The following is a 72,089-nucleotide window of genomic DNA, read 5'->3' on the forward strand; positions in this document are numbered from 1 at the left end:
TCTCCATATATTGAACCTTTTTCCAAAGATATGACAATTTCTTTGTCTTCTTATGAATATGCCCGTTACTCGTGATCAAACCATTTGAAATTCAGTGCCACTACCTCTTTATGAGATCTAAAACTACCCAAAAGCACGAAAAAGCTTCATAAGACCAAGCCAACCGCAGCCAGTAACAAATCGTCAAAAGAGAAGCGAGTACTAAATCCAATCAAACATAATTATGGATACACTTCTGTAGAGAAACATCAGTAAGTGATACTATTAAGCACAGACTAAGACTTGTCTTTATTACATTACCATGTTACAAAGCGAGCACAACAGTCCATATGCCACTATGAAGTAGCAACCACATTGCAGGAGTATACTCATTCCATTAGAGGTGATAAATGACAGGATTCTTGTGCATTGATTCTCAGCTCATATCACAAATTTCTAACTATAATTGCCAAAGAAATGGTGCAGGTTCTGTCCTCCATTCACATGGCATATACTATCTCTCCACTACTATCCATGTCAAGCTCAGGATCAGTCTCTAGATCCTCGTCCATCTCATCATCAATGTCCAGGCTTCCAGTCAGATATTGATTGAGACTACGGGCACCGGCTGCTGGGATGGTGGCTTCAGATATTATCTGCATGATTTCATCGATGCTCTGCATGGGCTGATCAGGCTCTTCAAACTGGTTGTTCATTGCATTTTCATCCATGAGATCTGCTGGAAGATTCTTCAGAAACCACTCGTGATTCCTAATCTCAGGAATGCTTATCCTCTGTTTGAAAAAAGGTATTTAAATGAGAACAAATATAAGCCTATTTTGTTAAAATTCAAATGTTTAATTAAACAGAACCATTAAGAGAGGGTTGATGAAGCAAAATAATGATAATGAAGAGGGTAGGGATAAATATCATGAGAAGGAAGAAAATACAATATTAATCATGTAAAATAAATTGATAACAATGAGCCTCCCCTTGCTCAATTTTCAAATTTCTATTCAAGTTTCTCCATGTTTTCTTATAGTGTTTTCTTCCCCTTATAGTTTCTTAGCTTGATACAATTGTCCAAATCCAACATGAGATTCATGATTTCTCTTCACCATTCATTGGTCGGTCAAATCTTCATGGGAAGTGGAAATAGAAGCATCAATTTCAAACAAATGGATATTTTGAGATACAACTCAACTCAACTCAACTAAGCCTTTATCCCAAAAATTTGGGGTCGGCTATATGGATTCGCTTTTTCCACTTTGAACGATTTTGATTAATCCAACTGATAAGATTTTGGAAGAATTAGAATATCACAAAAATGAAACCATTCATTTTGGTTCTTAAGAGGGTTCAAGACACTCTGCGAGCAGATATGGTAGTTCCTGATCAGTCTGAATGGTACTTGAAGATTTGGAATTTCAAAGGAAAACTAATAAATAGACCCATTGTCAGTGGGAACTCAAAAGGAACGGTGCAATGGCCCACAAAGAGATCTGTTGTGGAAGACTTCAGCTTGAAGGAGCTGGATTTACAGGTGTATGGGTCTGCTAGAAGTTCAGGTTTGTGCTCATCTAGTAGCTTGGTCATCAACCCACAAAATGAGGAGGTTCTATGTTTTACGGATTGTGCATCAGATCTCAATCCCCCTGGTAGATGGAGGAGTTCCTATTGCTCTGATTCGTTCAGATGGATTGCCAACATTGCTATAAATACCCAAGGATTTTAACATTCATGTATCTAATCATGTTCTCAGGAAAACAGAAGAGCATACTGACCTTTGCAGGGTCAGCCACAAATATTCTTGAAATCAGATACTGGCACTCAGGAGATATATGAACATAGTCAGGAATTGAGTACTGGACTTTCAAAATTCGCTGCAAGAAGAAACATAATATATCAGTCTAGTATCTCGGAATAGTTGTCACATTAATCTCTAACAACAGAAAATATATTACAAGTATTGTCTTGTGAAAATTCTTAGGCTCGTCCGGGTCCTCAAAAGGATATGCTCCCACCAACATTACATACAAAGTTACCCCACAAGACCATACATCTGCAATCTGAATAATAATAAAATAAACAGCAAGACATTAGTATAGATATCAACAAACATTGTTGATATGCATGTTTTAGGATGAAAACAATATCCTTGCTCCAGTGATACTAAAATAAATAGATAATATTATCGAAGTATAGTATTTTTGTTTAGGAAGCCAACTACTGCATCCTTTACAGTTAAAATAACCAATGCATTCAAAAAATCATATTTTAGAAACAATGTCATCAGAGATTTGATATCTGCGGCTGAAGTTTCTGCATAAATGATCATCGATATGAGCTCCACCCCACATCCCCACCCGGCAAAAAAAAAAAAAAAAAATATTATTATGGCAAATTCTTCTCTGAAAACAGTAGGTTTTTTCCCTCTATATAATGTCCTGCTATGTGGTACTGAATGAAGGTAAATCACCATTGGCAATGCCAATTACCTGCTGCTCTGTGCTTTACCTTCAAGTGCAGAACAAAAGAGCGAAGTAATTTTGGAAATAAACTAAGACTGCCTCTGTCAGGAAAAGATTTTCCTCCCCCTTTTTCCCCCAATAATAATTAACGATGTATGTGGCTTCCGGTTAACTATACCCAAAACATGTAAATCAACATGTTTTCCTCAACTTTTAGCCCAATGCCATATCAGTTTCTCAAAGCTGCAGTTCCGTTAATGCTAATGAGTGTCATATTGCAACTGGGACAAGTTAATGCAGTTGATGTTGAGGAAAAGACATTTAGGAGAAATTTTCATTTAATTCTTGATTGGTAATTTGGGGCTCTATTTAGGAGTTTCTATTAGCTCTCTCCACGAAGTTAAAGTTTTACTCCAATTTTGAAGTTGAAGATGTTCAAAATTCAGTAGGAAAACATGGAATGTATTTACTTTTCCTGTGTGGTATTTATAAGGAACTTTCTAGCCTAGGACATGCCTCATGAATGCAATCCTTCTCTCTTTCTTCTAATTTAATGCAACCTTACTCTTCTTAACCCGCCTTTACATTTTCCTCTTGCTTATATTTATCAATCTTCAAACCATTACTAATAACAGTATGCATGGGTAGATCAGTCAAATATATCCTGCATGAGTTTTGGCAATTTCTAATAAAGCATTATGATAGAGAGTACTTCTATACAGTTTAGTTAATCATATCACTGGCCTTGTGAATCATAAATTAATTTCCAAACAAGCACCAAGCTCTATATAAGGGATGCAACCAACAAAGAAGTTTACACAATGCTGATAGATGATTCCAAAAATCAACATGATTCTTGAAGAACAAGACCCCAAACTCAAGAGCATACACATTAATTTGACAGAATTTCGAACCTATAAGTTCATATAGATTGAAACAAGGTTTTAATCAGAGAAAGGGAGGGAAAGAGTGTGAGAAAAAGAGAGAAAGCAAAAATATTACCTTGCCATCATATTCCTTCTTAAGTAACACTTCAGGTGCAATATATGCAGGAGTTCCAACAGCAGATTTTGGTTGTGAATGGAGAACCGATGACTGTTAAAAGCAGATAATATAAAAGAACATGAACAATCAATGACAGCACACGGCAAAAAGAAAGCAATGTTGAATATTAGATGAACAGTAAACTATAGTACATTAAACTAGTGAGCATATATAAAGAGCAGAAATTTTCAACAAAATGCATTTTTTATTCAACAGGAAAAAAATCTCACAATTTCCACAATCATATAGGTATTCGAGAAATCAAATTATGGTTTTTGTCTTAACAATTAAAGCAAAACCAAGAAAGAATTCTTTTACCTTAGAGTAACCAAAGTCACAAATCTTCAGACGAGGTGCTGGGCTTCCATCCAACAATGTATTCTCCAATTTTAAGTCACGGTGGCATACTTGCTTCACAAAGGAATAAGTCAACAGGGGATCAAACCCAGTCAGTAAGTTAAATCTTTTAGGTGAGGTAACAATAGCAATCAAAGGCAGAAACCTTGACTTACTAACCATTGCATGACAGTAGCTAACTCCTGATATAAGTTGTTGGAAGAAAAATCGAGCCTGCATTGTGACCCAAAGCAGATTAAGAAAAAATTGATGACCCTAATACGAAATCAATTTGTTGAGTAGGAACCTCATCCTCACTGAAGCGGCCTGCATTGCAAATCCGCTCAAAAAGTTCTCCACCAGATGCATACTCCATCACAATAGCAAGGTGTGTTGGTGTTAATATGACCTATAGTTGCTATATAAATTATTGATAACCCCTTCGGGAAGAAGAAAATACAAACTATGCAAATTCACAGACCTCTTTGAATCTGACAATGTTAGGATGCCTCAATGACCTGTGGTTAATAATTTCCCTTTGTACATTTTCATCTATCTGTTAAACAAAAAATAAAAGCAAGGTAAATCCCAATATCAAAAGTAAAGACTTCTACAAAAGCTAGGAAGGGGACCAAATTACATAGAATCCAGCCAGCTAAATAACCCATAACCTAAATGATGCTATCCACATATTTCTCAGAATGAAAACTCAAAATGAATGGTATGAATTGAAGATTCTTGGTCCTCATCCTTCTAACTTTTCAAGCTCCTTTTTGAGAAAAGCGACCACTCTTTTCCCCCCTTAGTGTTCTGTTCTGTAGCAAATGAATGTTGTTGACGTTCATATATAGGAAACAAATAATAATTTCTAGATTCCATGGGCATCCACGTATTCTCACTTCATCCACCAGTACCTAGCTGTAGAATCCTCCATTTCCAGAGATAAATCTTAATACAATTGCAGCTTAATAAAACCTATCAAAATAATGCTTGATATAACGTTGGAAAATAAAAAAATTAATGAAGTAGCTGCTAGCCGGTTTGGTTCGACACTGAAGCAAACACCTACTAGCCCTTGAACAAGAGTAACCCAAGCAAATCGCTTCAATGATATATGAAATGAATTCAAACTGAGAGCATAGATAACTCATGCAATTAATCTTGTCCTAAATTAGGAATCACCAATCTTGAAAGTTGAAACATAAATGTACTCAAAATCTAGCCTAACATAAATGCTTATGAAGCTGATAAGCCACTAAATTCGAGCTCAAACGCCTATCTATACAAGAAACTTAAAACTTAACCACTAACTATAAATGAAAAAAATGCTCAAACCTATCTAATGAATAGTAATCACATAAATAAAAAAGGCAAATTAGACCACACTAACCTTCTCACCTCTCTCGATATACTTGACGGCAACAAGCTCGTTGGTCTGCTTATCTCTCATCAACCTCGCCACCCCAAAATTCCCAGACCCAATATCTCGCACCAGTTCGTAACGATCACTATCGTGCATAATCGGCATATCCATACTTGGACCTACGGTGACTGCAGATCGATCCATTCTCTATATTCTCAACCTCTACTAAAAAGAAAAGGCAAAACCCACCAAAATAAAAAGCTCAAGACAATCGCTCACATTATCGTCGTCATCATCAGAGGAAGTCCAGATAGAGAGAGATCGAAGGGAGAGTAGGTTGATGAATAAGGGGCACGTGTACCACAGGATTAATTGGATGGCGAAGAAAGAGACTAAAGATGGGTCTAAGCTTGCGAAAACCTCACCCACCCACCCACCAACACAAATGGGTTCTGTAAGAGTTGCAGAAAAACAGCTCGTGAACTTGCTCTATCTTTACACTGCATACCTAGCTCACACTCTTCCACCTTCTAAGACTTCAAAAGACTCAAGCTTTCTCTAATATAAAAAACCAAAGCCAGCCCTTTACATGCTTTCCCTCTCTACAAGGAAACAGAGAGACTTCATTTCCTTCAACCCCTCTCTCTCTCTCTCTCTCTCTCTCTCTCTCTCTCTCTACACGTCTCTGCTCTGCTTTTGCGTTGTCTGCGTGTGTTTTATCAGAGAGAGAGAGAGAAGAGAGAGAGAGAGAGAGAGAGTGGAGATATTTTCTTACCTTTTTCTTTTTCTTTTTCTCTATTTTGGACAGTGGTCTATTATTTGTCTGAAAGTCAGTTAAACGACAATGAAATGACAGAAATGCCCTTGCCCTTTCGATGAACCTCAGGTGTTCTCTGAACCTTAAGCTAACTGAAATTACTGTTTTAGGCTTTATGCTTGGATAAGGTTTCACAGTTCACGAGGGAAGTAAAAGCCTTTCTGTTCCTGTTTCATTGGTTGAGTGGTAAGCGGTGTGATTTGCTGTGCAGTGGAATACGAATTACAGTATGTTTCGCGTTGAGTTTCAAACTGTTTTTATAATAAAAATATTATTTTAAATATTATTAAAAAAACAATTTAAAAAAATTATTTTATTATTTTATTATTTTTATAATTAAAATTAATTAAATTTAATTTTTTAATTATTATATTTAAAAGAATAATTTTTTAATAATAATTTTAATAATAATATCAAATAAATCCTCAGAGTCACGGACATCAAAATTTATATCTGTTAAGGATTAATGATCAATTAATCACTAATTATGCATTTGGATTGCGAAAATTACCGCCTAATCCATTTTCCATTGTGAACCTTTCAAGAAAATCCATTTATTAATACATTAATCGAATTGGTTGAGCTCATAAATTACAGATTAATTTTAAATTTAGGACTTATTTAAAATTATTATCGAAACTGTTATTGAAAAAAATTATTTTTTTAAATATATTAATTAATGATATTAAAAAATAATTTAAAATTAAATTTAATAAGTTTTTGATATAATAATTGTAAAATAAAAAAATAATTTTTTTTAAATTAATTTTTTAAAAACATTTAAGATAATATTTTAAATTAAAAAACAGTTTTATCCCTCTAAACGTAATATCAAATAAACACTTAATCTATTATGACGAATTAATCATTATAATTAATTGAATTTTAAAATAAAGAAATAATTTGTGTATCAAAAATTTAAACCTAATTGGAAATTGTTTTATATTTCATTTTATGTTTTTATTTCGGATTTGCTTAATTAAAAATTAATTAATTATTATTTTACATAAAAAAAATATATAAAGAATGTTTATTCGATTTATGGTGATGCACACAAATTAAAATTATAAATTTAGATAAAAAAAATAATTTTAAAATTATCATTATTTTTGTTATTTGATAAAAAATAAAATCATAATGAGATTTTTAAAGTAATATGTTTTTGCCAAATTTATTTTTTAATTTAATTTAATTTTATATTAAAACCTTCCATCGATTGAAAGGGTAAGGCAAAAGAATACAAATCTATAAGGTATTTAAGCTCTTTCGACATTCGTAAACAGCGACTGAGTCTTTTCTTTTTCATGCTGCGTTAATTTATATTATGTTCTAAAAAAACAAAAATCTATAATTCGTGACAAAAAAAAAAAAGATAAATCTAATCATTACTTTTTAAGAAAACATATGTTATTAAGTTTCTTAATTAATTATGTCTGTTTAGCGTTAAAATTAAAGGATTGTAATTTTTTTTGAAAAAAAAAAATAATTTTAAATAATGTTAAAATTAACTTAGAAGAAAATAATATAATATGACTTAAAAGTATTATACGTTCCCATGATTTAATTCAAAATCACTTAGAGTAAAGAAAAAAAATCTTTATAGTCCACCCTAAATTTTTTGATCTATATAATCAATCTCAAATTTTTTGAGATAAAGGTTTGGTTGAGTTAAGTTAAGTTTATAGTAAAATTATTAATTTTAATTTTAAATTATTTTTAATAGTTTTTAATAAATATATCTATTAAAAATATATTTTTTTAATAATAATTCAATTAATAATAGTTCAAACAATAATGTAAACACGTTTCTTTTTTATTTTAGTCTTTCTTTTTTTTTTTTACTAATAATTAATAAAAATTTCATAATAAAAAATATGACAGTGTAATAAAAATATTGATTAATGATATAAAATAATTTGAGATTGATTAAATTTTATAATCATTTTCATCACTTTAAAATATCAAAATATTTTTATATTCTCTTAATATATTAAAAATATAATATATTCAAATATTTTGTTAATAATATTAACATTATTTTAAAAAATAATATTAATAATTTTTAAAATATAAAAATAAAAAATTATATGTATATACAATATAAAAATTATAAGTACATAGAATATATATATATATAAAATGATAACATACAACCAACTTTTCAAATTTAATGATATGATTGGATTATTAAAGTCATAATTTATTAAATGTAAATATAATAGATTTCTTTTAAATTAAAGATTACCTGATTTGGTCAAATCATAATATAAACAAAATAAGGAAAAAAATTAAAAATCAGATAAAAAGGAAAAATAGAATATTAATTTTGGTTGAATTTTTTAAGTCATAATCAATTATATAATTTTCAAAATTAAAAAATTTATTTAACTTGACTCAACCATTATATAAAAAAAATCCTAAAAAATTAAAAAAAAAATTATATATATATATATAGGTATCATAGCCTAATGGATTAGAACTAATCCTATTTGTGTTAGGTCAACATATTAAGGGTAAAACGCTCTCAATGGGTATTTTCTTCATGCATAAGAACCGAACACTTATTCTCGCTTAATAAATAAGGGTGCCGAACTACTCATACCAAATACCGGTTAATAATATTTACTTTTTTTTTTCTTACTAAAAAAAATTTTTATGTAACTCTATCTCATTCGGTTAATTATGTAAAAGCCTATTAGTCTACAAATACTATCATTTTTGGCCTATTAGTTTGTGTAATATCATTTTTAAAATAATAACTAAAGTCGTAGCTAATAGGCTTAAGTCTCTCTATTCTCGTTTGATCTATTGATTTCAACCAGCCTTTGTTTTAGATAGATTGATTACTTAAAATACCTTAATTGTATTTGAGATTTTTCATTTGTTGAAAAATAAGAAATTGGGCAAAAGGGGTTACTTTGCTCTCAAATTAGATATGAGCAAAGCCTACGATAGCGTGAGTGAACTCTTTTCAAGAGAGTTATGCTTAAAATGAGCTTGAATGAGATTAAATAAATTTGATTATTAGATGTGTTGCACTGCTAATTAATGAAGAACCAAGGGATGTCTTTCATCCTCAAATAGGACTTCGCCATGGGATCTATTAAGCCCATATCTCTTTTTGTCTTGTGTTGAAAAATTTTCAGGTCTTATTCAGAAAGCTGAAGTGGACAATTTGCTTCATAATGTTAAAATCTGCAGAGGGGCTCCTTTTATTTCTCATATTTTATTTGCAAATGACAACATTATTTTTTGCAGGACATCTCCATCTAAAGTCGTTACCTTGCTTCATATTCTTCAAGAGTAAGAGTTAGCTTTAAGATAGAAAATTAATCTTGACTAATCTGAGATAAGTTTCAGCAGCAATGTTAGGGCAGAGTTAATAAGATACGTTAAGGGCATCCTTAGGGTGAAAAGGGTTGACCATCCAACAAGAAATTGGAATTGAAAATCTTATCTTATTGAATGAAAGGGCTGAGTTTTTTATACAAAGTGGAACAAAAGAAAAACACGTGAGAAGAAAACAAACTAACAACCTCACGTGAGAGAAACAAAAAAAAAATAGCTAACTAACACAAGCCCTATATTAAGCTTCAGAGAGAAAGCATGAAATAGTGGATTACTTTTTAGATTTCCAAGATACCAAAGAATTCCCTAGAAAATACAAAATCCATCTTCAAGTATTAAGACAACCAGCCCAGTTAGAGTCACAAAAACTTTTAAGCTAAAGATCAGAACTTGCAGGGAAAAATAAACCTTTACCTGGAGAAGCTTTAATGTATTTTAAAACTTGATTGGCTAATTGAAGATGAATATTAGTTGGACAAGCCAAGAACTGACTTACGTGATGTGTTGTAAAGGCCAAGTCGAGTCTAGTAGTAGTAAAATACAACAGCCTTCTTGTAACACCCCTCACCCGACTACAGTGTAGCCGACCAAAGTGCGCTACATTTGGTATCGGAGTACCCTATCTTATCTTACTTTATTCATTTAATAATTTGATCTTGTTATATTTTAATATCAATTATTTTTAAACGGAGAAACCAGCAGAGTTTCCCCTATTTTATTATCAGTTGGCGTACTTCACTATTCACCTGCTTGAAATTTTCAATAATATTTTATAATAAAAATCTCATCAATTATTCTCATAATCATCTCATATGTCAAATCTCATCCATCTATCTCAATTTCATATTCATTTTCATGCATTTCCATTCATGCACCATTTATGTATAGAAATTCTCAAGTTTCATTAATTTACATGATATACAATTTAATTACAGTTCCATAATCTTTATTTCAACATACAATTCATAGTTTACATTACAAATAATAACTAATTATAATGTACAAAATACATAATATTATCTATAAGAGCCCTATCTACATGCATTGCTGAGGAGGTGACAGCCTTGAACACTCTGTAGATCAGAACTCCAAAATCTCTGTTTGGTATTCGCTGGGCTTTAACTTCAGTACTTGCGCGAGGAAACAAATCTATCGCGCCATGCATTACTGCTTAGTGGTGCAATAATATGACAAGAAATAATATAACAAGTAAAAATAATTGGAACATTTTTTCTATACTCAAGAATTTTACTGGGTTCATATGAAATTTTTCATACAATATATCTTTCGTCATTTATGTTGCTCTCTAGAATCACTTCTTTCATAAGTTTAAAATAATCATTTATATAATGTACAAATAAATCTAAAATTTATACTTATATTATTATAAAAGTCACATTTGTAATGTTATTTAAGTTATAATTCTTCTACTAGTCTTTTTATCACTTCCTTGATACTTTCTAAGTTGTTTACAATCATTTCGTAATATTTAAAATTTTTAGAACTAGTTTAATTTACTTCAGATCATTCTAAGGAACAAATTTTTGGAGCTAATCTAATTTATTTCAGAACTTCTTCTCATTTATTTATTTTCTAGCATTTTTAATTGCTAATATTCATAACTTATTTTAATAAATTAGACTGTCCAAGTAACCTACGACAGGTTGACTAAACTGGATAACGGGTCATTGGCATTGGACAACGAGGTGCCTCGGGCTGTCATACCAGGGGATGCAGAATGTCAACCACGTATGCAGTCAGTATGGCTAAAAAGCCATGATAACACATAATCGGGCATTAAGCCATGAGTGCAGGCATAAAGCCATGAATACGGGCATAAAGCCATGAATACAGGCATAAAGCCTTTTGCAGTACTACTAAAAAAATACCCTATTGGCATGCCAAACTATCCAATCTGACACACATATCTAGACAATACAAAGGCACATAATATCATTAAATATTAATATATTGTGTTTTATGACTTCATTATTTCATAATAAATTTCAATTATAATTTATACATTCATTTGATCATTTATATGATCACAATTCACATCAATTATACTTTTATACCATTGTTCTCAAAGTACTTTTTCTTCTACAATAATGAGAATTAATGTCTCATTCATACATTAATATGGTTTATTTATTCATTCATTATGTTATTCATATTGATCACAATTTTAAACAATGGTTCACATGTACCATTGTATTCAAAACATTTTTCCTTTCTCTCTTGATGGGAACTTAAATCCCAAATGACACTTTTATCACATTTATTTATTCAACAATCTATTCATGTAAAGTACATTTTATACTTCAAGTTGTATTGCTAATATATTATGAACTCCATTGGTATTGGGAGTATAAGTCTCAACAATCCATCTAGGTTAATTTCATTTCATATTCAAGTGGTATCACTTATGTTTTGTTAAACCTACTAGTAATGAGAATACAAATCTTAATTATATATTCACATAACTTAAATATTCATTAAGTCATTTAGGTAAATTACTATTTCTATTCAAAGTAATCCATGAACATTTCATGGATTCCAAATTTCATTCATTAATTTCCTCTACCAATTTAGTTCATACACTTTGTGTCTTTGTACTACTATTTACATTACTATTCACTCAAATTGTTGACTTTTTAATACATAATAAATTTATTAAACTTAAGTTCTTCAAGATACCACATTTTGAATTTTATTTTTATTGGTATTGATTTCCAATACCATTTCAAAGCTTATCTTATGTTATTCAAAATTTTCAAATTTCATACTCTAGGTTTACTGTTTCATTGGTCATTTGTACAGTAGGAATTTGATAAAATTATCTTCATGAAAGTTGTTCCTTATTGTGTCTAGTTACATTTCTTTTTTTGAATCACTCTATTTGGAGTTTTGTAGCTCAAGTTATGGTCATTTTACCATAACTGGCAGAATTAGACAGAATCCAGAATTCTGGGCAAAACTGGTTCTAGCAGATTTGGTAACCTAAGTTTAGTTGGCAATTTGAATTGGTTAAGTTCAGAATTTGAGTTTGTATTCTTCATGAAAGTTGTAGCGCTATGTCTCAAATTTCTGCTGGTAAAATTTCAGATTAATTAAACTATTCTACACTGAGTTATGACCATTTGAACAAATACTGTTCATTTAGTCATTTTCCAGGGACAACATATTGGTCACCCGGATTAGGATAATTTTTAGGTCAATTTGGTTTGGTTTTCTGGGCAGGGTTTCTTCACCAAAGTTGTGTCATTATGTATCTAGTTTCATTTTCAATTGGCCTTGCATCAATTGAACCTATACAACTCCATTTATGGCTGCCCAAACCTGCTGGACTCATAACTAGTCCTGTAGGTCACCAAGGGCAGCATGCCTAAACTCAACTTCATTATCCTTACTCACTTCAATTCCCCCTCATACACATTCAAATGGTCACTAATTAACCATTACAAGGTTAATATACCATTTCATAAGCAAAAATCTAATTTTTTCATAAACCTTAATTCCCAAGTGTCAATTTCATGCTTTTCATGTCATCTAACACGTCCAACACACATAGTTCAACATCTAACTCAAGTTATCTCATCACAAAACACTTCTAAACAATTCAAATCATACAAATCAACAAATCTCATCCTTCTCTCATGGCTGTAAATTTTCATACACACTTCAATATAATAATTATTTTGTTCAATTTTACAACAAATTCTCATTTAATTTATCTTTTTAACAAAGATTAAAAGATATGGAAGTGAGTATAGGCACTAACCTTATAGGAGCTACTCCCGAGCTTGCCAAAATTTTTCTTTTTCCTCTTCAAATTGTTGTCCAATGCTTGCTGTAGTGGTAGGGACAATTTTTCATGAAGAGAAATTAGGGTTTGGAGGTGATTTGGTGGGTTTGCTCAAGCTTGATCAAGCTTCTATGGAGTTTTTTTTCCTCTCTCTCTCTCTCTCTCTCTCTCTCTCTCTCTATGTTTTTGGCTGCCCAAAGGTTGAAGATGCAGATTATTTGTCAATTTTTGTCTAATTTATCACCTTTTAATTGGCTTGTTGAGTTGTAATTGGTGGAGACTTAACTAATGACATCATGTGATGTCATATTTCCTATTTTCTTTCATTTTCTTTTCTTTTCCTTTCTACTCATTTTCAGTTTCATTTTTAGCAATATTTATTCATATTTTAGATTATAATAATTATTTACTTAACTGGACAAGTCGGCCAAAAATCATCTCTGAAGTAGAAATGACCAAAATGCCCTCCGTTTGGCTTAACAGACTAAAATTGTCTGTACCGATTGAAAAAAAATTTTAAACATTTTCTTGGTATTCTAATGCCATAGAAACCTCAATGACTCTTCTCTGGAGTCCCAAAAATTATTTTATGAATTTTCTCCCGGGTCCAGGGCTCCTAGTTGCGAGAACCGCAACTTCCCACTAAGTTACCCATCGCTAGGGCACCGGCTCATTTAACTTGGTTCCATTTTATTTCTAAAATTTTTCCTAAATTTTTCTTATTAATATTTGAGTTAATTATGGTTCCTCACTTTAGTTTAAATATTTTTCCAGACGTTCTAGCTGTCCAGATCGACACCGGTCACCGGAACAGTAGAATGTGCGGAATTGCTACAGTGAGGGTATTACACTTCCTATTAACCTCCTGTAAGAAGAAGGATCCAAGAGAATGTCTCCTTTGCCTTGATGTAACTTTAAAGTACAATTCATAGGAGACTTGGCAGGTTTTAAGGATAACAAACCAGCATCATTCAACAATTCCAATGCATATTTTTACTGATTAACAACAATGTCATGAGAGGACCTTGCAATTGCAAGGCCTAAGAAAAATTTGAGCTCCCAAATCTTTAATACGAAAAGAATCATCAAGAAACCTTTTTACTTGATTAATTTCTACCATTTAATCTCCTACTAAAATAACATCATCCACATAAACTAGAAGAGCAGTGAATGAAGTGGGTGTGTGTTTAACAAATAAAATATAATCTGACTTTGATTGAACATAGCCAATAGAAAGTAAAGCTATAGAAAGCTTCAAAAACCATTGACGACTTGCTTGTTTTAAACCATAAAGTGATTCATTTGATTTGGCTTGGAAGGTTGAAAACTCTGTGGTAATACCACATAAACTTCCACATTTATGTCTCCATGAAGAAAAGCATTATTAACATCTAATTGATGGAGAAACCAATTATGAGCAGCAACAAGAGCAAGAAATAATCTGACTGTGGTCATTTTGTCCATCGGTGAAAAAACATCCAAATAATCAATACCCTCTGTTTGTGTGTAACCCTTGGCAACTAATCCTGCCTTACAACATTCAATAGAGCCATCTGCCTTGCGTTTAATCTTATAAACCCACTTGCATCCAATGGGAGTTTTTCCACTCGGTAATTTAGTAAGGACCCAAGTATGGTTCTATTCTAAAGCTTTAATCTCAGCTTGCATAGCTTCTTTCTAGCAATCATATTTAATGGCTTGAGTATATGATTTAGGCTCAAAGGTAGAGGATAAGGAAAGAGTAAAGTGCTTGTACTTTGGAGATAAATGACTATAAGAAACAACATTGGACAAAGGATACGGAATACCTGAAGTTGATGGAGTAGCTAAAGCTTATGCAGATAAATTGCAGTGGTAGTCCTGCAAGTAGGTTGGTGGTCGTCAAGTTCTACAAGAATGTCTAGGAATGGATGGAGAAGAAAATAGAGGAGGTGCATGCAAAATGGTTGTTGGAGAAGAAAAATCATGATCAAAATCTAAAATGGTATTGTTTTGAGGTAAAGGAATAGGTGAAAAAATATCAGAAGTACAATGAACAGAAAAAGATTGAGAGTAAAAATGAAAGATAGATTCATGAAAAATAACATTTTTGAAAACAAAAATTTCTCTAGAATGGACATAAAAAAGAATATAGCCTTTGGTGCCTTGTTTAAATCCTAGAAAGACCCCTTTTCGAGCTTTAAAATCAAACTTTGATATATTAGCAAACAAAGTGGAAGCAAAACATAATGATTGTAAATAACTTCACATGGAGATTTGTTTTGAAGGATAGCTGTGGGAATTCTGTTTATCAAGTAAACAACATGTGATACAGCATATGACCAAAAAACTTTAGATAAATTGGATTGAAAAAGAAGTGCTCTAGGCACATTTAGAATATGCTTATGTTTTCTTTCAGCAATGGCATTTTGTTGAGGTGTTTCTACACAAGTTGTTTAGTGCAAAATTCCTTTGGAGATATAAAATTGTGGCATGTAAAATTCTTGCCCATTGTCACTTCGTATGATTATGATTTTGGTGGAAAACTGAGTCTCGACAAGTGTAACAAAAGATTGAAGCAAGGACTAAGTTTCAGATTTATTTTTCATCAAAAATATCGAAATATGTCTCGAGAAATCATCCACAACTGTTAAGAAATATTTATGAGCATGTATAAATGAAACATAAAATGGACCGTAAATGTCAATATGTATTAATTCAAAGATAACAGAAGCTTGTGAATTACTAGATGAAAATGGTTATTTCCTTTGCTTGGCAAAGTGACAAGTATCACAAATCTGGTATGAAATATGAGTAACAAAGGGATATTTTTGTTGTATAACATTCCATCTAGCTAAAGAGGGATGGCCTAATCTAAGATGCCAAAGGTTGAGAGGTGTAGATGAAGATCTTTGTGGTAGGTTGGAGGTGGTTGTAGCATTTACGGTAAGTGAAGCAAAAGAAGATGCAGCAGGAACTACTAGTGCATATAATTCAGCTTGAAGATCAGCTATACCAATCTTCTTCAAGGTATTCAGTTCCTGCATTAAACACTTATCATGTTGAAAATTTAGATAACAAGGTAAAGAAGATTTAAGTTTAGAAATGGAAATAAGGTTGAATTTGAATTGTGGTATGTAAAGAACTTATGTTAAAACAAAATTGGGAGAAAAATGAATTGTGCTAGAAAAAGAAGCTAATACTTGTCTAACATCAAGAAGTTTGACATTAATTGGTTTGATTTTCCTGTATGTGGTGAAATAGGACAATGAAGAGATAATATGATCAATGGCCCCTGAATCTAGGATCCACAAGTTAGGTTGGGACAAAAAAGCTAAAACAGAATAATTACCTAGAGAAAGATTGGTAGTTGACTTAATAGGACTCGCACTAATTTGGTTACTAAAAGGTGCAGGTGAAGGAGAATCTGAATATTGAATTAAAGCCAACAGGCATTGACATAGCTCTGGTGTGAAACCGAAACTTATGTGCTCAAGAATACATTTTGGAAGGGCAAAAACTTCATTGGAATCTGAATTGGCAAGAGTATTAGTCAAAACAGAATTATTATTAATAGCCGGTCCAGAATAATTTTTAAACTTAAAACCAGGTGGAAACCCATGCTTTCGATAACAAGTCTCTTCTATATGCCTTGATCTACCATAGTATGTACAAACTTTATTGTTATCATAACCAGGTCTCTTGTTATTGACAAATTGAGAAAATTTTCTAGAGCCTCTTCCATACACCAGCCTTTGAGAATTTCCCTAATATCCATTACCAGTATTGATTGCTAAAGCCTTGGGTTCAAGTAGAACTCCCACAACCATTTGCCTCTCTTGTTGGATAACCATTGAAAACACTTTATTAATCGAAGGCAAGGATTCAATTAACATGATCTGTGACCTCACTGTGTTAAATTGATCATTCAAGCCCTTTAAAAACCTAATAACATAATCATTTTCCCTATTATTTTTTAACAGTAGTGAAAGCACCACATTCACACTGAATTTCACATGAACATTGAGGTATTGGCCTGAAATTATAATGCTATCACTTTAGGTAGTCCGTATATTCTACCGTTTTGATGACTAATATCTGTTCGGACAGCCAGGATGTCTGGAACTACACTCAAACTAGAGTAAGGAAATATAAATTGACCAAATACAGACCAAGTAAAATTAAAAAAAAAGTAAAAGAAGTGAAGTACAATTCAGTTAAACGAACCAGGATCTCGGTGATGGGTGACCTCACTGAGAAATGATAATGAGTTCGTTGTAACTCTAAATTCAAGCCGAACCCTATCAGACCCTTAATGAAGACTTAATTAAGGGAATTTCTATTAAGTAATAAGGCAAAGAAATGAAAAAAAATAAGCACAAAACAAAGAAAGATAAGGCATTATCGGGTATTATAAAAAAGACAGACATAAACTCGGTAAAAGCCAAACTTGGTCAATTAAATTTGAAGGTTCAATATTGACAAAAAATAAGAGAAATTAATTTAATGAAACTAGATTAATTTAATTAATTGAGACTATGAAAATTAAATATAATTATTAAAAAGTCAAATTGTAATTATTATAAACTTCAAAAAAATTACAAAATTGACATTTCTACTTATTTACAAATATGCCAATGAATATTAAATTAATATATATCAATGATTGATCAAATTTTCTGTCATCTTCTTCCTTGTTCCCATCCATATGCTCTCTCCCCACTTTCTCTCAAAATTCCTTCTTTCCACCATTGATACACCATTATCTAAGCTCCCAAATACTTACCTACCTTCATAAATTTTGTTGGAAACTTAGAGAAACCTTCATATCCATCATTGAAGTGAAGAAAACACATCAAAATCTCAAGCAAGAATTCTGCCAAGAAGTGGTTCTATAAGGAAAAGTGGAGTTTTGATTGAAGTGAAAGTTGATTTAGGCTAAGGAGAGCTTGAAGATAAGGTTAGTGCTAATAATCCCTATCAATTTTGAAGTTTTAAGAATTTTGGTTAGGGTTTTGACCCAAAAAAAAAATAGGGTTTTATGAATTGATGCTTATTTGACTTTGTTGAGACCATTGTTGACTATTAGAAGTACCATGAATATCAATTGAAGTTTGAGAGTTGAGAGGAATTGATATTGGGAGTGCAAATTTTCCATGCAGGATTTTTAGACCTTGAGTCCAGTATGGTTTTTAGGCTATAAGTAGAGTTGTGTTGCTCTAATTGATGTGAGGTCAATTAGAGATGAAACCTAGGATAATTTGTCACATTTTTTATGAAGAAATCATGCCCAAAAACTGTCTCTAACCTGGCTTAAAATTGTCTTGAATCCGGGTAACCCTAATCTGGACTTGGAAAAATGACTAAATGAACAGTAAATGTTCAAATGGCCATAACTCACACTAGGAATATCAGAATGACCAGATTCTTGAACCATTGGAAAGTGTAGACATAGGAGCACAACTTTCATGTAGAACACATAACCCAGAAATGCCTTTAACCAAACCAAATTGTTGGCCTAATTTGAAACACAAAACTGCCTATAACCATATTGTCCAGAAATTACTGGACATAGGCTTACTCGACCATTTTTAGAAAAAAGGCCATAACTTGATCTAAAAAATTACAAAAGCAATGAAACCAGTGCCAAAATTTTTATAAGACATAGATATACAACATTGGTATTTTGACCAGAACCTAGAACCCAAGGAAACTAGGCCAAATTGTTAGAATAATTCAGTACATCAAAACCTGGAATTTAACTAAACCACCACTTGACCCTAGAATAGTATTTATAGCATATCTCCCACTAGGAAATCCCAAATAGGATGAGCCAAACTATTCTGGAAACCTAAGAGATAGGGCTTCAACTTTGATTTAGAAACTTTTCTCAAAATTTGGGTGTAAGAATAATAAAATGAGAGTCAAAACCACTGACCTGAACCTGAAATCTTGTAGACACAGGGTACCTGAGCTCAGGCCAGTTAATTTGCTATAATTAATTCTACAAGACCTGAAAAATTATAATTCAAAATTTTGAGTTATCATAAGACATAGGGTAACAACTTCTATGAGAATATTAGGCTTAAAAGTGGCTGTAACATGTTCAATTAATTAGACAAAAATAGACTCCAAAATCTACCTGAATTTGGACCTAGAAAGAGATCAGGAACCAGTTATGGTTTTTTTACCATAACTTGAGTTCTAAAACTTCAAATGCTATGAATCAAAAAGGACAAAAAAGACAAGATATAGAGGAACAACTTCCATAAAGGAAGTGTAGCCAAACAATGGCCACACCTTAACTAATTTGTTAGGTGAGGAAATTACTGGACATAGGCTTACTCGACCATTTTTAGAAAAAAGGCCATAACTTGATCTAAAAAATTACAAAAGCAATGAAACCAGTGCCAAAATTTTTATAAGACATAGATATACAACATTGGTATTTTGACCAGAACCTAGAACCCAAGGAAACTAGGCCAAATTGTTAGAATAATTCAGTACATCAAAACCTGGAATTTAACTAAACCACCACTTGACCCTAGAATAGTGTTTATAGCATATCTCCCACTAGGAAATCCCAAATAGGATGAGCCAAACTATTCTGGAAACCTAAGAGATAGGGCTTCAACTTTGATTTAGAAACTTTTCTCAAAATTTGAGTGTAAGAATAATAAAATGAGAGTCAAAGCCACTGACCTGAACTTGAAATCTTGTAGACACAGGGTACCTGAGCTCAGGCCAGTTAATTTGCTATAATTAATTCTACAAGACCTGAAAAATTATAATTCAAAATTTTGAGTTATCATAAGACATAGGGTAATAACTTCTATGAGAATATTAGGCTTAAAAGTGGCTGTAACATGTCCAATTAATTAGACAAAAATAGACTCCAGAATCTACCTGAATTTGGACCTAGAAAGAGATCAGGAACCAGTTATGGTTTTTTTACCATAACTTGAGTTCTAAAACTTCAAATGCCATGAATCAAAAAGGACAAAAAAGACAAGATATAGAGGAACAACTTCCATAAAGGAAGTGTAGCCAAACAATGGCCACACCTTAACCAATTTGTTAGGTGAAGAAATTACTGGACATAGGCTTACTCGACCATTTTTAGAAAAAAGGCCATAACTTGATCTAAAAAATTACAAAAGCAATGAAACCAGTGCCAAAATTTTTATAAGACATAGATATACAACATTGGTATTTTGACCAGAACCTAAAACCCAAGGAAATTAGGCCAAATTGTTAGAATAATTCAGTACATCAAAACCTGGAATTTAACTAAACCACCACTTGACCCTAGAATAGTGTTTATAGCATATCTCCCACTAGGAAATCCCAAATAGGATGAGCCAAACTATTCTGGAAACCTAAGAGATAGGGCTTCAACTTTGATTTAGAAACTTTTCTCAAAATTTGAGTGTAAGAATACTAAATGAGAGTCAAAACTATTGACCTGAACCTGGAATCTTGTAGACACAGGGTACCTGAGCTCAGGCCAGTTAATTTGCTATAATTAATTCTACAAGACCTGAAAAATTATAATTCAAAATTTTGAGTAATCATAAGACATAGGGTAACAACTTCTATGAGAATATTAGGCTTAAAAGTGGCTGTAACATGTCCAATTAATTAGACAAAAATAGACTCCAGAATCTACCTGAATTTGGACCTAGAAAGAGATCAGGAACCAGTTATGGTTTTTTTACCATAACTTGAGTTCTAAAACTTCAAATGCCATGAATCAAAAAGGACAAAAAAGACAAGATATAGAGGAACAACTTCCATAAAAGAAGTGTAGCCAAACAATGGCCACACCTTAACCAATTTGTTAGGTGAACTTAAGACATCAAATCTGGACCTTGAGAAAGGTTCATAAAATGACTTGTTATATGATATGAAGTGAATCAAAATGAATTGTTAAACATAAAAGTGACATGAATATGCATGTGAGACTTATGTTCCGATTATAAGTAACATGAAAATGTTATTAAATACTGTCGCAAGGTGTTTTGCGGTCGCCTGAACGAACCCTCACCGAAGTGGAAAAGAGTGAGGAGTCGCCACTTTAATTTTGAGGGAAATTAAAGAAAACCTTTTGTGAAAATAAATTAAAATGAAACCACTTCAGAATAGAGATTCTAGGTTCGGGGTCCGTGAACGGGTAGGGAAGGTGTTAGGCACCCCACCTCGTCCCTTAATAAGGTAAGTAGATTTAACTTTGCGTTCTTTATAAATTAGTTAGGAGGGCTTGAATGGAAATGTTAATCCTTTTGATAAAAGGAATGTTTGATTTTTCATTAAATTCGGATTACCCAGATACATAAGTAAATGAGACAACCTTAGTGAGTTACTGTTGTATGTTAGTTTTGTTTGAAGGGCTATTTGGTTAAAATTAAATTTTGGGGATTGGATGTGGACTTTCCTCATATCTTTTTTAATATTTATTAAAATTTTTGTCTTGAGGATCGGATAAGAACTCTCCTCCAACCTCTTTTAAATTATTTGTTAAAGTTTTAGGTAAGAATCGGATAAGAACTCTCCTCCGATCTCTTTTTAAATTATTTTAAAATTTTTAAGCTTGAGAATCGGATAAGAACTCTCCTCCGATCTCCTTTAAATTATTTGCTGAAATTCTGGTTGAGGATCGGATAAGGACTATCTTCCGCTCTCTTTTATCTAAATGGTAGTCGGATAAGGACTTTTCCGATCTCTCTAAATCTTACCTATCGAGAGAACCTAAGGCTAAGGGTTCTGACATTCAAAGGTGTCGGAGGGTCTGAATAAGACTTCTTTAACTTATTGGTACCTTAGGACTGGGCAGGGGATACCAAACCGAATTCTCCGACCTTCCTATGTGGTCGCCTCACCAACACTTTTCGATACCCGATCTATTCCATTTATTTATCCAAGGTTTGGTTTTACTCTGTCTTATGACGTCTTGCCCAATAATCTATCGAGTTATTCTAGTGATTCGGCTTCACCATTTTCCTGGCTTATTATTTAGACCTTTCATTATTTCAAAGGGACTCTTAAGTTGCCGTTACCTACATTTTATCCAACCACTTATACATTACTCGGGACTAGATGACTGGCGTTCAGAAATAATAAAGATTAACAAAAGTATGGATTGGCCGACAAGGAAATAAACTGGAGAATAACCTTTCTTTGTATTTTTTTTTAGCGTGATATGAACTTAGAGAAAATAACATGCATAAAAAGAACAAAGGAAATACGTAAAACAAGAACTAAACTTAATAAAATGGCAATATGAACACTGACCTGTAGGGAGTCGAATCTATTGAACTAACTACAGAATCACAAAACGTAATAAGATTGCAGGTTGATAGCCGGAAGACTAAGGTTCGCCTCGAAACAAAGAGTGCTTCACTAAAATGCAATCGAGTCAGAATTATACCCGAGTCTAAATGAGATTGAGCGTGGACGATGGAAGTGGAAATAAAGATAACAAGGAACTGAAAATGTGAGCGCTACGGGATAATGAACGAGCTGAAAATGGAGAGTTTCAGGGTTCAAAATCCTTTTTAAGAAAACACTTCAGAAAACTGGTTTCAAAGTTCTTCTTATGAAAGCTTAAAAAATAGCAGAGTAACGAACTGAATTAAATTTCAGAGTTCTTCCGCTATAGTAACTACCACCTTTTTTGTCCGTCCCCTCAATAGTTTTTCATGCAAGTATTTATAAGAACCGGGGGCTTCCCATGAAGGGTCAGGATTTTCCTTGAGGGAGATGGAGGGTCTGGATTTTGAAGGACATGATCAGATGCTTGAGAATTAAAGAGAATTAAAATGAACGGCTGAGATCATTCTCAGAATACTTGTCCTTTTCTCCTTCTAATCAGACGGTCCCAAACTTTGTTGACCTGGGCGATCCAAGGACTGGGAATGAAAGGCGCCGGCCGTGTCGTCTTCCTCTTTGATCCAAGGGCTCCTGGCTCGTCCTTACAAGTGGGCTCAACGGTGGAGATTGGGATGTACAGGACTGTCATGACATACTCTGGCACCTGTCAGCATTTGTGGGCGATTCTTAGGGGTGCAGTGGAGATCTCATCTGCAACGCTTTAACTACCTCTGCTCTGATTCTGACGACGGTTATTGGGATTTGTCTAGGGGTGAGCAATCGGTTTAAACCGAACCGAACCGAACCTAATTAAATTATCAAAACCGAACCGCCAATTTCAAAAACCGAACCGAATCGAAGTTAGTGAAAAACCGAATCGAACCGAATCGTTTTAATTCGGTTCGGTTCGGTTAAAACCGATCGGTTTGATTTTTTATTAATTTTTTAATTTAGACTTGATTTTTAAGTTATTTGATCTAATTTTAACTTTGGTTTGAACCTAATAACCATTAATCAATGAAATTAAACAATTAATATATATATAATTAAATATAATTCATAAATTTTTCATAAAAATAAATTAATTCAAAAATCGATTCGGTTCGATTTAGTTCGATTTGACTATATAAATCACTATTCGGTTCGGTTCGGTTTAACCGATTTTTTTATTTTCAAAACCGAACCGAACCAAAATAACCGAAATTTTTATAAATTAAAACCGAACCGAACCGATTAACTTTTAAAACTGAACCGATTGAACCGAATTGAATCGGTTCGGTTCGATTTTTCGGTTTGAACCGTATTGTGCTCAGCCCTAGATTTTTCTTATTCTCTTTGCCTTTTGATCTCTCCTCTTTTCTGATCTTCTTAACACGCTCTTTTTTCGATCTTTCATACCGGTCTCCCTTCTTCCGATCTCTATCATTCCGATCCTTCCCTTAATCAGGCCCGGTTCGGTCAAAGCATTAATTTTCCTCGATTCCCGAAGCGTCCGCTTCGTTTTCTGCTTAGCAATAAATGCCCGATTTTCCCCTATATATACCCCTGACAGAAGAGACTTTCCTCATTCGATTTTCCTCTCTTCCTTCTTACTTTCCTGTTCTAGCCGCTCCGGCAGTAGTTCCGGCCATGATTGTGGCTTTTGATCCCTTTCCGATAGACCTCTTTATTCCCCGATTGAAAATTCATGATCCCGGTGAACGAGAAACTATGATGACTGCACTTAATGACCGTGAGAGAACCGGACTAACTTACCGATCTGGATCAAGGACCTCGATCTTATTAACTTTGAATCGTTCGACCGATACAAACGGCGAACTGATTTCGGGCGAGAAGACTGCTAATATTCCCCTTAACACCAGCGACTGCCCCTTGGCATTCATCTGGCTCCTCTCCGCACTGGGTGTTCCCACAGCGGCTCGGTTTCGAGCGGTAACATCGATGATGACGTCTCTCATCTTCATGGAAGTCATAGTCACCCCATCTGAGCTGTACATCTATCCGATGTCAATAGCCGGTCTCCTGGTCAAACACATCTTTTGACTCAGCCATGAGACTAGGCTTTGACATAGGCCTTTAGATGGGATGTTCCAACGGTATCTAGAGATCGCCCAAATGATGTATTTTATTTTCAATGTAATCCGATCTCTAGAGATCACCGAAATGATGTAATCCAATTTTAATGTAATCCGATCCCTAGAGATCGCCGAAATGATGTAATCCAATTTTAATATAATCCGATCCCTAGAGATTTCCCAAATGATGTAATCCGATCTTTTGGAAATAAAGATTTTATTTTGTCAATTATCATCTTATTATTATTACATTAATCATTTTCCGATCTCTGAAATATTTACCCGATCCGACCTTTAATTTAAATGACCCTTAACCGATCCGCAATTCAAAATATTCATCTTAATCTGTCGATCTCTAGTTAGCCGATCTCTTTATGGAATTTCCGGAAAACTCATGAGACGTGTCAGAAACAGCTGGCAGATCCCGCTAACCGATGCACCGCCTGGGATGCCGTGAGCATTTAATGCTCGGACGAGTATAAATAGGGGTGGGGTTAGCCAGTTACTCCCTTATGTCATTTTCAGTCTCTTGCGAACAACTTCAAAATTCTCTCGTTTTCTCAAGTTCTTTCGACACCGATCAGACTCCGGTAAGGGCTTTGATCTTTCTTTTAGTTTAAATTCTTTATTTCCTTTGAAAATGAGCGGTGCCGAGGGTCAGAGAGCGACGAGCCCTCCTTCTATTCAGTTCTTGTGGTCGTCTGATGAAGTAGAGGTGGTCGGGCCAAGCGTGCGACCTGAACCTCCTAGGGTCTCCATTCCAGCTCGGGGGCAAGCGGCATCATCAAGGCATGCGCCTTCTTCAGGGAGAGAGAGTCTTCCCATGGACGAGCTGCCATCAGTCCTTCAAGAAACCGATCTGCAGTCATTCAGCCAGGAGTACAACATTGAGCCTGATTCATATGAACTCATCCGGTGTCACGGCGATCACCGGGCCGATCATTTCTTCGAAGAGAACGACATGATTATAGTATACGAAGAACAGTTGAAAGCCGGGCTGCGGTTCCCTCTTGACGACTTCTTTAAGGAAGTCTTAAAATTTTACCAAGTGTGCATAGCCCAAGTTCACCCGAACTCGTGGCGGATCTTAGTAGCCTTCCGAGGCCTCTGCCGAGCTAAGGGATTCCGTCCTACGTCTAAGGTATTCACTGAACTGCATAGATTAACTCGTCGAAAGGACGATGAGTACTGGTTTTTCCAGGCGAAGCCACATTGCGGGCTCTTCACCGATCTGCCCTCCTCCTTGAAAAATTAGAAGAACCGCTTCTTCATTCTAAGGAGCAAAATTCCGAACGGCTTTGAGGGCTTCCCTCGTAGCTGGCTACACCAAGACCCCTTAATTCCGAAGTGTCTCGTGTTGAATAGGGAGGAAGGCCTGATGGTGATGGAGCTGAAAGAACAGGCGAGCAGAGAGAGGTTCTCTTGCTTGGATGCAGTGACTGCCGAACTTCATCACTGGACAATGGAGTTGATCACCGGCAAAGATCGCGGGCTTCAGCTCTCTGACCTCGGCATCGGTATTTCCTACATCTCAGATCTCAGGACCTTAGCGATCTCACTAACCTCTTCTTTGTGCAGGTATGGCAAGCGGCGAAGCTTCCAAGGAGAGCCGGAAGCGAAAGAGGGAGATCTCCCGGAAGGTATGGGAGATGAAGCGAGTTGAGGAAATGCAGACACCCAGGCATGAGCCCGGGGAAATTCAAGGAGGCTCGTCCCAACCTTCTGGACCTCCGGTCATAGAAGTGGTCCGATCTCCCCCTCGCTAAGAAGAGCCGCCTCCACCTCCTCCGGTTGCTCCGAGCGCAGAAGAGGGTCCTTCTCAACCTTCTGTGAGGCCCCTTTCTCGAGGCGCTCAAGTTCTAATCCACTCGCTGGAGAAGAACCGGACTGTTCGGGAAAACCTGGGTTTTGCTAAGGTATTGGGATCCACCATCTGCCTTCGGGAGGACCAGGATAGGCTGTCCCCGGATAACCTTGATGACATCCTGACCCGATCCATGAGCCTGGGTAAGGAAGTCGAGAAGATGGGTCACGAGGTGTCTTCTCTCCGATCCCAACTCTCATCCGCTCAGGATTACATATCTCAAATTGAGGGGCGGATGAAGTTCTATGAGGACAAGCTGGCCGAACAGTCTCGTGTTCTGGCCGAACGAACCCGCGTTCTGGAAGAAGTTCAAGCACTTAGGACCGATGAAGTTGCTCACATCGCTCACCTTACTGAGGAGCTCAAGGTGAAAGAAGAAGAGATGGTGACAGGAGTGGCCGGTGCTTATGTGAATGCTCACAGGGATCTCTTGGCCGAACTCAAGAAGCGTTACCCCGAGGAGGACTTCTCCTGGATGGCAGACCTGGCTCCCGAGGGTGAGGGTGAGGATAGTGAGGAGGAGGCTGAGGGTGAGAGAGAAGGCGAGCAAAATGTAGATCAGGCTGGAGGATCGACCTGTACAAACTTTAATATGAAATGAAGTCTTCTTTTTGTCCAGTGAATGAATGTGATTGGAAAATCTCTAAATTATTTAAACACTTGATTGTCTGAGTATATTGAAATAACTAAAAGTAATTATTAATCTAAGTGTAAGAGGTCGAAAAACACAATAAGCATGAGATCGGCAGGGAACCAACGTTAAACGGGACTTGATTAAAATTGGAAATTTGGCTTGAACATTTAAGATCGGGATCATCATTAAACCGGATTGGAATCTTAACTTGATTATTCCTAAACTTTTAAAAGGGAGGTCGGCAATGAAACTGATGACATAAAGATCTAGTGTTGGTTCAATTTTGTTTGACAGGAGAGATCGGGAATGTAGTTGACTGGTCAGGAAGTTTGACAATTGACTTGAGAGATCGGTGAGTGATTTGAGAGACCGGTAAGGCTTTAACTGATATGAGGACTTAACATTGATTCAACTCTATGTGAAGAGAGATCGGAAATGTGGTTAAATGGCAAGGAGAGATCGGAAATGTAATTAGCTGGCAAAGGGATACTTGGTGCTGGGGATCGGTTTCGAAGTTTATTGATTCTGGGAATCGGCCAAAATATGGTGTCGACAAATACAACTAGCACATAATATGAAACTATAAATACTTAATAACATTAATTTACCTAAAGTATACCTAGACTCATTTATATAACATGGATCGATTGGTATACCAATTAGGGATTACAAATTACAGTACTGCCCATAGGAATAATTATTGATAGACAATATATGTCTAAGATGGTTGTTCTACTGGCTTTATACCTGCCCGTTGGCCATTATGCCTGATTTTATTTTTGCCTTTATGCCTGCTCGCTGACCTTGTGCTTGACATGATAGATGTATACATGTTAAATATACAGATGTTTAACTAGTATACTCCCGTGTATCCAGTCTTTATAGTCTGTCATAGGTTACTTGGGTACAGATATGTGTAATACACTTTAAGTTCAATAAATATATGAAGAAAGTACTAATATGGGTATAATAATATATAAATAAAAAGATCCAGATAAATTGTTTGCTCCCAAAGTTTTATAAATATGTAATTAATTCAAAAATTTAGTAAATTTTATGTGGAATAATTATTTCAATTATTAGTTTCTTTTATTTCAATTATTGCACCACTAAGCAGAAATACTTAGCGCGATGAATTGTTTACTTGCGTAGGTACATGAGACCACCACCAGCAATCGCAGCAGCAGCAGTAGATTCTAGCTAGGATCTTGACCAGATCTGTACAATATCAGTGTCACCTCAGCAGTCCATTTTGGTAGGGCTCATGTATATTTAGGTTTTTGCATTTTGGTTATTGTATGTAAGTAAACTATATACATTTTGTGAATGAAAATAAATTGTAAATTATTGTATACAAATTTTATATGGATGTATGAAGTTTATATGGATGAAATGAAATTTATTTTCTTGAAATTTTATATGAGCTATGAGATAATATAATGCATGAAAAAATTGATATGAGCAACAAGATGTTGTATGAAAATATGAAAATGATATGAAATTATTGTAACAGATAAATAATGGAATCCGTCATGCACTAATAAAATAGAGGAAACTCTGTCTGGGTCTCTATAAAAAATAAAATGGGATAAAAAGAAAAAAATTTCTACACGTAAGATAATATAATTAAATAGACATTAAATTAATATTATACACAATAATACAGGACAGGGTGCTCCGACACTAAATATAGCACACCTTGCTCGACTACACTATAGACGAGTGTAGTCGGGTGAGGGGTATTATAGAAATTATCTAATTCATTCCATAAAATCTTTAATTGAGTGAAATAATCAGTTACAGATATCACATTGTTTGAAGGAATAAATTTCCTCTTGTAAATCTGAAATGCGGAAAATGTCACCTTGAGAAAAATGATTCCGAAGATCCTTTCAAACATCCACAGCCGTATCAATCCACAATATGCTTTGTGTAATGAAAGATGACAATGAATGAGTAATCCATGATAAGACTATGGTATTATTCCTCTCCCAAACATAAAGTAAATCATCAGTACTAATAGGCTCCTTAAGGGTTCCATCGATGAATTTTACTTTGTTCTTTAAAGTACCATAGTTGTGGCTCTTGTCTAAGCATGATAATTGGATCCAATGAGTACTAGAGAAACAAGCACCAAAGCAGGATTTTCATTAGGATGAAGAAAATATGGAATTGAAGGATTTGTTATATGATCTGAAAGTTGATTTGTAGAACGGAAAGAGGATTAAGTTGTCATGAATTTAATTATCAAAATGCTGATTATGAAACCGAAGAGAAATCAACAAAATATAAGGAATGTTGAAAAAGGAATGAGAGAAAATCTTAGATTCGAAACAGAGAAACGGTTATTGCTCTGATACCATAACAAGAAATTGAAACTGAAAATCTTACCTTATTGAATGAAAGTGCTGAGCTTTATATATATAGTGGAACAAAAGAGACACACATGAGAAGAAAACAAACTAACGGCCTCAAGTGAGAGAAAAAATAGCTAACTAATTTTTGAAATAACTTGAAAACTTTATTCTGACTCAGATACTGCTGTCTGATTGCTGTAACACCATTACAGTAAATACTTAGGCGTTCCTGCTTTACTAGGAAAATCTATATTTTATATTTAAAATATGTACATATATACATATTTTGGTTTTATAAAAAGAGAAAAAATATATAATTCCTCCTACAATTCACTCAAAAAAAAGTGAAATCGGATCAGTTAGCGGGTTCAAGTCACAGCCCGACCCAGTTGTACCAAAGCATATTTCTAAACCCTCTTGCTTATCCTCGCCATAGATGTCCGGCGTCAACCAAGAGCCATGCTCCTCCCCGTTCTACACAATTTCAGTAATCCCCTCTTAAACCCTAAACCCAACGTAATCCTCACTGTCCCTATTCGTACTTCCCTCTTTTCATCCCTCTCCTTCCTCCGCTCTTTCACTATCTCTCTCTCTCACCACCACCACCACCTACGATGCCGCTATCTCTACACACGGCACCACCTTTTTCTTCTCCCTGCCCCCACATCCTCCTTTACCCTTCTAAATCTTCACCCATTTCAGTGTGTAAACCGTTTTAGTACTTCCACCGAACAGTTGGCGACCGAATCCCTTTCTCCTTCCGAATCGGAAGAGAAAGGGGACTTCTCAAGCTACAGCGAGAACGAAAATGACATTTTGAAATTCGACGGCGACCCGGGATATTTGGGCTCCGGTGGAGATATGAAGCACATGAATTCGCCAGCGATTGTGGTGAGGGAGTTGGAAGAGTTGCCGGAGCAATGGAGGCGGGCGAGATTGGCCTGGCTGTGTAAACAATTGCCGGCGCACAAGGCGGGAACTTTGTTGAGGATACTTAATGCCCAGAAAAAGTGGATGAGGCAGGAGGATGCTACCTATGTTGCGTTTCATTGTATGCGCATTCGCGAAAACGAGGCTGGGTTTAGGGTACTTTTTTAAAATTGACACTTCACTTTTGATTCCTTTACAGCATTGCTAATTCAATTATTTTAGTTTTTATTTATGGACATTCTGAGCACTTAAATGGGTAGTCTACTACTTGAGGAAATGCTAGTTTGGGTTACTAATTACCACTCATTTTCGAATTGCCATTTGGAAATTGGGATACAGGTTTATCAAAGAAGTTCATTAAAGATTATTTAAATTTTTGGAAGTTCAATCTTATCAGGAAAAAAAAAATTATGGAAGTTCAAAGCCAAAATGAATATATTGGATTTCATTTGGCTATGAAGCTGTAATTTTGTTTGGCTAGAGTTCAAATAAATATTTGGAATGAAATAAAGCTAGATACAGTTTTTTTTTTGTTGAAAAATTTCTTTGGTTGTTTGTTAGGTGTATAAATGGATGATGCAGCAACACTGGTATCGATTTAATTTTGCTCTGGCTACAAAGCTTGCAGATTACATGGGTAAGGAACGAAAATTTGCAAAATGCAGGGAGATATTTGATGATATCATCAATCAGGGACGTGTGCCTTGTGAGTCCACTTTTCACATTTTGGTCATCGCATATCTTAGTGCACCAGTTCATGGTTGCTTGGAAGAAGCATGTAGCATATACAATCGCATGATTCAGTTGGGAGGTTACCAGCCACGGCTCAGTTTGCACAATTCTCTTTTTAGAGCTCTTGTGAGCAAACCAGGAGGTACTTCAAAACATTATCTCAAGCAGGCTGAGTTTATTTTTCATAATTTGGTGACATCTGGACTTGAGATACAGAAGGATATTTATTGTGGCCTAATTTGGCTACATAGCTATCAGGACAACATAGATAAACAAAGGATTGCATCACTGAGGGAAGAGATGAAGCAAGCAGGAATAGAGGAGGGCAGGGAAGTGCTTGTATCTATTTTGAGAGCATGCTCGAGGGAGGGTGATGTGGAGGAAGCAGAAAGAACTTGGCTCAAACTCCTTAGCATTGATGGCGATCTCCCCACACAAGCTTTTGTGTACAGGATGGAAGTCTTTGCTAAGGTTGGAGAACATATGAAATGTTTGGAAATATTCAGGGAAATGCAGGAACGTTTGGGTTGTGCTACTGTTGCAGCATATCATAAAATCATGGAAGTGTTATGTCAAGCTCAGGACGTGGAATTGGCAGAATTGCTCATGCAAGAGTTCATTGAGAGTGGTATGAAGCCTCTTATGCAAGGTTTTATTTATCTAATGAATATGTACCTTTATTTAAATTTGCATGATAAATTGAAGTCAGCTTTCTCTGCATGCCTTGAGACCTGTCAACCAAACCGGACTATTTGCAATATATACCTGGATTCTTTGGTAAAAAGTGGTGATCTTGAGAAAGCAGAAGAGACCTTCAACCATATGTATAGAGATAAAGTTGTTGGTGTTAACACCAGATCATGCAATATTATTCTCAAAGGGTACCTCTCTTCTGGAGACTACATGAAGGCAGAGAAGATATATGATCTGATGTGCCAGAAGAAATATGATATTGAATCCTCATTAATGGGAAAGCTTGAATATGTATTGAGCTTGAGTAGGAAAGAGGTTAAGAAGCCTGTAAGCCTCAAGCTAAGCAAAGATCAGAGAGAAATTTTAGTGGGGTTGCTGTTAGGAGGTTTGCGAATTGATTCAGATGAAGAACGGAAGAGACACAGGATACAATTTGAGTTCAATGAGAGTTCTAGCACTCATTCTGTTTTGAGGAGATATTTATATGACCAGTACCATGAGTGGTTACATCCCTCCTGTAAGATTAGTGATGGTAGCGATGATGTATCTTGCAGATTTTCTACTATCTCACACTCTTACTTTGGTTTCTATGCAGACCAGTTTTGGCCTAAAGGTCGGGCCACAATACCAAAGCTAATTCATAGGTGGTTGTCACCACAGGTTCTTGCATACTGGTATATGTATGGAGGGCACAGAACATCATCCAAGGACATCTTGTTGAAGCTTAAAGGAAGTAGAGAGGGGGTTGAAAAGGTTGTTAAAACTTTAAAAGCGAAATCTCTCAATTGCAGGGTGAAGGGAAAGGGAAATGTGTTTTGGATAGGATTTTTAGGAAGTGATTCCACATGGTTCTGGAAACTGGTGGAACCTTATATTTTAGATGATTTGAAAGATTTTCTAAGAGCAGGTGATCAGAGCTGGGGGAATAATGCTGTGGAAACTCAAAATATAAGCTTTGATGATGGATCTGATTCTGATGAACCAGCATCTGAGTACATTGATATTGACAATTCATAGGACTTAATTCATGGGTGTTTGGGTACATTCTTGACCACGTAGTTCGCTGCTCCCACTTGTGGCTCACAACTCTGAAGTTTCCTTGGATGAAAAAAGACTTGAGTGCCATTTCCAGTCCTACTGGTATCAAATCATCCTTGGAAAATTTTATTGTACATATATAGTTAAGTTATATGATTAAACCAGTTGAAAAAATAAAAGTAGTACAAAAATATATTATGAAGCTTCTTTTTTTACTGATTTTATGTTGTAGTAATATGCTATTTGTTCAAGTTTTGGGCTTTTGACTTCTTTGTCGATGGCCTTTATATTTGTAAAGAGCAAATTAATTATCTGTGTCCTACTCTGATTGCATTTAAATTATCCTTATTATATAAACTAGCATTTAAATACTACCATAATGAATGCTTTTCCTAGAATGTCTATTAATTTTTGAAATATTATTAAAGAAAGAGGGATTTTAATGTTTTTATAAAAACAAAATTATTAATTAAAATTAAAAAAAAAAGAAAGAAAAAACTTTAATGGTTTTCGATGCGGATGATGAAATTTCCAATATCCGTTCCTAGTCAAATGTTCACGTTCTTAATGTGACATATGACCAAAAAAAAAAAAAATCAATACGCGAGATTCTTGGTCTCTTATGTTGCCAAATGGACCACTTCACTTTCATCCATTTGCTAGGGCCTGAGATTCTATTCCTTTTGTGGCTGATGAGGTTTGGATAATCCTTTTCTTCGTCATGCCTCACCCACTTACAGTTTCCATTGGGAAAAGTATCAATTGCCATTTTTTCAGAAAAAAAAATCAAAAATAAAAATCAAAGCAATTTCTTCTAATCTGTCATTATAATTTTCCCATATAGCTATCATGCTCATTGCGTGTAGCTTTTGGTCTTGAATTTGTTCAATATTGATTAATTAGCTTGAGTTATGTGTGTGTAAACGTGACAAATATATTATTCAGTTAGTAATTATCTGAACATATAATTATATAATAAATTTTATATGTATATATAAATCAAAAGAAAAAATTAATTCGTATATAAATGACCAATAAATTATTATATTGATTGTGTGTGGCTTTTAATTTTAAATTTATCTCTTGATTAGTTTGGGGTGTATATACTTATTCAATAAGTATTATTCGCATATACAAATAAAAAAAAAAGCTATTTATTGTTAATAATTTTTCCATATATTAACTATTTACTGTTATTCAAGAAAAATATTAGAAGAAATTGCTTTGATTTTTAATCAAATTAATTTTAATTAATGTTTTTCTCTTTTAAAAAAATTAAGTATACGACTTAAGCGAAAACTCAGAGGACACGGTGTCGTTTTTGGAGAAATTTGTTATAATTCCAGAAATAGCCTCACTAAGACGCTGACACGGGCAACTGCACCAGCACGAGCCACGAGCACGCCAATATTTCGAGAGAACAAAACGCACAGCCTCCCCGACACTATTTGCTGCTCTCGCTTCGCTTCTCCGCAAAAATACCTTCATTTTCCAGTGCTGAAAGCGTCGTCGTTATCGCACCCCGAAATACGATATGGTTTCGGATTCTGACCTAGTGACTCGCCTTCGCGAAATTCTCCGGACTTCCGACCTCGACACCGCCACAGCTGGCAGTGTCCGTAGGAAGTTGGAGGAGGATTTCGGCCTCGATTTGTCGGACCGGAAAGTGTTTATCAGGGAACAAATCGACCTTTACCTCGAAACCCTACAGAACAAACATAACGACGAAGATGAAGAAGAAAATATAGCAGAGAAGGTGAATCAGAATAAGGAAGGCAATGAAAACGACGCCGTTGAAGAAGAAGAAGAGGTGAAAGAAGAGGAAGAGGAGGTGGAAGAAGACGAGAGTGACGAACAGGGAACTAAAATAAAAAGGTGATTTCTCTTTTCTCAAATTCTATTTTTGAAGGCTATCTTTTGTATATCTTTTTTATGTTTGTGAAGACGTAAAGGGAGGGTTGTAGAAATAAAAATAGTCATAGCTCCCCTCTTTTAAGAACAATTGAGATTTGAGAGAATGCTTACCTTACCCTCCATTAATTCACTCATGTTTAGAGGGGGCATAACTCATTTACCCCTCCTTATCTTTGTTTACCCCTCCTCCACCCTCATCCAAACCCTGGAGATTGAGTTTTGCATGCAATCTTTGAGTTTCATTTTATAAGCTAAATGAAATTTTTTGTTCTTTTTAAAGAAATGCAGATAACATCAAATTTTATCATATGCAATATCTTTCTGTAATTGTTTATGATATGAAGGATGATAAGAAAACTTTATTGTTTTTAGTGCATAAATATATTTGGCACTATCCAACCATTATGGCTACAGGTTTCTGTTATTGATGATGCTTATTGGTTATTTTATTTATCCCTTAGGTCAAATAAGGCTGAAAAAGAAGGCAAGAAAAGAGGAGGTGGCTTTACGAAGCTATGTTCCTTATCTCCACAACTTCAAAAGTTTCTTGGCGTGTCTGAATTAGCTAGAACTGAGGTATACCTACAAATCAGATATTTCTTTGAATTCTTTCAGTCACTGATTTGTACATGTAATCTTGAAGTTTCTTGATCATATGTCATTCATATTTTCTGTATTATTGTTCTAGGTTGTGAAAAAACTTTGGGCCTATATCAGGGAGAACAACTTGCAGGATCCAAAGAATAAGCGAAATATAAAATGTGATGAAGCATTGCATGATCTTTTTCGTGTAAATTCGATTAATATGTTTCAAATGAATAAAGCCCTGTCCAAGCATATTTGGCCATTGACTGCAGAAGCTGGTATTTTCTTTTATAAATTATCTTTTTTACATTTTTCTGTGTGGGACTAGATGTATGCTTGAATGCCTTGCTTATTAGTGCAATCTCAGTACTTTCACAATATAAGTAAGTTTGATTGTGTGTGCATGCATTGTGTGTGCATGCATGCATACTTCACTAACTTATGTTGGAATTTAGTATTCTTAATTTCTTATTTTGAAGAATCCAGCTTTTTCATATATATAAAAAAAATTAAAAAAGAAAATTGGCCATGGCCCTCACACCCACCTGTTCAAGTATTATTTGCATAAAATACACTTTAAGAGAGGAGAGACATTACCTTTTCATTTACGTGAATCTTATGCTCTAATTGTGCTCCCAAGTACAATAAAAGCTCGAGATCTCTGCATAGAAATTCTTAGATTCAGTTGTTTCCTCTTCTTTTGAAATAAGTGGCTGTCTTAAAGTTCTGATGTAATGTAACATGTTGTGCTTTTGTCTAGAAGACTAAAACACATGTAACACTTATTTCAACGTCTTTCATTCTCTGTAAGCATGGCCAAATTTTGGTTTTCCAAAATCAATTTTACTTGGTCAAGTCACTTGAATATTTATATCTCCCTAGATTAGTTTGCATTAAATATCTAAATCACACATCATTATGCTATTCGCCTATTCCTTTTTTCTTTTCCTTTTTCTTTGACTGGGCATATACAGATGTTTACTTTTGGGTATTTGTCCGTATTGGTTGGTTGCAAATTTCCAGAAGCATAATTACACCATACAAATAATTCAAAATTAGAGTATAAGTTTATATCTATAGTTTTGTAACAGTGCGTTAATTGGGCATACTAAAGAATTCAAGGTAGGATAACAGCATTTTGAATGTTTTGTTGCGGGTCAAAACTTTAAATGAAAAGAAACTCTTTGTGTGTGTGTGTGTGTTTTTTTTTTTTTTTTTTTTTGGGGGGGGGGGGTTGGTGTGGTGAGGGAGGGAGGGAGAAGGAGAGGGGATTTGTAGAAAGCCTTAATTGGTGGTTTAACTGTTCAGTATTTTGTGTATTGTTTGCATACAATGAAGGGAAACATAGTATTAAAAGAAATGACATGTAGTAAAAGTTATGCTTGACTACTGAAAGATAGTATTGCACTTGCAATTACCACCCTTCTCCTCTTTTCTTTGGCTGTGGCATAATAATTTATTGTTCCATGAAAACTAATCATTTTTTGGCCAGTATTTGGACTACTTTAGGATGTTTATATTTTCTGCAATTTCAACTTCAACTACCACAAACAGGCTTCCACATTGAACTTCCGCTTTATTTCATTTACGGTATAATATGATCTTCTTAATTATTTACCTTTGGAGATATTCTCCTGTAGTTGCATGATCTAGGTGTTTAATTGTTGTATTAACCCATGCCACTGATGAGCGGTCAGGACATGAAAAGCTGAAGGAAAAAGGTGAAGATGGTAGTGATTCTGTGTCAGAAGGTGATGATCCAGGCGAAGAACAGGAAGATGAAGAGGATGAAGAGGAATATGTAGAGAAAGAGGGTACTGAACAAAGCAAGAAAGGAGGGTGGGTTGCTTTTGCTTCTTATTTATTTATTAATCCTTTCTAAGTATGGATTTCTTTTTTACGCTGTTTTTCAGTTCCTTTTTATTATTTACAATTTTACATGCTTGAAAGAGCAGAAATTACTTGCATGACTTTTGCTTATGGATGTTACCTGAGAATTGGAAGTTATCTTTGGTTATGCATACAACTTTGAACTAAGAACTGTCATCAATGAAAATGAAATGGTGGTCAGTTTGAGGTCACCCTCCTATTGCCAAATTTTTTCATTTATGTGTTGGCTTTTAATTTCTTCTGTATATTTTGGTTAAGGCTCTGAAAATGATTGATGACCATAACCTTTGTATTTATTACTAGGATTACTGGAGTGCATGATATCAGTTGTCATTACTATTGAATTGAAATATGAAAATTGTCAAGTGTGCCAGCATTTGTATTTCTAAACTAAAGTTTCTTTGTTATCAAGTAGGTCTTATAAGGTGGATAAAGATGTTAAGAAAAGAGGAGGTGGCTTTACTAAATTGTGCAGCCTTTCTCCACAACTTCAAGAGTTCACTGGTGTGCCTGAATTGGCCAGAACGGAGGTATACCAACAGATGTTTGGATTCTCTCTCTGAAGTGTCAGTTCTGTTTGTTTAGGATGATTTTTTTAATTCCTCAGGATGACACATTAAAAAAAAAGGGTTATACTCATTGTTTTCCTTAACATTTTGCTTCTAGGTTGTGAAGAAGCTTTGGGCCTATATTCGGGAGAAAGATTTACAAGATCCAAAGAACAAGCGGAATATAATATGTGATGAATCATTGCGTGCTCTCTTTCGTGTTGATTCTATCAATATGTTTCAAATGAATAAAGCATTGTCCAAGCACATATGGCCATTAAATGAGGAAGATGGTACGTGTATGAATTAACTTTTGTTTTTAAATTATGATAGAATATTATTTGTTGAAAGATTTGGTGAAAAATTTTTAAGTGTGTTACTGGATCATGATTTAAGTTTTCTTTTGTCACGCACCAAAAGAGGGTTTGTTTCTTTATTTTTTTGCCCCTCCTTGAAGTCTTAATGAAAGCTTTTAGAATTTTTAATTGCTTGAATAAAATGTATTATCCTGATCTCTCAGCTCCAGACAACTCTATACAAAAGGAAAGACAGTGCAAGCACGGAAGAGAAGAAGGTGAGAGCAATAACTTTGAGTCTTAATTTTATTAACTTGATGGTTTGATAAATTTAATTTCTATCACCCAATTTTTCCTACTTGCCGTAGCGGAATGGCATATTTGTATGAGAAAGTGAAAATCCCCTGGTACTCTTTCAGTGATGTTATTTTAATAACAACACCGTTTAGGTTCAAAAGAGCCAAAGCAGAAGGAAAAACGGCAGAAGAAGGGAGCTTCTGGTCTTCTTGTTCCCCTTCCTCTTTCAGATGCTCTTGTAAAATTTTTTGGCACTGGCGAAAATACATTATCTCGGGCTGATGTCGTAAAGAGAATGTGGGAATACATAAAACAGAATGATCTGCAGGTATGTCACATTGCCTTCCTGAATAATTTTTTTGTTTGACGAAAGCAACTGGCAATGAAATCCCCATGCATATGTAAATTCATGTGATATGAACTGAGCCTGTGAAAAAGTACAATAAATAAACAAATCACATGCAATGTGATTAATTATGTATGCTTACCAGCCACTTATATTGGTTGGTTTGGTTATGTTTCTGCAACATCAGTCTAAAGAGTAAGGTTATGAAAACTTGAAATGGACGTCGTGAAAGTTTAGGCACAATAGATTGAAAAATAAATTGAAGCAAAGAGTAAAATTTTCTAATATAAATAGAGCAAGATCACTGAGATTTTGGCTAGTAAGTTTTGATAATAAAGGATCACTAACAATAATAGAAGCTATTAGCAAGCTTTGGCTTCGCTAAGTCCATATTGATAAAGCTTGACCCAAGATTGAATACACGTGATAATCCAAATTCTAGTTGACTCTGTTTTCCATTCAAAAATAAGTTGTCATGGTGCTTTCACAATGAAGAATGAGACTTTCCAGGAATCCCATTTGTCACTGAATAATGGAAGACCAATTTCTTTTTCGAGACTTAATGAATCAAATACCATTTTTCCAGCAGTTGGCATGCCTTGTATTGTAAATTTTGAAATTGAGTGATAGAATCATATTTATTGTCAATACTGAGAGAGTACTAGTCAGCAATCAAGAAAGCTTGTTCCGTGAAGGTGATTTTCAGCATCATATTTTGTTTAGTCCTAGTACACAAGCCTAGCTTCATCAAGTTAAGGAGACTGAGTCTCAAATTCCAATTATGCCTTGAAGCCACCAGGCAGGTAGCCCAGTAGCAGGGCATAACAAACCCACACAATCTCACAACAACCACCACACACCCCCCCGCCCCCACACAACACCCCCTCCCCACACCCCCTCTCTTCTTCCCAAACCCAATAAAAAAAAAAAAAAAAAGGGGGGGATAATGATAGAAGTGAAGTTGGGAATGAGAGAGAACAGGGAAGCTAGTTCATTGCCTAAAGAAAAGGAGAAGCTAAAAGAGGGGTGAAAGAAAAACTAGCAGTACCTGTTGTATTAAAAGGCTTGGTTCCATTACTCAAATCTGAAACCAACCTGGGGCCAGGTAGGTAAGAAAGGGAATGCTCAATTTCATCTGCCTGGCTGATGCAGCCAAGGAATTCAAGTAAATTCATAGTCAAATACTCAAAAAGCTTAGGATTGTGGTTCAGTTTTAGTGTAGAGTTTATTGGAGAGATCACTGGCCTAATATTCTTTCTAGCAGTGGAGCTTGTTTCTTTTTTGCTACCGTGTAAAATGGTACCTTTGAGGCATGTTTATTTCTAATTTGCGTGGAACCATTTACTGAATTTTCATTGCTTTACCCCTTCCTCATTAGATAATCTCTATAGGTATCCCATCAACAGTTTCTTGATATAGAGTTGTTAACTAATGAGCTTAATTGGCTTCATAATTTTAGAATCTTTTCAAATTCAAGTGCTGGTTTTTCTGTCTTATTAAAAGTTTTATGACTCTTGCTAAAGGATCCATCTGATAAGAGGAGAATCATTTGCGATGAAAAGTTGAAAGAACTATTTGAGGTTGACTCGTTCAATGGCTTCTCAGTCTCAAAGCTCCTGACTGCTCATTTCATCAAGATGGAACAGTGAGTTGCTTATTTGTACATAAGCAAGCCCTTTGGAGGCAGCAATTTTGTTTTTGTCTACAATATGTTGCGGCACCCTGTATGCTTCTTGTTCAAGTAATGGAAATGGTTTTTAAGAAAATCTTGAGTTATTCTTGCCATTATTTTTAGCATCTATTATTTTCTTTCACCCATCAGGTTTGTGTAAAAGTTTTCTTTTTTATTTTCCAACTTTTTTTTAGTTAGAATTTTTGTCACTTTGACATGGAGAGGGGTAATATAGGGGTGTCTGACTCCTTTACATGATTGGCTAAATGTGGGACATCTCCTAGAATTTGAATGTAAAGATTTTCCAAATGGAAAGTTAGCTTGCCATTTGTCTTGTTGCAGGAGCCCGGGACCTTGAGCTCAAGAAAATTTTCATACCTCGTTTGGTTCTTTGCAACATATTTTGTCTCTCTAAACATAAATGATGTCCTCATGCCTTCTGTGTTGTCCAGTTGATAGGCTTAACCAGTAGTGAAAGTATAGGTTAGCTTAAAAAATCAGCATGGTGTAGGTGTGGCTTCAAATGTGTGATCGTCTGTTCCTGCGTATATGATTCATTTTTATTTTGATGCCAAAATTAACAAGTCCACTAATTGAGATCATTGTGCAAATGCTATAACTTTCCTAGTAGTAGATTTACTGTCTTGGCCTCACTGTGGAAGCTGAGCAGGCGTAGGGCTACATAAACATAACGTGTCTTGTCTAGCGGAATATGAATCCAATATATAAAATTTTTTCCATCCTCTCGTTATGGGTTTAGCCGAAGCATGAAGGAAAGGGGGTGGGGATGCATCTTTGAGCAAGTGGGAGAGAGGAATATTGTTTTTGTGGACCTAGAAAAGTTGATTGAATTGGGATGGATGGTGTACAAAGAGTGCATTTGTCACGATGTGTATCTCACTTCACTTGTTCTGAATTGGGAGAATTTTGTTGAATTGAAATGTTCTTGTTCACGCGAGGATATTTGACCATCATCAATTTCAAAGTTGCTAGCCCCATCTTCTTCTGAGATATGTTGACTTAGACATCAATTTTTATAAAGTATATTTTTTTTTCTTTGTGCTCATGGAGGAGTTTCTCTTCATCCTTATCCTCTTCAATTCTTCTTGTTATATTAAAAGAAATGTTTTGGTATTTGAATTTTGTTGAAAGTATCGTATAAATTACTGAAAGTATTATAGTGGGATGGAGGAGTGCTCCATTTTTTTCTTGGAGAAGAGGAAGAAAGTGGTGGAGATCGGACGGACCATTGGAGAAAAAAGTCGTTTTAGTGAAAAAATGTCGGGCGCACTGCAGCACACCGTTTTGATATGTAGGCCCCACCGATATTCGATATTTCATAATCGCCGTTGTTACGCAGCGAACCGATTCCTGTTTCCCTGCTCCTCTCTGATTGTGTGATTGGCATGTCTTTCTTCCACTAAGAAGTAAATTTCTCTCCATTTGTCTCCTTCCTTGCATCTGTATCTTAATAAACTCCTCAACTTCACCAGAACTCCTCTCATTCTTTATAGTTTCTTCTCTTTCTTCCCTCTTTCTATCTTTCTTCATGATTCTTCCCTTTGTTTTGATATCTCAAATTCTTAAAATTCGATTGACAATCAAATCACACTCGAATTATAACTAAATTTACATATAATCAGTATCTACAAATCAACAAACCTTATTTAGGAGGGTGAAGTACACTTAGGTAATTTGCAGTTTACGTTTTTATTATTGAGAGCTTAAGGATTTTTTTTTTTTTTTTTAAAGTCAGGTTTTATGGTTTTGCATCATTTGCACTTAAGTGATAAAATATTTTAACAGTTAAAATACATTTAAAAAAAAAAGGAAGAAAAAAATCCAAACAATAAAGATGCTTGGCAGTGCTCAGTTTTTTTACCTTTCTGACACCACTTTTATGTCTGTTTTCTGGCAACCACTGCCAATAATATTTTCTTTTTTAAAACAAAATTATATTTAATTTTATGGGATTATTTAACTTTTTTTATTTCTTTAAATTATATTTCTATATAGTGATTGAATACTAGAATTGGTCATTGCATTTTTCTTAAAAATAGGAAAAAAAAATCATTTAATAAAGATGCGTAATCACAACATTGTGTATAAATAAATTTGGTTGGCTTTTTACAATGGCAATCCCGGGGTGTAGCCAATCCGAAAAACCTTACATATGAAGGGATAATTGAGTGACAAGCTGATGCACTTTAATATTGTTGCTTTTTATTTTTTATCAAAAGAAGTAGCAACCCCAAAACAAAGATACTTATCTAATCGCAGTTATTTATTTTATTGAAAATATTTTTTAATGTTTAAATATTTAAAAAATTTTAACAAAAAATATTTTATTAATTAAAAATTTTAATTAATTTTTTTTTAAAATAACTTCTAAACAAATTATTTTCTGAATCTTAATATTCTTATTGAAATATAAAAATATTTAATATAAATATATAAAATTAATTTAATATTATAATTAATTAATAAAAATATTATCATAAAAAATATTTTTAATTTATAAATTATTTCTTGCAAAATAAACGGAGTCTTGATGCTTGAAAATTTTATAAAGTTGATGTATGCAAAGCATTCATGTAAATCTTTTGAAAAGAGAAGCAAATTTTATTTGGGTTGTTTTTCTTTTGGTTGGTTTCTACTCTATTGCCTGTCTATATAGTTTGAAAAGCAAATTGAAACGACAATGACGATGTCGTTGCCTCCCTTTTTCTCTATCATAATTTAGTTTTTGGGAATCGCCAAGTTCTTTTTTGGTCCTTAGCTATTTATGTATGGATGTGATTATAGGAGAAGACCTATAGCTAGCATTATCATACTGTAGAAGATGCGCATGAAGGACTTTTGGCCTCATTCATTATTGAATTTCTTCAAAGTTGAAGAAATTTTTCAAGAAAGTTGAGTTGAGATATCGATGTCTTCAAGGGAACATCACACTAGCAATTAAATCCATCTCTCTATAATATTCCAAATCAAGACTCCTAGTTTAGACTAGAAGATGAAGAAAAAAAAAATTAAGCCAATTAATTCAATCAATCAACATAAAAGGAAAACCCTTCTAGCTTTTATTATTTTTTTTTATGGAAAAAGAAAAGTATTTCATTATTTGAAAGTATGAAAGTGATGTATGAATCAATATATTATATTTTTATATAAATAAAATTAATTATTTATATAAAAAATAATACAAACAATTTGAAAGATCAAATAGAAAGCACATTGATTGACTAATAGACAGACTGTGCACTCCACTTTTTAATTTTATTATCTTTTTACAAGTCTCATTAAATAACTCTAACTAATATGGGACTCATACCCTCTCACGCCCAATATATGAATATTTTGAGTGTAAAATTTATAAGTAAACACATTTGCAGGTGCCAAAAATTTGTATAGTATATGCTTTGATATTATATAGAGAAAATAAACCGGATCTAATCTCACTTTAAAAGTTAGCTAAAAAAGTAAGGTTTACTCAAATTTTATATTTAGTTCAACTATTTTATTTCAAATCAATATGGAAAACACTGACACAATGGTAAATATAGTTTAATTGAATTGTTGTGAAGCCTATAGCTACACATTATATGCAAAAATTTGATATGATCAAAGATCATTATAGGGGTCTATCTCAAAGAGTTGAAAAAAAATGAGGGTAAATGGAGATGGGAAAAATGATGATGTTATAGATAGGGCCAAGTAAGTGGAATTCTTGCAAGGACCAAGCATGAACAAACAATAATGCTACTCAACAACTCCAAAAAGTAGACAAAGACACCAAAAACCCTAAATGACAAGAATAGGGAAAGAAAGAAAGGAGAGCCAAAAACTGTGAAATTTGCTGACCTTCCCCTCTTCCATTATTTAAAAAAAACTCCATCTTGACGAGGGCAAAAAAGAATAATGAGGACAAAAGATACCCTCATAAGAAGGGGTCACACAAATGGCATGAACAATAGAAGAGATATTGTCATCACGAGAAAGATCAATGATTTAGTGGGTGATAAGGATTTGTGTTTGCATGTCTTCTTCGAAAGCCCTTATATAAGGTATCTTGATTTGTTCTTTGGATTCAATCAAATTGGTTTGCAAACTTTCTTGAAAGCGAAAGATTATTGGCCCATTCAGTGAATCTTTCGCAATTTGTTTTTTCTTATGGCCAAACCACTTTACTTGTGGTAGTAGTTGAACCACAATTGGTTAAAAAGACTTTGATTCTATTTTTAAAAAATGGGTCGGATTCAGATCTAATTGAACCATAAAATTAACTTAAAGAAGAAGGAGTGCCTAAGGTGTTATATTGGACATTACCCCTATCCTAAACCAATGTAGAATATTAACAAGATCATGCTTTGATCTAATGCTACAATCTAATAAGATTGAGGAGTTTTTAAATTCGTCTTAATTATTATTACATTAAAGCAAAAAATATAATTTTAGGAACGACTCTAATATTATTGAATTAAATTTTTTTATTATATATTTATTATGTCTAATAAATAGTTGCCAAAATAAGGGAAACAACATCTAGTAATCCAAATTATTCTATAGCAACAATGTAACACCCCAAATTTTTTTAAATTTATTATTTTGTGAGTAATATTAATGTTTTAATTTTATTTAAATTTTAGGAAATTATTTGAAATTTTTTGGATTTTAGAAATCGGGTTTGATTTTTCGAAAATATAAAACTTTGATGATTTTTAAAAAATTAATTTAAAGACTACGTGGCAAAACTAAAAATATATTTGGATTCTATGGATTTTTCTGAATTTTCTGAAATTTTTTCAAAATTTTTGGACCTCGTTTTTGGTCCCAAGGCAGAGTAAAAATTCAATTTTGGGTATCCCGAATTGAACCGACCGAATCAAATCGGACTGGATCGGACCGGCCGAATCGAGCCAGCTCCTTCTTCTTCCTTTTCTTCCCGCGCAAGTTTCCTCTTCTCCTCTCTCTCCTATTTTCTCTCTCCTCCCTCACCCCCAGGCCGCACTGCCGCCTCCCCAGCCTCCCCACCTCGCCGGCGCGCCGCCCCGTGCCTTCCCACGGCCGGCTGTCATCCCAGGTGGCCGGAAAACGCGCGCGAACTCCTCCATTGTGCGCGCGTGACGCTTCAGCTTCCCGGCCGAAATCCGGCTGATTCGGCCACCAATTGGGCTGCGTCTTGTGTCAAACACCATCTACACCTCTAGAGCTTTCCAAAGACACCAAGAACACCAAAATCCATCGAGCGGTTTGTCCAATTTTTGTCCGAGAAGTTTTAGCCCATTTCAACTTTTGGGCTAAATTTCTCGCAAACCGTGAACCCCACGAGGAAACTGAGAGTACCAGAGCGCTCCACTCGTCGAGAGCTTCGCGGAAATATAAATTTCAAAATTTTCCGACACCGTTTTTTGGTGAGTCCCACGAAATTTCGCAGTATTTTTCCGAATATTAAATGAGCTTAAAAAATTTCGTAAAAATTTTATACTAACCCCCGTGTTGTGGGCTTCGTGTAGGTACTTTCAATTCACAGAAATTCAGCTTGTCCAGTGCAGAAATTTTCGGCGCATGCACTCTGCCATCAAAAAGTCTTGGAATTGGATCGAGATTTTGGCTACCCCACCATTGTCAAACACCCCGAGCGCGTTCCCTAGATTGGAATCGGCATAGGTAAACCCGAACATTGCTTTTTCATAATTTTCTAGTGCTTAAATGGAATTAAAAATCCATAAAATATTCGTGATAGCTCAGAAAATTATGATTCTTTTTGCATTAGCCTAGTAATATTGCTAAGGACCGCGGGGCAAAGTTTTAGAATTTTTAGAGTTTATTTGGATAGTTTTTGCAAAAAGAGTCAATTATAAGGACTAAACTGTAATTTTACATATTGTGATTGATGACTGTTTGGATGGGTCCAGGAGGGGCTGTATGATATGATTGAGTTGTGGGTATATGGTTGGTGGATATAGAAGTGTGTTTTAAACCCATTTGCAGGTTGGGTAGGTCCTAGGTATAGGGGAGACTCTGCCGGATTTTTGGCACAACTTAGGACGTCTTTGATCTTTTTCTTAGTTTGTATTGAGTCAAATTTATTAAATGATTGTAATAAATTATCAGGTGAGCCGAGACAGCCTTCTTCCTCCGCCCAGTTGCCACAGTGACTGCTGTCAAGTCTGTGAGTAAAATATTAATTTTAATTGTAATTTTGATATTATTATATGTCCAAGCATGCCCACGCATCACTTATATGTATATATCTATGTAGTTAAACTCTAGGCACATTTTATGTTGCATTCACAACTGTTAAAGTGCCATGGATGTTGTTGTGGTAATTTGGAGCAGTGTGCGTGCGTTGGCGTTCGTTTGATGTGGTGTTGGCTATGGATAGGACGGGTAGACACAGCTTGAGATCTTCGCTAGGACCCGGTCCTTTGGGGTAGACACGGCTTGAGTTCTTCACTGGGACCCCGATTTGGTTTATTAAGCAAAAGTCCAGCTTGAGATCTTCACTGGCACAGGTTGGATTAAAGAAAGTTGTATAGGGGATCAGCTCCCATATATTTATGATTTGACATTACTGGGTGTGTGAATGCTCCAAATTACCTTTTTGCTATTATGATGTGAAAATACTGCTGATGTTACATTCCACTCTACAGGGTGCATTAGCTTTAGATAGTTATAGAGATTATGGTTAAAATTGATATTTTAATCTCTGAGTCGAACGCTCACTCCTGTTCATTATTTTTCAGGCTATAGGAGGATTTTTATTGTGGTTAACCTGCTTTTCTCCTTCGCAGGTTGTTTATTAATGTTTGTATAATTATATTAACTCCTAAAATTTTCGCATGTGTTAGAAATATTTATTTATTTTGGGGACTGTAATATAATTGTCATGTTGGGCCTGTAAACTTGTTATTATATGCATGTTTGTTGGACTGGATGAGGGAGCTGAGCTCCCATTTATTTTTATGACATTTTAGTATGTGGAGAGTGAGCTGAGCTCCCCAATTGATTATTTATTGTGTTTACTAGTCGGAGGAGTCAAAAACTCCCCATTGAAAGGTCCACTTTATGGCCGGACTTTGTCCGGTTGAATTCTTGAAATTGGGGCCAAATGGGCCTTAGAGTTGGGTTAAGGAATAGTTAGGCTTACTATAGGCCTCGGGGGCTTTAGGCTGGCCCAGGTCCTAGTGCCGATCTGGCCCATAGGTTGGATCGTGACAAATGTGGTATCAGAGCTTAGGCTCCAGATTCATAGGGAATAATTGTCTAAAGTGTTGGGAAGAGTCTACTAGGAGTCACATGCGAAAAATAGGGTCCACATTTGTCTTGCATTATCATCTTTACTTCTAGTTTCTGCTTCATATAATTATGTATAAATATGAGTCTATAGAGCTGTGTAACATGCTGTTTTGAATTTTGTGGGCTAATGCTACTGAATTTCAGGAAAATGCGTAGAAGTAGGAGAGCTGCCACTACACCAGAACCAGATGTGCCTGACGAGGTGTCAGCACAGGATGAGACGCCTGCCCCAAGGAGGCAGGGTAGGAGGCCTAGAGCTGCTCAGGTAGAAGAGAGCTGCCACCAGTTCAGGATCAGTCTTTTATGGCGCAGGGTCCCATGGACCTAATGGCAGCTACTCTAGCTGGGTTGCAGAGAACCATCGGTGTGATGGCATAGTATATGGTCCACCCTCCACAGAAGCAGCAGTCCACCGCACCAAGAGGGGAACCTTACAAACAGATTATCAATTTCAAGAAGTTGGTGCTTAGTACTTATGATGTGTCAGACGATGCATATCGGTTTTTGGATTCCTGCAGACAAGCAGGAACAGAGTTGCAGTTGACTGATAGAAGACTTATAGAGTGTATGCAGCATGTCATGGGGCCTATGCCTAGACAATGGATGAATGACAACATATTACCTCGGGTGGAAGGTTTGTTGTGGACCCTAGTTTGTGGAACTGTTTGTCAACTGATTTATACCAGAAAGTTTTAGAGATCAAAAGCAGTGGGCCTTTGAGGCCTTAAGGCAGAATGGCAGGTCTGTAGATGAATATGCTACAGAATTTCTGGAACTGAGCAGGTATGCCCCTACAGCAGTAGCTACAGAAACTATGAAGGTGAAGAGGTTCCTAAAGGGGCTTGACAGGAGGTATGCAAACCTGGCCATGATGTCTGATCAGTCTTTTGATGTGGTGGTTGATCGAGCCAGACAGATTGAGATTAGCTATGCTGTGGATGACAGCGGAAGGGCAAAGAAAAATAGAGCAGAGGGTTCTTCAGGTGTTCCCCACATGGGTGCTCCGGATAGCGGAGGCCAGAGTAATTACAGAGGAAGAATTAGGAACAAGAAGAGTGGTTTTAGACACAAATCTCGAGGATTCAGACCAGGATACGGATCCAGCAATGGTCATGGTTCAGGATACAACAGTTCTGGGTCTGGTTCAGGATCCTCCTTTGCACCTTGTGCACAGTGTGGAAGAGGAAATTTAGGACCTTGTATGATGGGTCCAAAAGCATGCTTCAGATATGGCCAACAAGGTCACTTTGCTAGAGAATGCCCTGTGTTCAGCGAGCCACAGATGGGGTCACAGGGTTCTGTTGCAAATATTCCTCGACAGTTGTATCCTGGTGCTTCCAACATGGCAAGTAATCAGTTCAGTGGCCAACAGGGCCAAGGATAAGGGGGACGTGGATTTGGAGGCAGATCAGGGGGTAGAAGTCAGTATCAGGGTTCTGCAATGCAGGGTAGGAGTCAAGCTCGGGTTTTCACCCAGACCCACCAGGATGCTCAGGCTTCAATGCAGTTGTGGCAGGTATTCTTCTAGTCTGTTCCTATGAGGCTCGTGTTTTGATAGATCTGAGTGCTACGCACTCATTTGTCTCCCCTGTGTTTGCCATGAGATTGGGTAGAAACTCTACAACTTTAGAATGCCCTTTGTCTGTAGCTACCCCACTTAGTGACAACATAGATGTAGACATAGTCTTTCCAGGTAGCCCAGTAATAATGGATGGAAAGATCCTCCCAGCAGACTTGGTTCCTCTACTAGTAATAGATTTCGATGTAATTTTAGGGATGGATTGGTTGACAACCCATTATGCCACTTTAGACTGCAGGAACAAAAAGGTGTATTTTCACATACCTGGTGTGGAAGAGTTTAGCTTTGATGGTGACAGGAGCATGGCTCCATATAATTTGGTGTCAACAATTAATGCTAGAAAAATGTTGAGGCGTAGATGTCAAGGGTATTTGGTATTGGTAAGAGATACATCTGTAGAATGTGTCAACATGGAAAATGTTCCTGTTGTCAGAGAATTCATGGATGTCTTCCCTGAGGAGCTTCCAGGGTTGCCACCAGGAAGGGAAATAGAGTTCTGCATTGATGTTGTGCCGAGTACAAATCCCGTATCAATGCCGCCTTACAGGATGGCACCAACAGAATTGAAAGAGTTAAAGGAGCAACTACAAGAGCTTTTGGACAAGGGTTTTATACGTCCGAGCACTTCACCCTGAGGTGCTCCTGTTCTATTTGTGAGAAAGAAATATGGGTCCTTGAGGTTGTGTATTGACTATAGATAACTGAACAAGGTGACTATGAAGAACAAGTATCCACTTCCTCGGATCGTTGATCTGTTTGATCAGCTCCAAGGGGCTAGATTCTTTTCCAAGATAGACCTGCGATCAGGCTACCATCAGTTGAGAATCAGGAATGAGGATGTGTCCAAAACAGCATTTAGGACAAGATATGGTCATTATGAGTTCTTGGTGATGTCTTTTGGACTCACTAATGCACCAGCAGCCTTCATAGACTTAATGAATAGGGTGTTTGGGCCATTCCTAGACCATTTTGTCATCGTATTCATAGATGACATTTTGGTATACTCTCGGACTGAGGAAGAACACTTGTGGCACTTGAGGATGGTGTTGTAGACTTTGAGGGAGCACCAGCTATATGCCAAATTTTCAAAATGTGAATTTTGGCTAGAAAGCATCTCATTCTTGGGACACGTGGTTTCTAGTGAAGGCATTCAAGTAGATCCCAAGAAAATTGAAGCTGTAACTGATTGGCTTAGGCCTACAATAGTCACTGAGGTACGAAGTTTTCTGGGTCTAGCTGGCTACTATAGGCATTTTGTGCAAGATTTTTCAAGGATAGCGGCTCCCCTAACTAAGTTAACTCGGAAGAATATTCTATTCATTTGGACAGATGACTCTGAAGAGAGTTTCCAGAAGCTTAAGGAGTGTCTAACCACTGCCCCAGTGTTGACACTACCGATGAGCGGTGAAGGATATACCGTGTATTGTGACGCCTCCAGAGTTGGCTTAGGGTGTGTTTTGATGCAGAATGGAAAAGTAGTGGCTTATGCTTCAGGGCAGCTGAAGAGGAATGAATAGAATTACCCCACCCATGATTTGAAAATGGCGGCTGTAGTCTTTGCACTAAAAGTCTAGAGACACTACCTGTATGATGAAGTGTGTGAGATATACACCAACCACAAGAGTTTGAAGTACATCTTCCAACAGAGGGATTTAAACTTGAGACAGAGGAGATGGATGGAGCTTTTGAAGGACTATGATTGCACCATCCAGTACCACCCTGGGAAGGCCAATGTAGTAGCAGATGCTTTGAGCAGAAAATCTCCTGGTAGCTTGGCGCATCTATCAGCGAAGAAGAGATCGTTGATTCGGGAAATACATGAGTCGATGGATCAAGGTCTAATCCTAGATCTTTCAGATGAGGGGGTATTGTTGGCTCATTTTTCAGTGAGACCAGACTTGCGAGATAGAGTCAGAGTTTCCCAACACAGAGACCAACAATTGATGAAGATCATAGAAAGAGTATAGTAGGGTGAAGGTGGTGAGTTTGGATTTGCCAATGATGGTGCCTTAGTGCAAGGTTCTAGGATATGTGTACCCAATGTGGACAATCTCAGAAATGAAATTATGTAAGAGGCACACTATACACTGTACAATGTCCACCCAGGCTCCACCAAGATGTACCATGATGTGAAAGATAGCTATTGGTGGAATGGCATGAAGAGAGACATAGCAGACTTTGTGTCTAAGTGCTTGACTTGTCAGAAGGTGAAGTATGAACACCAGAGACCGTCAGGGAAGCTGCAAGAACTCCCTATCCCAGAATGGAAGTGGGAGATGATTATTATGGATTTTGTGACTGGGTTGCCTCGTACCACGTGAGGATATGATTCGATATGGGTAATTGTAGATCGCCTGACTAAATAAGCTCACTTCTTGCCTGTGAAGACCACATATTCTGTTGCACAGTATGCCTGGCTCTACATTCGAGAAATAGTCAGATTACATGGAGTTCCTGCTTCCATAATATCTGACAAAGGGCCCCAGTTCACTTCTCAGTTTTGGAGGAAGTTGTAGGAGGCACTTAGCACACAGTTGAACTTTAGTACCGCTTTCCACCCTTAGACAGACGGACAGTCCGAAAGGACAATCCAAACACTGGAAGACATGCTTCGCATGAGTGTTTTGGATTTTGGAGGTCAATAGGATAATCAGCTACCTTTGATGGAGTTTGCCTACAACAACAGTTACCATTCCAGCATAGGGATGGCACCCTACGAGGCACTATATGGAAGAAAGTGTAGGTCTCCTCTGTGTTGGACGGAAATGGGAGAAGCGAAGGTGCATGATGTAGACCTAGTGCAGTACACTTCAGAGATAGTTCCTTTAATTAGGGAACGATTGAAAATAGCTTTTAGTAGGCAGAAGAGTTATGCAGACCCCAGATGGAGGGATATAGAGTTTGCAGTAGGTGACTACGTATTTCTGAAGGTTTCTCCGATGAATGGAGTCATGAGATTTGAAAAGAAGGGCAAGTTGGCACCTCGGTATATTGGACCTTTTGAGGTTATTGATAGAGTTGGAGCAGTTGCCTACAGGTTGGAGCTACGACCCAACCTTTTTCATGTTCATCCTGTATTTCACATCTCCATGCTCAAGAAATACAGACCTGATCCTTCTCATGTGCTACAGCCGGATGTAGTAGAGTTGAAAGAAAACTTGACGTTTGAAGAGTAACCTGTAGCCATAGTGGACTACCAAGTGAGGCAGCTAAGATCAAAACAGATCCCTATGGTTAAGGTTTTGTGGAGGAGCCAGTCAGTGGAAGAGTGCACCTGGGAGTTAGAGTGGGACATGCGTAGCAAGTACCCTTATCTATTCAATGTATAATTCTGTACCTTATTCTGCCTTATATAAAAATTTGAGGATGAATTTTCTGTAAAGGGAGAAGAATGTAACACCCCAATTTTTTTTAAATTTATTATTTTGTGAGTAATATTAATGTTTTAATTTTATTTAAATTTTAGGAAATTATTTGAAATTTTTCGGATTTTAGAAATCAGGTTTAATTTTCCAAAAATATAAAACTTTGATGATTTTTAAAAAATTAATTTAAAGACCACGTGGCAAAACTAAAAATATATTTGAATTCTATGGATTTTTCTGAGTTTTTTGAAATTTTTTCGAAATTTTTGGACCTCATTTTTTGTCCCAAGGCAAAGTAAAAATTCAATTTCGGGTACCCTGAATCGAACTGATCGAATCGAACCGGACCAGATCGGACCGGCCGAATAGGCCAGCTCCTTCTTCTTCCTTTTCTTCCCGCGCGCATTTCCTCTTCTCCTCTCTCTCCTGCTTTCTCTCTCCTCCCTCATTCCCAAGCCGCGCCGCCGCCTCCCCACCTCGCCGGCGCGCTGCCCCAGTGCCTCCCCACGGCCGGCCGTCGTCCCAAGTGGCAGAAAAATGCGCGCGAACTCCTCCCCTGCACGCGCACGATGCTTCAGCTTCCCAGTCAAAATCCGATCGATTCGGCCACCAATTGGGCCGGGTCTTATGTCAAACACCATCTACACCTCGAGAGTTTTCCATAGACACCTAGAACACCAAAATCCATCGAGCGGTTTGTCCAATTTTTGTCCAAGAAGTTTTAGCCTATTTTGATTTTTGGGCTAGATTTCTCGCAAACCATGAACCCCATGAGGAAACCGACAGTACCAGAACGCTCCACTCGTCGAGAGCTTCGCTGCAATATAAATTTCGAAATTTTTCGATATCGTTTTTCGGTGAGTCCCACGAAATTTCGCAGTATTTTTCTGAGCATTAAATGAGCTTAGAAAATTTCGTAAAAATTTTATACTAACCCCCGTATTGTGGGCTTCGTGTAGGTACCTTCAATTTGCGAAAATTCAACAATTGTCCAAGTTTGTGAATTTTCGGCCAGACAGACCAGCTACCGAAAAAGTCTTGGAATTGGATCGAGATTTTGGCTACCCCACCATTGTCAGATGCCCCGAGCGCGTTCCCGAGATTGGAATAGGCATAAGTAAACCTGAACCTTATTTTTTCGTAATTTTTTAGTGCTTAAATGGGATTAAAAATCCATGAAATATTCGTGGTAGCTCAGAAAATTATGATTTTTTTTGCATTAGCCTAGTAATATTCCTAAGGATCGCGGGGCAAAGTTTTAGAATTTTTAGAGTTTATTTGGGTAGTTTTTGCAAAAAGGGTCAATTATAAGGACTAAACTGTAATTTTACATATTGTGATTGATGACTGTTTGGATGGACCCAGGAGGGGCTGTATGATATAATTGAGTTGTGGGTGTATGGTTGGTGGATATAGAAGTGTGTTTTAAACCCATTTGCAGGTTGGGTAGGTCCTAGGTATAGGAGAGATTCTGCCGGATTTTCGACACGACTTAGGACGTCTTTGATCTTTTTCTTAGTTTGTATTGAGTCAAATTTATTAAATGATTATAATAAATTGTCAGTGAGCTGACCTTCTTCCTCCGCCACGATGCTTTGTCATCAAGTCTGTGAGTAAAATATTAATTTTTATTGTAATTTCAATATTATTATATGTCCAAGCATGCCCACGCATCACTTATATATATATATATATATATATATATATATATATATATATATATATATATATATATCTATGTAGTTAAACTCTAGACATGTTTTATGTTGCATTCACAACTGTTAAAGTGCCATGGATGTTGTAGTAGTAATTTGGAGCAGTGTGTATGCGTTGGCATGCGTGTGATGTGGTGTTGGCTATGGATAGGACGGGTAGACACGGCTTGAGATCTTCGCTGGGACCCGATCCTTCGAGGTAGACACGGCTTGAGTTCTTCGCTGGGACCCCGATTTAGTTTATTAAGCAAAAGTCCGGCTTGAGATCTTCTCTGGCACAAGTTGGATTAAAGTGAGCTGTATAGGGGATCAGCTCCCATATATTTATGATTTGACATTACTGAGTGTGTGAGTGCTCCAAATTACCTTTTTGCTGTTATGATGTAAAAATATTGCTAATGTTACATTTCACTCTAAAGGGTACATTAGCTTTAGATAGTTATAGAGATTATGGTTAAAATTAATATTTTACTCTCTGAGTCGAACGCTCAATCCTGTTCATTATTTTTCAGGCTACAGGAGGATTTTTGTTATAATTAACTTGTTTTTCTCCTTCGCAGGTTGTTTATTAATGTTTTTGTAATTCTATTAACTCCTAAAATTTCCGCATGAGTTAGAAATATTTATTTGTTTTGGGAACTGTAATATAATTGTCATGTTAGGCCTATAAACTTATTATTATATGCATGCTTGTTGGACTGGATGAGGGAGCTGAGCTCCCATTTATTTTTATGACATTTGAGTATGTGGAGGGTAAGCTGAGCTCCCCAATTGATTATATGTTGTGTTTACAGATCGGGTGAATCAAAAACTCCCCGTTGAAAGGTCCACTTTATGGCCGGACTCTGTCCGGTTGAATTCTTAAAATTGGGCCCAAATGGGCCTTAGAGTTGGGTTAAGGAATAGTTAGGCTTACTATGGGTCTCGGTGACTTTAGACTGGCTCAGGCCCATAGGTTGGGTCCGACCCATAGGTTGTGTAGTGACAAACAAAGTTGTTGCTCACATCATTTCAAGAAATAACTTTCACCATATATATATATATATATGCTTTTTGGTGAACATGATTTAACATTGCCATGCCATGCAAACCCCATACTTATTTGATTGCTCCATTTCAAAAAAATAACCATCCTTCAAATTTTTGTGTAGAAAACCCAATGGGTTTTGATAATAATAATAATAATAATAATAATAATAATAATAATGTTATTATCATTATTTTGCTTGATTTTCTTGAAATCTCTATCTGTGTATATTTTGTTTTCTTGTTTTAATTGTCTTTGCTCTTTGGTTCCAATCTGTAATTTGTTTTCTATGTGCTTGGCAAATAATTTTTTGTTCATATTTTATTTACTTCATTAATTGAACTTATTGGCTTTAAATGCCACATTTTCAAGCTGATCCATAATTTAATTAGTATTTTAAGAAATAATATAATATTAGTTCAAACCAAATTCAATAGATAAAATTAATTTTCAATCTGATTAATCAACTCAAAATTATATAATTATAATAATGTATTGTAATTAATATTATAAAAAAATTATATATATATATATATATATATATATATATATATATATATATATATTAAAATCATTATATTCTCTACATCCATTTTACACTTCATAAAAAATTACTCATTCAGAATTCATGGCTGCTCCTTCCAATAATACATTCTTTAATAATCGAATCTGAATTCTCATCAAATCTGAATTCTCCTCTTGAGAGCATAGTAAATCTTATCACTATATTTCATACTTATCGTTAATTATTTTTATAGTTTAAATAAATATAAAGTAGGTTGGGTTTTAGATAAGTATGAAAGTAACAATAGACACCATTTCTTGGATCCCTGAGGTTGAGAGTGGGTGAGAGTATCATCTAAAAGAAATTAGATGCTTTGATTTGTTTTTGTCCTTCAAAGTATAAATTGGTTTGGTTGGCTTTCAGCATTTCACTTGCTCACAATTCCAAACTTCTTCCTTTTTCTTGAATTGACCTAACTTTTCTTCTTTTTCTATTTTCTTCCCAAAATACCCTCACTCATGTTGTTTAAATTTTCTTGCCTTCAAGTCCATGCCATGCCATCATTACTTTCATTAATAGAATCTTATACCCTTTGACTGCCTGTTAGGCTGGGCTCTTACATTCAATATTAATATCTTTTATATCCAAACATGAACTCATACACTAAATTTACTATAATGCATTCCCCTTCAATGGTTCATTCTTTGCTAAATTTATTTATTACTAAATTAAAATATAAATATATAAAATTTACCGATTAAATAAACGAGTCTAATTATATATTTTATATTTTAGATTTAAAATAGATCAAATTTAAAAAAAAATAATTATTTATTCTTTAATATTGAAGATAAACAATTTTTATTTTAAGTTTAGCATTCATAATTATATTTATTTATTTATTAAAAATAATTAATTATTTTTTTATCCGAGAAGTTTTAGCTCATTTTAACTTTTAGGCTAGATTTCTCGCAAACCGTGAACTCCATGAGGAAACTGAGAGTACCAAAGCGCTCCACTCGTTGAGAGTTTCGCGGAAATATAAATTTCAAAATTTTTCTACACCGTTTTTCGGTGGGTCCCACGAAATTTCGCAGTGTTTTTCTGAGTATTAAATGAGCTTAGAAAATTCCGTAAAAATTTTATACTAACCCCCGTGTTGTGGGCTTTGTGTAGGTACCTTCAATTTATGGAAATTTGACAGTTGTCCTAGTCTGTGAATTTTCGGCCAGACAAACCGGCTACCAAAAAAGTCCTGAAATTGGATCGAGATTTTGGCTACCCCACCATTGTCAGATGCCCCGAGCGCGTTCCCTAGATCGGAATCGGCATAGATAAACCCGAACATTACTTTTTCGTAATTTTCTAGTGCTTAAATGGGATTAAAAATTCATAAAATATTCGTGATAGCCTAGTAATATTCTTTTGGCTACCCCACCAATTATGATTCTTTTTACATTAGCCTAGTAATATTCCTAAGGACCGCGGGGCAAAGTTTTAGAATTTTTAGAGTTTATTTGGATAGTTTTTGCAAAAAGAGTCAATTATAAGGACTAAACTTTAATTTTACATATTGTGATTGATAACTGTTTGGATGGGCCCAGGAGGGGCTGTATAATATAATTGAGTTGTGGGTATATGGTTGGTGGATATAGAAGTGTGTTTTAAAGCCATTTGCAGGTTGGGTAGGTCCTAGGTATAGGAGAGACTCTGCCGGATTTTTGACACGACTTAGGACGTCTTTGATCTTTTTTTTAGTTTGTATTGAGTCAAATTTATTAAATGATTGTAATAAATTATCAGTGAGCCAGATGACCTTCTTCCTCCGCCACAAAGGATCTTTGTCAAGTTTGTGAGTAAAATATTAATTTTAATTGTAATTTTGATATTATTATATGTCCAAGCATGCTCACGCATCACTTATATGTATATATATATATATATATATCTATGTAGTTAAACTCTAGACATGTTTTATGTTGCATTCACAATTAAAGTGCCATGGATGTTGTAGTAGTAATTTGGAGCGGTGTGTATGCGTTGGCATGCGTGTGATGTGGTGTTGGCTATGGATAAGACGGGTAGACACGGCTTGAGATCTTCAGGGACCCGATCCTTCGAGGTAGACACGGCTTGAGTTCTTCACTGGGACCCCGATTTAGTTTATTAAGCAAAGTCAGGCTTGAGATCTTCTCGCACAAGTTGGATTAAAGTGAAAGTGTATAGGATCGGCTCCCATATATTTATGATTTGACATTCCTGGGTGTGTGAGTGCTCCAAATTACCTTTTTGCTATTATGATGTGAAAATATTGCTGATGTTGCATTTCACTCTACAGGGTGCATTAACTTTAGATAGTTATAGAGATTATGGTTAAAATTGATATTTTAATTTCTGAGTCGAACGCTCACTCCTGTTCATTATTTTTCAGGCTACAGGAGGATTTTTGTTATAATTAACTTGTTTTTCTCCTTCGCAGGTTGTTTATTAATGTTTTTGTAATTCTATTAACTCCTAAAATTTCCGCATGAGTTAGAAATATTTATTTGTTTTGGGAACTGTAATATAATTGTCATGTTAGGCCTATAAACTTATTATTATATGCATGCTTGTTGGACTGGATGAGGGAGCTGAGCTCCCATTTATTTTTATGACATTTGAGTATGTGGAGGGTAAGCTGAGCTCCCCAATTGATTATATGTTGTGTTTACAGATCGGGTGAATCAAAAACTCCCCGTTGAAAGGTCCACTTTATGGCCGGACTCTGTCCGGTTGAATTCTTAAAATTGGGCCCAAATGGGCCTTAGAATTGGGTTAAGGAATAGTTAGGCTTACTACGGGCCTCGGGGGTTTTAGGCTGGCCTAGGCCTATAGGTTGGGTCCGGCCCATAGGTTGGGTAGTGACAAACAAGGTTTTTTCTCACATCATTTCAAGAAATAACTTTCACCATATATATATATATATATATATGCTTTTTGGTGAACATGATTTAACATTGCCATGCCATGCAAACCCCATACTTATTTGATTGCTCCATTTCAAAAAAATAACCATCCTTCAAATTTTTGTGTAGAAAACCCAATGGGTTTTGATAATAATAATAATAATAATAATAATAATAATAATAATGTTATTATCATTATTTTGCTTGATTTTCTTGAAATCTCTATCTGTGTATATTTTGTTTTCTTGTTTTAATTGTCTTTGCTCTTTGGTTCCAATCTGTAATTTGTTTTCTATGTGCTTGGCAAATAATTTTTTGTTCATATTTTATTTACTTCATTAATTGAACTTATTGGCTTTAAATGCCACATTTTCAAGCTGATCCATAATTTAATTAGTATTTTAAGAAATAATATAATATTAGTTCAAACCAAATTCAATAGATAAAATTAAATTTCAATCTGATTAATCAACTCAAAATTATATAATTATAATAATGAATTGTAATTAATATTATAAAAAAACTATATATATTTTAAAATCATTATATTCTCTACATCCATTTTACACTTCATAAAAGATTACTCATTCAAAATTCAGGGCTACTCCTTTCAATAATACATTCTTTAAGAATTAAATCTGAATTCTCCTCTTGAGAGTACAGTGATATCTTATCACTATATTTCATACTTATTTTTATATTTTAAATAAATATAAAGTAGGTTGGGTTTTAGATGAGTATGAAACACATGATAGTAACAATGGACACCATTTCTTGGATCCCTGAGGTTGAGAGTGGGTGAGAGTATCATCTAAAAGAAATTAGATGCTTTGATTTGTTTTTGTCCTTCAAAGTATAAATTGGTTTGGTTGGCTTTCAGCATTTCACTTGCTCACAATTCCAAACTTCTTCCTTTTTCTTGAATTGACCTAACTTTTCTTCTTTTTCTATTTTCTTCCCAAAATACCCTCACTCATGTTGTTTAAATTTTCTTGCCTTCAAGTCCATGCCATGCCATCATTACTTTCATTAATAGAATCTTATACCCTTTGACTGCCTGTTAGGCTGGGCTCTTACATTCAAAATTAATATCTTTTATATCCAAACATGAACTCATACACTAAATTTACTATAATGCATTCCTCTTCCATGGTTCATTCTTTGCTAAATTTATTTATTACTAAATTAAAATATAAATATATGAAATTTATCAATTAAATAAATGAGTATGATTATATATTTTATATTTTAAATTTAAAATAGATCAAATTTAAAAAAAATTATTATTTATTATTTAATATTGAAGATAAACAATTTTTATTTTAAGTTTAGCATTCATAATTATTTTTATTTATTTATTAAAAATAATTAATTATTTTTTAAAAATTCAATTAAATTATTTTCTCACAATAAAAATTTATTTCCAAAAACGAAGTGGAAAAAATAATTTCTGCCAATTTGGGGAAATCATTTAAGCCAAGAAAAGTGGAGAAAAGGGCAAAATGGGAATTTTGAAACTTGTACTCCTGAGATTCTTTGGAGAATAAGCATCCGACATAACTACTGGAAATAGCGGGCACCCGGAGTGGATCCGATCCGATCAATCCCAGACCACATGGTTCAGATAGAATAATTTTTTATTTTTTATTTTTTTCATTAAAATTAATTAATTAATTAATACAGTTGTCCTATTAAAATTGAATAGTTAATTATTAAAAAATAAATGAATAAATAAATTTGATAAGGAAGAAAGATTCTTCATTCTATGGATGAGAAACCATGGAATCTAATTGGCTGTTAAAGGTTGTCCTTTTTTGGGTTTTTGAAAAGGACTTCTTTTTTTTTTTTCATTTATATTTTTTTATTACTGTGTATTGTTTGAATTATTTACTAATATATTTATTTATTTAAATAAACATAAAAAATAATATTTTATATATAATTATTTACTAATTATAAAATTTATATAAAATTTTACTATTTTCGTATTAAAAAAATTAAGTTTTCTTTTTTATTTATATTTAAAAAATCAAATTTAGATTTTAAAGAGAAAATAAATTGAAATCGAACTGGTCTAATTTTAATCGATTTTAATTTTATTTAATTATAATTTTTTATGAATTTTATTCTACTTTAAAACAATTTAATTCACATAATGTCTTTCATAATCGTTATTTTTTAAATAAAAAATTAATTAAAATTAAATTAAAATTAATAATTCAATCCTTTAATTTCAATTAAAGGTTTAAAGAAAATTAAAATTCGTCTTCTCATAATTAATTAGATTTCAATTCATACTTTTAAATTATTAATTTAAACTGATTCTAAATTTAACCTAAATCAATGATCTTCAGTGTAATTTAAAACTTGAACTGGCTCTTAATTGAATCTATTTATTTAAATTAAATAAAAAATAAAAATAAATTAAATTAAAATTCGCTAATAAATAAAAAACGAAATTAAACATTGTGTTATTATATAAAAGTAGAAGATGATATGTTTCCAACTGAAAATCAGGCAATATAGAAATTTGGGGACCCACACAACACCCACCCAAGATTCCTTATCTCTAAGCTAGGGCGCTTGTGTTGTGTTTGAAGAAATTGACAAATCTACCCACAATTTTTTTTTTTTTAAATTTAAATATTGATGAGGTAGGTGTTGAATAATCAGTACACTCCAATCAAGCTTTCATATTTAATATTTTCTGTCCTTTCCCTTCAAAGGAAATCTAAGAGGGTTGTGTTATATCTTCAAAAAAAAAAAAAAAAAAAAAACTTTATATGCAGTGTAATATTAGAATTATATTATTTTTTATTTTGGTGTTTTAATGTATAGAAATTCATCTTTTTAGGATCTTATTTGTATAATATGTATAATTTAGTATGGAATTTGTGTTTTTTTATAAAAAAAATGTTTTTTTTTTACTTATTCAAAGATTTTCTTTAAGATAAAATCCTCCAATTGAAAAAGTATAAGATTTATCATTTAAAATGAATTTTAATTGAAAAAATAAATCATATTGAATTAGAAATGTTAATTTTTTTTAAATATTTTATTTAGAAGTGATTTTATAAATTAATGAAAGGTTTTTTAAAGTTTAAAGTTTAAAAATTATGAATTTATATTTAAGAGAACTCATAAATTTTAAAATATTTTTACAATATTAAAAAAAATTATTTTTAAACTTATCAATTGATAGGTTGAGAAATTTTTCTTTTTAAAATCTTTAAATATTTATAAAAACATTCACTTCCTCTCAAATAAGTAATATTTAATTATATATAATTAAAATGTTTTGATTGAGTCTATTCAAATAAGTAAAAAATAATATGAATGAAATGGTTTTCATGGGTTAATTAAATTGACAATATCAATAAAAAAAATACTATTTTATTTTTATAAATTGAAGAACTATCCCAAGCATACTCATAACTTATTTTCTCACTAACATTGGAGTATTAAATAAAGGAAGGCACCAAATGGGTTTATGCAAAATCCAAGATTTTTCTTAGGTAGAGAGTGGATCATTGAGCAAAGATATTGGCTATAAAATTGGGTTATGGAATCAAGAGAAGAACAAAATATTTTCTAATCTGCCAATGAAGCCATAGAAGGGTACAAAAGCCAACAACATAACATAGAAGAATCTTACCATTAGTGAGAAATTAAAAAACAAAGCTTACTTGAGTACTATGTTTCTTGTAAAACAAAATTAATATAAGGTATTAAGAATTAGATTAAAAAAATTATTTATTGTGCAAATTTTGAGATCTCATTGGTCATTGACTTGCCTCAAAATTCCATCTTGGTGGTCTTCTTTTGTTTCCTTTAAAGATAGTGAATGATTCTTACCCTAGACCTCAATGAAGAAGAAGGGAAATGGTAAATCCAATAAAATATATGTATATATTTTTTCAATTATAATACTCCTCCTTTATTTCACTTAAAAAAAAAACATTTTCTCAATATAATCTAAGTTTTGATGATATAATAATAATAATAATAATAATAATAATAATAATAATTAATGCTATTATTATTATTATTTAATTCAATTATATTAAAAAATAATAATTTTTTAGTAAAAATTAAAAAAATAAAAATTTAAATTTGACTCAATCGAGTAAATTATTTATTTTTAACCGTTGAATTAAGTTAAGCCAAATAATAATAAAAATAATAACAACAACACAAGGGTAAGTCAATTTGACTGATTAAAAAAAATTGAGTAATTTAAGATATTTTAATTTTTTTTTAGAAAGATTAAAAAAAAAAGACAAATTATTGAAAATTAGAAAGTCATTTCACACTTTCTTCACAGAAAATTGACCAAAATTTAGTGTATCCACATTGATGATATATTATAAAGTAATAAAAAGGACCCATTTTCTTTCATGTATTGGTGCTTGTGGGTTTGGTTATGTTGTTTTTGCACCTTTTTCCTACAAAGGGTCTCTGCTTTCAAAGTGTTCAAAACGGTACTGTATCTTCTTCAAGAGTGTGTGTATATATATATATATATAATTTTAAATATTAACAAGATAAATATAATTTTATTAAAAGATTATAATATATTAATTACAAACAGCTATCAACAAACCAACAACAACTGCAAATCCTTATTTTAAATAAATTCTTGCACTTGAGTTTTTTTTCATTTTTTTTATTTATTTTACTTTTTATTTTTATTAATTATTTTAAAATATAAACCTTAATATTTGTTTATTAAATTTTATTATTTTAAATTTTCAAAATAAATTAATTTAAATTTAAATGAATAGATAAAAATTAATATTTTCAAAATTAATTTATTTATATATGAATAAAAATTTTAAAAGCAAGTATAAATTTTATTCCAATTAAATTTATATATTTGATGGTCAATACCATTACCATGTTGTGTGAATCCAGCTTCACTGGCATGGAAATTCCTTCTCTTTTTTTTTTCATCGTCATCTTCCACTTCCACAGAGAGAGAGAGAGAGAGAGCGAGGTACTGGGTGTACGACGGAAGAGAGATTCCAAGTTGCGCAACTGAGTCTTGAGTTGACCATAACGCGTCAATTAGGAAACTTCTGTACAAAGATGTGAAAGTTAAAAAAAAAAATAAAATTCTTTTTTTAATTAACTTATCAAAATTAATTAATTAAATTATTAAAAACTTTTGTTTACTAATTATTATCCAAAATTCATTTACTAACAATATCAATAAGTCAAAATAAATAAATTAATAATCATAATAATATTAATTAAATTATGATAGCTATAAATTATATATATATATATATATTTTATATTGTTATATGTTTTTATTATATTTTTAATTTTGTAATTATATTATTTATAATTATTTATTTTATAATTTTTTACAATTATATGTAATTCATATAACAACTTTAACTTATTTTATTAAATATTATGATATATACAATTTTTAATATAAATTACTTATAGTATTTAACTCTATATAATTTATATACATCTAAATATATAACTTAATTAATCATAATCATAATGAATTATCACTTGTGTAAGAAGTTTTAAATTTTTATTAAATTTATTTATTTAATTTTATAAATAAAAAAAGACTATGATATACTAATTAGAACTTTTAATTATATATAAATTATAGTGAAATAAATTTTTAATTTCATTATTTCAAATACATATAAATATAATACAATAAAAATATGTATATATATATATTATATGTTTAATTTTAATAAATTATTTTTAATATTTAATCTTTATAGTTTATACAATATAAATGATTTAAATTTCAATTTAATGTATCTATAAGTCAATTTATGAGTCCATTTAATAAATTAACTCAAATCAATACACAACATGACCTTAGTTTTGAGTATTTATTATTACTATTATTATTAGATTATAATACCAAATTTTATAGAAATTTTATGTATTTAAGTTATTTATATTTAAGAAAAAGAGAAACCATCCTTATTTTAAATAAAATAAATTATATATAAATAAATTAATTTTAATTTTATGCAAATCAATTTTTTTTTAAAAAAATATAATATCAAATTTATATTTATATCATAAAAAATAATGACGATGATTTAATTTATGAGTTAAACGAATCGGAGGCGAGTTGACTCAGTGTGGTGAAATAAGATAAAATATGCGACGACGCGAAATAGATTTTTATAATCCGAAAAAACCCACAGCAGAATCTTCCAGTTCCTCTCTCTCTCTCTCTCTCTCTCTCTATCTCTCTCTATGAAATTTTTTTTTTTTCACGAAAAAAAAAACAAACACTTCTCTTTCACACTACATAACATATCTCTGTTTTCTATATATATAGATCTCAACATCTCTTCTGGTTTCATTTCACACTTCCATTCTCCATTGACGAAACATCAGAATACAGAGAAAGAAAGGGAAGAAAAGGGAGAATCTGAAATTTTGAGACGGATAAGAAATGGGTTTAATTCCTCATGATCTGAGCTTGGATTTTAGGCCTACTTATGTACCCAAAACGATCAGTGATTTCCTCAAGGAGGTTTCGATGATCGGTGATGTTTCCGATAAGGTCTCCAAACTTGACGGTTTTGTTAAGAGATTGGAAGAGGAAATGAGCAAGATCGATGCGTTTAAGCGCGAGCTCCCTCTTTGCATGCTTCTCTTGAATGATGGTTGGTTTTTCTTATGCATTTTTTTAATAAAAAAAATTGAGTTTTAAATTACCTTAATGGTTGCTTTTGGTTAGATTTTTTCCACAGAATTGTTTCATTTTTTTCTTTTTATGATTTTGATTGATTATGTTTTGATGAATTTTGGTCAATGGGTTCTTTTGATTTTCAGTTTTGTGAATGGAGGAATTCAGTATGGGAAATGAGTTTTTTTTTCAAAAAAAAAAAAAAAAAGATTTAATCAATGGATTTCTCTTGTTCTTTTTTTTTTTAAGCTTTGAGGAGACTAATTCCGAGATTAGACTTGTTTTGGTTCTTGATGATGCTTATCTTAGGCTGTTTTTGACTGTTTTGTTGCAGCAATTCTACTTTTGAAGGCAGAGTCAATACAATGTGCGGCATCAAATAATCCACCAGTTTTAGAAGAATTCATCCCATTGAAGAAAAACTGTCATGATGAACAAGATGGTCGAATCAAAAAGGAAAAAGACGCCAAAGATAAGAAAAATTGGATGAGCTCCGTTCAGTTATGGAACACTAATGATTATCCCTCTACTGATTACATCTTTGATCAAAAACAAAATCTCAAACTAGAATCTAAGGTAACACATTAACACCAAAAAAAATAAAATAAAATTGTGCGTATAAAATTGCATTTGAGTTTTTGTGATGTATTTCCAAGTTGAAAAATCTTTAAAAGCAAGAGAAAACGGGGATTGATCTGTCTTTTTTTTTTTTTTTACTGATTTTCTTGGACAGACAACTAAGAAAGGAAATCAATATGCAAACGAGGATACATTCCAGGCCTGCAAAAGCAGGAGTGCAGCAAGAGCATTTATGCCATTTAAGACCTACTCTGTTTTAACAAGGAATGAGGATAATAATACTAGCGAGGAATTGCCAGTTCCTGGTCTCTCTCTTTTAACTCCTGGAATCAAGAACTTCAGGGAAGAATCTGGTTCTACAGGTTCAAGAATCAGTTGCAGTAGAGCAGTTTCATCTTCTGCCCCTAATCCTCATTCAAATTTACGAAATGGTCCACAACCACCTCAGCAACAGACTGCTAGGAAGCAGAGGAGGTGTTGGTCCCCCGAGTTGCACCGGCGGTTTGTCAATGCTCTACAACAACTTGGAGGCTCTCAAGGTAAGCATATGATAGTAAATATAAATTCAAATGAAACTTTTATGGTGATTTTGGTCCTATGTTGTTTGCAATGAGATTCCTGATATTGCGTAGTATATGGTGGATAGAAAGTGCAAAAGGTACATGACATTTTTGTCTCTTAATGTGAGAATCGATGTTCAAAGATGGAAAGTGTGGTTAAGAGATTGAGATATGAACTGATGAAGTTTGCAATTTTATGTATATGCTTGTCAGAAATATGGAGATAGAGATGACATGAGAGATTGGAATGTGAAAGATTAATGAATCTGATGGAAGTCTGAAAGTAGAATCGATTGATTTTGGGGGGTTTATTAACTCTGCAAACTTTTTATGCTTTTTTTAAGGAAGATCTAATTTGAATTTTGTTGAAATTTTTGCAGCTGCAACTCCAAAGCAGATTAGAGAACTAATGCAAGTTGATGGCTTGACTAATGATGAAGTGAAGAGTCATTTGCAAGTGAGTTTCAAGTTTCCATCTCATTCCTTCGTTTAAGCAAGAGTAAAAGGAAAGTCATGTTAAAATTTGAAGATTGATGGAAAATAAATTATTTCTTGTCATTGCAGAAATACCGACTTCATACACGAAGAGTGCCAACAGCTACAGCTACTTCTGCAAAACAATCTGTTGTTGTTTTGGGCGGTTTGTGGATGTCCAAAGATCAGTATGGTGACTCGTTGAAAACTACCAGTTCCCAATCTGGCTCTCCTCAAGGTCCCCTGCAGTTTGCAGGAAACACTGGAGGGACCTCAACTACAGGAGGTGATAGCATGGAAGATGATGAGGATGCTAAATCTGAGGGCTATAGCTGGAAGAGTCATGTTTACAGGTCAGGGAAAGACGATGTATAAAGTGTATCCACCATGAATTTTGCAGATAAAAATTATACATTTGGGGGAGGGGGGAGGGTGGTTGGTGTTATATTATATGACTAAAAAGAAAAAAGAAATAATACTTAAAATTACATAATGGAGTGGGATCTTAAGAGTGAGAGAGGCTGTGACATTTTGCAGGATTAGCTTTCTTTGTGTCTTAAAATTGAGTTTTGTATTCTCTCGGAATTGATACAAGAATTCTAATATCCACGTTTGCATGGAAGAAACGAGATCATTAATTATAACTCCTCTGTGCTGTACTTTTCCTGCCAATATGAGGATTGCAAATGTTTCATTTCTGGAGTATTTCCTTCTGGAATGTTTTAAAGTTCAGAGAGAATTTCTTATCCTGAAGCTTCATTCAGTGGAAATAGATTTATATAAAAAATTATTTCTTGGATCACTGGTTCAAGTTATCTATAGTTTGCTTTAAGACTTTCTGAAAGTTCCTTCTCTTTAATTGCTTTAGGAGAAAGATAAAATTTGGTAAAATTCTGAGAGGGAATTCATAATAAATTTCCATGTACTTGCCAGAAAGGCCAAGGAAGGAAAGAAACTTTTAACGAACACAGCTAGCTTTACACTTGGAACCATTGTAGGATTCCTTGTCATATGTAATTCGTTGCCGTCTCCCAAGGGAATTAAATAGGAAATTAGGAACATTTCATTTTCAATATTGATAGTCCCTTTCGTTTTTAATAGGTCTTGACGAATTTTCAGAAGTCATTTCATTCCCACTACATTATTATCATGGAAACTACATTTCCACATTTATTTATTCTGCAGAAAAGTTAACTTTTCTATTTTTTTAATTTCTAATATTGTTTTTCCCTTGTGTTGGAGTGTATTTGGTTGAAGAAGAATAAGAAAAATACAGAAACCAGACTTGCATTGTGAGAATATTTTGGGATTTATATTCCTTAACTTCCTCTTGATCGAGTCCAATCTAAATTATTCTGGAATGAGGTTTTCATTTTCAAGAAAATGATAAGGACAAACAATCACTTGCCATTATTCTTGAAAATTCTGTTCACTCAAATGTTCTGTTTACTGTCCAAATTGAAGGTATTTTTGGAAGACAAGACATCTGACCAAAACTGATTTTGACCCAATACCTAACTGCAGATTGCATCTGTGTAAGATATATTTAGAATTACTGTTAAAATTATCATTGAGAAAAATATTTTTTAAAAATATATTAATTATAAAATATTAAAAAATATTTTATAATTAAATTTAATAAATTTTAATTATAAAAATAATAAAATAATTATTTTTAATTATTTATTTTAATAACATTTAAAATAATTTTTCTTTTTTAAAACAGTTTTAGCTCTCTAATTTTAATATTAAACAAACACTAAATATAAAAATTGAGAACAAAAAATTTACTCATCCCAGAATTTGGTTTTGACTAGTTCATTTCATACACTTCTGAGAATTTTTCTTCTTCTGTATTTATCATTAGACAAATAGAATAATAATATAATTCTAAACCAATATATAATTTTGAGCCAGATGACTGAATTATGAGGTCTGCAAATAGCTTCTTAACAAGTGAATAGTTAAAATTCCTCAAATTTTATCCAGACACCTAATCCAGTAGTATCCCACCAATAATAATAATTTAAAAAAAAAATGCATTGACAAAACAGTCGCTCTCAGAAACAAAATAATAGAGAGAATCTCACAGACAAGATATAATGAAGGAGCCCACATTGACAAGCTCACTTTAAATATGGTATCAATTGTTTGGTGAAAGAAGTGAGGGTGAAAATGATGGAGCCTCTCATTGATTTGTCCTTCTAAATAAGATTAATTAATTAATTGAGTGATTAGATTTTCAAATCTAAAGGACTGTTGTGTTTCTTTTATTAGAAGATAGAGAATAGAATATGTGCAGTGCAGCAGCTAAGCACATGTCAGCTTAGATTAAAAATGTATACAATTTGGTCCCACTTAAGAACAATATTCCTATTGAAGATTCCTTCAAAGTCCAGCCAGATGTGATGATCTCCCTTCATAGGTCTGATAAAATTAGGAAACTTTAAAATGGAAGAAAGCTATCAAAAGGCCAACCTTTAAAAAAAAGTAACAGTATTTGGCAAAAGATCCTTTGAGATATAGAAATAAGGATCCCTCAAAATTGTCATGATTTTAAGGTGTAGTCTATTTTTATCCATTATCTAAGTGTGCGTGTATCTTTCTCTCATAAAAGAAAAAAAGTAGGCTTTATTGCTGTTCTGGAGTGACCAATGTGGTAAGGGCCCTGGTTGAGGTCCCATGTGGGGCATGTCTGTTGACTGATACTTCGGGATCCTACATCGAATGTGACGTGTACGTGTATTTGGATTATATAGAAACAAAGATCTCCTTAAAATTACCATGGTTTTGAGGTGTGATCCATTTCTGTCTTTGACCCAGGTGTGCGTGTGTTTTTATCTCATGAAAAGAAAAAAAAAAATAGGATTTGGCGAAAAGGCCAACGAACAACTTATTTTAATTTATTGTACAAACCCTAATTTATTTATTTTATTTTCCATTAATTTAATTTTTTTTCATGGATTAAGAAGAAAAATTATCTTATTAATTTGAATGAAATTGTGTTATAGAGAAAAGAAAATTGTTTTATATTATGTGGCTCTAATGGGTAAATATTACATGTGGTCACTCAACTTTACGAATATTTTTAAAAAAGTTACTAAACTTTAATTTTTTTCATAAAACTCACTAAATTTTAATTTAATTTCATAAAAATTATTATGACCGAAAATTAAAAATTTTCAAGTTATCCTGTGTTACGTATCAAAGGAGGAAGTATAGAAAGAAATAGTGAGTAGTTAGAAATGTTGGGAGTTAGTTAAAGAGTTAGCTTGGGAGTATGATTGGTGGGAACTAAGAGAGGTAGTTACTAAAGTTGCTGAGCTGTAAAGTTGTTGAGCTGTTGTTAAGTTGTTACTAAGCTGTTATTAAGTTGTTACTAAGCTGTTATATAAAGCTTAATAGCTATTCTTGTATTTTCATTATGGAACAATAATAAAGAAATACAACTCTCTAATCTTCTCTTCTTTCTATCTTCCCTTCTAATCTTCTTCTTCTCTTCTTTTCTAAATCTTCTATAAATTCTTTGTTAGGGACTCTTACCCTAACAATTGGTATTAGAGCCTGCCGAAAGGGAATTGAGTGGGTGTTCACTGCATTGCTGTTGAAATTATGACTAGGTCAGTGGTGGTTAGTTCTGAGATGGTTAGGATTGCAGAATTGGAAGAAAGATTTAGGATTATGCAGGAGAATGTGGATGGAAAATTTAATACAATGGAGGAAAGATTCACTGGTATGGAGGGAAAATTGGATCGGGCTTCTGTTGATAATGATGCATTAAGGCAGGACCTAAGAGCTTTCATGAGTATAATGGTTAAGGAAAAAGGGGCAGAAACTCCAATCGAAGAAAATGGAATCAGAGGAACTGAGAGTAGGGGTTTGTTGCCAATTCCAAAGGATTCGCCTAACCCATAAACAAAGGATCAAGGCAGTATTGGGAATGTTGCAACCATTGAAGGTATGAATCCATTTCTGCCTAAAATTGAATTAGTTGCTTTTGATGGAAGAGAACCTAGGGTTTGGCTTAGAAAATGTGTAAAATACTTTGAAGTATATAAAGTTCCTATGGAACAAATAATTGGGATTGTAAGTTTATTTTTGATTGATAGGGTTGATGCTTGGTTTCACAATTGGCATAAAGGGGCAAGTCATACTTGGGAAGAATTTGAGAAGGGATTGTGACACCCCTTACCCGTGTACAGTATACCCGAGTAAGTAATGCCACACGGTGTACCGGCACACTCTAATATACCTTAATTAATTTATATCATGTCTTTGAATATAATTTAAGAATCATACTTTATTTAAGCTATTTATCGAAAATATTATTTATTTGAGGTTCCGAAAATTTTATAGAAAATCCGGCGGAGTACCGACTAAAAATGGAGAAAACAGTTCTTCGGAACCTGTTAAAAACACTTCCAATAAACAAATTCATTCATTCCCAACTCCAATATCATCATAAAACTCAATATCAAGATCCCAACAATTTTTCAATTTCAGGTCTCAACAACCTTTTCATTTCTCAAACATCCCTTTCTCAGGGTTCTCATATATAAACAACAATTAAATACTCAAATTACTTCCATACATAACCATAAATCTTTATTATTTACATGAACCTCAAAATACATTACATAAATCCAAAATACATATGAGAAAATAAAAATTTAATTACAAAATGACAAAATGACATCTAGTGTCCTACCAATGCACTGCAGGTAGTGAGGTGACACGGACACGGTGCAGAACTGCCAGATGGACTCACCCAGTCTGTGGTCTACTAGGCTCACGATCAGGATCTCCAGTACCTACGCGTGGCAAAAGTAACACGCTAAGCAATAATGCTTAGTGGTGCAATAATAAAATAACAAGAAATAACATATATAAATATGTATTGCATGTACATGTTTTGTTTGTCATGAATTTGTATATCCATTCATTTATTTCTTCTACATTGCTCATTTTCATTCA

The 72,089-nt window shown here is 34.0% G+C and overlaps 5 protein-coding genes across 8 annotated transcripts in view; 4 read left to right on the top strand and 1 right to left on the bottom strand.

Annotated features, from left to right (window-relative positions):
• LOC110634905 (uncharacterized) overlaps positions 1-57 on the top strand; it is a 5,707-nt gene extending 5,650 nt beyond the window's left edge. Inside the window, exon 8 of the mRNA XM_021784075.2 lies at positions 1-57. This exon is cut by the window's left edge and continues 657 nt beyond it. The gene's annotated coding sequence lies outside the window, so the exon portion shown is untranslated.
• A 207-nt stretch (positions 58-264) lies between these two features.
• Positions 265-5,972, bottom strand: LOC110634922 (serine/threonine-protein kinase SRK2E). 2 transcript variants are annotated; one of them, XM_021784087.2, is made up of 9 exons: positions 5,221-5,972; positions 4,312-4,386; positions 4,138-4,239; positions 4,011-4,064; positions 3,813-3,905; positions 3,453-3,545; positions 1,944-2,048; positions 1,764-1,862; positions 265-773 (listed from the first exon to the last, which is right to left on the bottom strand). In XM_021784087.2, exons 1-9 carry the CDS (start codon positions 5,395-5,397, stop codon positions 480-482), a joined length of 1,092 nt encoding a protein of 363 aa, XP_021639779.2. In that variant the 5' UTR covers positions 5,398-5,972; the 3' UTR covers positions 265-479. The 2 variants fall into 2 exon arrangements, with proteins under 2 accessions (XP_021639779.2, XP_021639785.2); XM_021784093.2 differs by lacking the exon at positions 4,138-4,239 and having other exon boundaries at positions 5,221-5,936.
• Positions 5,973-29,785: 23,813 nt separating this feature from the next.
• LOC110634897 (pentatricopeptide repeat-containing protein At2g15820, chloroplastic) lies at positions 29,786-33,051 on the top strand. The gene is made up of 2 exons (XM_021784047.2): positions 29,786-30,527; positions 30,933-33,051. The coding sequence occupies exons 1-2, from the start codon at positions 29,901-29,903 to the stop codon at positions 32,811-32,813; spliced, it is 2,508 nt and encodes an 835-aa protein (XP_021639739.2). The 5' UTR covers positions 29,786-29,900; the 3' UTR covers positions 32,814-33,051.
• Positions 33,052-34,253: 1,202 nt separating this feature from the next.
• On the top strand, positions 34,254-40,476 carry LOC110634878 (upstream activation factor subunit spp27). Of its 3 annotated transcripts, XM_021784028.2 has the most exons (10): positions 34,256-34,709; positions 35,210-35,324; positions 35,437-35,611; positions 36,843-36,923; positions 37,031-37,172; positions 37,639-37,753; positions 37,890-38,064; positions 38,292-38,345; positions 38,517-38,692; positions 40,234-40,476. In XM_021784028.2, exons 1-10 carry the CDS (start codon positions 34,369-34,371, stop codon positions 40,357-40,359), a joined length of 1,500 nt encoding a protein of 499 aa, XP_021639720.2. In that variant the 5' UTR covers positions 34,256-34,368; the 3' UTR covers positions 40,360-40,476. The 3 variants fall into 3 exon arrangements, with proteins under 3 accessions (XP_021639729.2, XP_021639720.2, XP_021639722.2); XM_021784037.2 differs by lacking the exon at positions 40,234-40,476 and having other exon boundaries at positions 34,254-34,709; positions 38,487-38,611; XM_021784030.2 differs by lacking the exon at positions 36,843-36,923 and having other exon boundaries at positions 34,258-34,709.
• Positions 40,477-65,048: 24,572 nt separating this feature from the next.
• Positions 65,049-67,759, top strand: LOC110645597 (transcription factor HHO6). Its single transcript, XM_021798807.2, has 5 exons — positions 65,049-65,479; positions 65,837-66,078; positions 66,236-66,620; positions 67,022-67,098; positions 67,206-67,759. Exons 1-5 carry the CDS (start codon positions 65,266-65,268, stop codon positions 67,488-67,490), a joined length of 1,203 nt encoding a protein of 400 aa, XP_021654499.2. The 5' UTR covers positions 65,049-65,265; the 3' UTR covers positions 67,491-67,759.
• The last annotated feature ends 4,330 nt before the right edge of the window (positions 67,760-72,089 follow it).

Source organism: Hevea brasiliensis, chromosome 15, assembly GCF_030052815.1.
Source record: "Hevea brasiliensis isolate MT/VB/25A 57/8 chromosome 15, ASM3005281v1, whole genome shotgun sequence".
In the NCBI taxonomy this organism is placed as follows: domain Eukaryota; kingdom Viridiplantae; phylum Streptophyta; class Magnoliopsida; order Malpighiales; family Euphorbiaceae; genus Hevea; species Hevea brasiliensis.

Bases quoted from the DNA above. Each gene is read 5' to 3' on its own strand.
- LOC110634922 (XM_021784087.2), bottom strand. From the start codon at position 5,397: ATGGATCGATCTGCAGTCACCGTAGGTCCAAGTATGGATATGCCGATT. The intron at 3,906-4,010 runs GTTAGTAAGTCA...TCCTTTGTGAAG, and splicing joins TTAGCTACTGTCATGCAATG to CAAGTATGCCACCGTGACTT. The intron at 2,049-3,452 runs GTAATATTTTTG...ATTATTATTCAG, and splicing joins AGAAGGAATATGATGGCAAG to ATTGCAGATGTATGGTCTTG.
- LOC110634897 (XM_021784047.2), top strand. From the start codon at position 29,901: ATGCTCCTCCCCGTTCTACACAATTTCAGTAATCCCCTCTTAAACCCT. The intron at 30,528-30,932 runs GTACTTTTTTAA...GTTGTTTGTTAG, and splicing joins AAAACGAGGCTGGGTTTAGG to GTGTATAAATGGATGATGCA.
- LOC110634878 (XM_021784028.2), top strand. From the start codon at position 34,369: ATGGTTTCGGATTCTGACCTAGTGACTCGCCTTCGCGAAATTCTCCGG. The intron at 34,710-35,209 runs GTGATTTCTCTT...TTTATCCCTTAG, and splicing joins CAGGGAACTAAAATAAAAAG to GTCAAATAAGGCTGAAAAAG. The intron at 38,065-38,291 runs GTACGTGTATGA...CTGATCTCTCAG, and splicing joins GCCATTAAATGAGGAAGATG to CTCCAGACAACTCTATACAA.
- LOC110645597 (XM_021798807.2), top strand. From the start codon at position 65,266: ATGGGTTTAATTCCTCATGATCTGAGCTTGGATTTTAGGCCTACTTAT. The intron at 65,480-65,836 runs GTTGGTTTTTCT...GTTTTGTTGCAG, and splicing joins CATGCTTCTCTTGAATGATG to CAATTCTACTTTTGAAGGCA. The intron at 67,099-67,205 runs GTGAGTTTCAAG...TTGTCATTGCAG, and splicing joins AAGTGAAGAGTCATTTGCAA to AAATACCGACTTCATACACG.